We start from the raw sequence: 55,125 nt of genomic DNA, 5'->3' as shown, positions 1-55,125 counted from the left end.
GTACCACACTGCTGAGTCCCGAATACTCTCTACAGATACCCCCGAATCCTGCGCACTACACTGCTGAGTCCCGAATACCCTCTACAGATACCTCCGAATCCCGCGTACCACACTGCTGAGTCCCGAATACTTGTTACAGATACCTCCGAATCCCGCGTACCACACTGCTGAGTCCCGAATATCCTCTACAGATACCTCCGAATCCCGCGTACTACACTGCTGAGTCCTGAATACCCTCTACAGATACCCCCGAATCCCGCGTACCAGACTGCTGAGTCCCGAATACCCTCTACAGATACCCCCGAATCCCGCGTACCACACTGCTGAGTCCTGAATACTCTCTACAGATACCCCCGAATCCCGCGTACCACACTGCTGAGTCCTGAATACCCTCTAGATACCTCCGAATCCCGCGTACCACACTGCTGAGTCCCGAATACTCGTTACAGATACCCCCGAATCCCGCGTACCACACTGCTGAGTCCCGAATACTCTCTACAGATACCCCCGAATCCTGCGCACTACACTGCTGAGTCCCGAATACCCTCTACAGATACCTCCGAATCCCGCGTACCACACTGCTGAGTCCCGAATACTTGTTACAGATACCTCCGAATCCCGCGTACCACACTGCTGAGTCCCGAATATCCTCTACAGATACCTCCGAATCCCGCGTACTACACTGCTGAGTCCTGAATACCCTCTACAGATACCCCCGAATCCCGCGTACCAGACTGCTGAGTCCCGAATACCCTCTACAGATACCCCCGAATCCCGCGTACCACACTGCTGAGTCCCGAATACTCGTTACAGACACCTCCGAATCCCGCGTACCACACTGCTGAGTCCCGAATACTCGTTACAGATACCCCCGAATCACGCGTACCACACTGCTGAATCCCGAATACTCTCTACAGATACCCCCGAATCCCGTGTACCACACTGCTGACAGATACCCCCGAATCCCGCGTACCACACTGCTGACAGATACCCCCGAATCCCGCGTACCACACTGCTGAGTCCCGAATACCCTCTACAGATACCCCCGAATCCCGCGTACCACCCTGCTGAGTCCCGAATACCCTCTACAGATACCCCCAAATCCTGCGTTCCAAAAGGGGGTTGGCAGCCTCAATGTCCCCCTCTCATTATTGCGGTAAACTTTCTGACAAATGTCAAGCATTTCAGGGTTTGAATATAACTAAACCTGAACAACTAACAAAATATCGAGGATTTTAAGAACCACTGGTCCAATTGCAATCTCTTTAAAATCAGATCTTAGTTCTCGCTACCGTTAAGCAAAGATCTGAGGACATTCCATTACAGGTCACGTCAGACCGACCTTGCGCGAACTTTGACCGACAAATGGAATGACCAATCAGAAGGCAGCTTTCTCGTGCTTTACGGCACTAATTTCAAATTGGCGACTGCGCTTCGAAACATATTTTGACAAATTCTCGATTACAAATATTAAACCTAAAGAAAAGAACATTCTAGAATGGCTAATAGATGGTCTAGATTGTATGGATCCAGTCGTTAAACCCGTAACTATCGTTCGGAGTTAAAGTTTTCGAGGTTGCATGGTTAGAAATCACATTTCGACTGTCACTTTCACAATCTGGTAATCGATGCTCTGATTGGTCGGATGAAAGGTCGTTCTGACGTGACCCCTCATGGGATGTCTTCAGAACTTTGTTTAGCGGTAGCGAGAACTGAGGTCTGATTTTAATTAAATAGGTCCAATTGTAACATGTCATTTATGTGCTTTCTATACAGTTACCATAAGGGCATATTTCAATTACCATTGTTCTAAAAGACGTTTTAGAAAGGTTTTTACAATTAAAAGGAGTGTTATACCAACACAGACACATGTAGAACAAACATAATACTCGTTCGAATGTGCACAGTTGTAACCCCGTGGAATAAAGGCTGTAGACTATTCAGGGTATCTCTTTCATTATTGTGAAAAGTTTTCCCACACATTTTATGAATTTAGGGGTTTCGTTAAAAAACAAACTTAACAATTAACAACATAATTATAATGTGTAAAACACATACCAAAACTGAATTGTCCCAGACAATTGTAGACAAAATGTGTAATTGCATGAATTTCCTCTACAATTATCCATGCCACCACCACCCCCCACCCCCCACCCCCACTCCTCCATGTGCCCACTATTAAATATAGACCGTGGAATAGCTTTTATGTGGATGTCTTTGTTGACTTTTAGAACGAACACACATACATACGCACATACGTAACACGCACGCACGCACGCACGCACGCATGCACACACAAACACACACACACACACACATATACACACGCGCGCCTTCTATTGACAAAACTTGAAGTGTCTAGATCCACGCAGAAACCATTCCAGCTGTCAGAGTACGATGCAACACAATCAGTATGTTCAGTTATTGTGACTGTCTTATCCTCATGTCAGTCGACTGACAGAGACTTGGATACACAACAGTAAATCACTGGGGGTGTATGACGGCGACGCAGTTCATACACACTAGCTGCTTTGTGAAATCAAGGACGCAAAATATCAGACATCATCCTCACGACGAATCTGGGATTCGAACCCTCGATAAGCGGATTAGTGTTGTCAACATTCACATGGAACTATTCTCCAATATTAAGCTAACACCACATGACATGTACTGTTCAATGAGACCCGGGAGAATCCGGGGTAGAATAGGTGTTCAGCAACCCATGCTTGCCGAAACAGGCGACTATGCTTGTCGTAAGAGGCGACTAACGGGATCGGGTGGTCAGGCTCGCTGACTTGGTTTTTGTTTGTTTGTTTGTTTGTTTGTTGTTTAACGCCGCACTGAGCAATAGTCCAGCTATATGACGGCGGTCTATTAATAATCGAGTCTGGAACAGACAATCCAGTGATTGACATCATGTGCATCGATCCACGCCATTGGGATACGATGGCATGTATCAACCAAGTCAGCGAGCCTGACCACCAAGCATGGGTTGCTGAAGAAATATTCTACCCCGGATTTTTCACGGGTCCGCTGACTTGGTTGTTGCGTGTCATGGTATCCATATTGCGTAGATCGATGCTTATGATATCAATCACTGGACTGTCGATTATTTACAGACCGCCGTCATATATAGTGTCATATATAGTGCGGCGTCAAACAACAAACAAACAAAACCGTTCACCAAGTCTCTGAACACCTCGAACAAGCGTAAGCTAAATCCAAGTTTTAAGCAATTGTTTGTGCGCAGTTGTAATGGGACACTTTTGTATAGGCACAAGCGCCGTACCTCGGTGTCGTCTTTCATAATAACTAGTTTCCCTGTATACCCGGGGTACAATGACATGCAGCCAGCCATGTCACAGTATGGCCACCCGATGTCCTTGCGACAAGCAGGAGGTACTCACGACTCGGATCTGTTAGAGAGTCATGTCCTTGTAACTCTCCGTTCCTTCAAAATAATGGAGCCGAGGCCCATTATTTTTAAAGAATGGAGGATATTCACCTTCTTAAAACAGATCCTTCGTTTACATCCCTACGTTTTGACAAACATTCGAAAGAGCCGTGTACCATGTTATGTAAAGATCAGCTCGCGACGGAGCTTGGCACACGTGCAACAGCGGCAATGAACACAACCAACTGTCCATTCCTGAAAATGATGGAGATCTCAAGCAAAAGAATGACGTCACAGATATCTTAGCCAGGCTTCTTGGCCTTTATGTAACCGTTAAATCCCATATATCCAGATAATAACTCACAAACTTCAGACATTGAAGAATAATATTTTGTGACCTACCGGTGGTAACTTAACGCGGTTCGAAAAATCGCTTTGGCATGACTCAGTCCGGACGAATTAACGTGGTTCATTTGTAAGTTACAAACAGCTGGGGAAAGGTAACGAGAGGGCAGGGCAGGGAGGGGGGGGGGGGGGGGGGTAAGGCCAGGGCAGGGTAGGGAGAGGGGTAAGGGATATCGGAAGGGAAAGGAGGGCTGGGAGTGAGAAGGTGGCGGGGGGGGGGGAGGGGGGGTAAGGGAAAGGAAACGAGAGGGCATGGTGGGAAGGGGTAAGGCCAGGGCAGGGCAGGGAGGGGTAAGGCATATCGGAAGGGAAAGGAGGGCGGGGAGTGAGAAGGAAGGGGTGTCAGGGGAGGTAAGGGAAAGGAAACGTGAGGGCAGGGTGGGTAGGGGTAAGGCCAGGCCAGGGCAGGGCGGGGAGTGAGAAGGAAGGGGTGTCAGGGGACGTAAGGGAAAGGAAACGAGAGGGCAGGGTGGGGAGGGGAGCGGAAGGAAAAGAAGGAAGAAAAAGGAAAGGCGAGGGGGAAAGTGATGGGCAGGGCAGGACAGAGCATATTAGAGCTAAGCAGAGAACACCTACCTGTTTCCTTGCTGTTTCTGGTGTCTTTGTTATACATTCACCACCCTCTGCCATGATCTCCCATACCGTATTTGCCAATGCTGATCCGGCTAACCCTTAAGTACTGAAGAAAACTCAGAAAGGAGATTTAACAAGGCACGTCAGAAGGGAGCCCCTACTTGTTTTAATGAAAACCCATTCCGGAAATAATTCGCCATTATTCATTTAATACTTAACGTGAACGCAAAATGGAACGGCGTCTCTCACTAATCAATTTTCTAGGCATGTATTGAATTTCCGTCTGAACCATCTGTGAGGTTAAATGAAAGGAACGGTTTGGAGAGATTGGGATAATGCGTGATTATATTCTGCTAAGAGGCTATCACCGGCTCAGAACCGTTGTCCGGCAAATCCCCGTTCAAGCCAGCACCTCTATGTAAAGAAAAGAGAAGCAGTATGGAGGCCAGTATATGTGATGTCGTTTCCAATCAAAGTTTCTCCTTCCCCAGGGCCCATGTATGTACAGTGTTCGCCAACTTGAAGGGATGATGGTGAAATCTTCGGTAGATAACATGTATGGAAGTGGAAACGCAGATGTCCGCCTTCGAAGGGAGAGACACGGGTAAGAATTGTTGAATTAATCTACAGAAGTCAGGATCATACCGTGACACCTCGTTAATCCGGACTTACGTTGATAGTGAAATCGTCCGAATCAATGAATGTCCGGATTAATGATCTTGATCATTAGTGATGTTCGTTGAGCTCACAACATAAATTGTCCACAAGACGAGGTTATCGGATTAACGGGGTCCTGACTAACGAGGTGTTATTGTATTTTGTACTGTTTTGTGTCTGTAAGATGTTTGCCATGCGGATTGAGTGGATTGACTTGAAGCCGCTTTACAATATCCCGGCGGGGGACACAAAATGAGGATGATTTAAACAAGCCCCTGTGAATATTTGAACTCGAGTGGCCGTTTTATCAACAAGGCTTTCCAACAGACCGATCATGAAGTAGCGAGTGAGTTCAAGCCGCTGTTAGTATATATTCCGATGTATAGCGGTAGCGAGATCTAAGATTCTTTTTTATTAAGATTGAAGTTCTCCTTGGCGTTACTGTTCTCCGGAACACTAGGGCTGGGACGGGTAACTCGGGTGCGCGGGTCCGCTGGGTACTGAGTAGGACCCGAGTACCCACAGGACTACCCGGACCCGTGGTTAGTCACGTGATATATTGTTTAATGATAAAACATATCTGGAACTGTATGGTTACACTACAAGTCACTAATGTTCGCATTTCTTTCTGACTTTTCACCCACATTTTGTATTGATACAGGGTAGGGTCAGGTAATAGGGGGTGGGGACCCGGTAGTACATTTGGACTCGTCCCAGCCTACGTAAATATAAACGTTAATACAAGAGAATAAATCTGAATTTTCAACGGAACAGATTCCATTGGGCGGGAATGCACAATAGCGGTGAAAACGATATGAATGGATCACTGAAAATCCGTGTTAACACAAGGTGTTCGGGAAAAGGGTAAGCATGTCCTGCCCTACCGGTAACCCGGTTACAGTCAGTGTTGAAACGAACAACGATATGTTTAATATTTTGAATTAGGTTTGCCTTGTACACGCGCAGAGATCCCGTTGGTTTTAAGTAAATACGTTTCAGAAATATGTTCGTTTTGCATCCTAGTAGGGGTCAGTTTTAATGTCTCAGGCCAAATGTTTCTTTTGCTATCCGTGACAATGGAATTTTAGAAGATAATCAAACTGGATTCAGAAAAGGTCGGTCAACGGAGCAAGTATTACTTCTATAGTAGAAACACGTAAATCATAACATAAAAAGGTAAAATGTTTCATGCAGTTACGTCACTCTACAAAAGTGTACAGTTTTGTGTGAGACTCAATTTTCTGTTCACAAATGTCCATACACCATCTGTCAATCGGTGTAGTCTTTAGACATGGTGTCAATCCAACACTATGTCTGTGAATGTGTCAATCTCATTGAAATCAGATCTAAGTTCTCGCTGCCGCTAAACAAGGATATATGGACATCCCATTACGGGTCATGTCAGAGCGACCTTTCGCGAACTTTGACCGCCGACTGAAACGAATAACAAGAAGTCGACATCAGCCAATTAGAAAACAGCTTTCTCGAGCTTTACGGCACTCGTTTCAACCCGGCGACTTCAGTTTCAGACTACGCTTGAAAAATATGTTGACACAGTCCTCGATTAAAATTTTGAAAACTGAACAAACGAACATTCCGGGATGTCTAATATATGATTGCGCTTGAATGGCATGCTTCACACGTACTGTGCAACGCCTCCCTCTTTTAAATGTGATAAATAGACGATACTTTTGACGGAATCAGTGGTATGGGCCGTAACTGTCGCTCGGAATACCCCGTGTTGACTTTTTCGAGGTTGCATGATTAGAAAACACATTCCGACTGTCACTTTCATGATCTGGTAAGCGACGCTCTGATTGGTCGGATGAAAGGTCGTTCTGACGTGACCCGTTATAAAGTGTCATCAGATCTTTGTTTAGCGATAGCGAGAACTAAGATCTTATTTTAATGAGATTGGTAAATGTGTCTAAATCAAAGGTGATCCATTTTAGGAGCGCCATTACAACTCGAACAGACTATACTTTTAAAGGTGGTAACTACAACCTGGAGGTCGCGGAGTTTTATCTCGGTATACTTTTAACAGATAACCTGGATTTTAATGGTATGCCGAGAGCAGGGTGTTGGCCTCCTCATATCGAAACACAAGCTGCTTGGAGGAATGCAATACAATACGGTCTCAAAGTTATATGTCTATATGGTATGGACAGTGATAGCATACGGTGCTGGCATATGAGGAACATACAACATGACGTACATAGAGGCTGTATAGAACAGAGCCATGAGATTCTTCCTCGGGGTGAGAAAATATTCCACAAATAAAGCAGTCTTTGGGGACATGGGTTGGATGCCCCCTCTGTCCGTCAATGGGAAAGTCTTTTTCGACTCTATATGCGCCTCCGTAACCTACACCAAGGACGATTGGTACATCACGTTTTCACGTGGAGTAGCCACTGGGCAACCAGAAGAAAACGTAATGTAATCTTTAGGATACATCGGAAATTAGAAACGCTTGGCATGACGCACATAATCCCCATTGACAACAGATACGGCAGTAAATAAGTGTCATCGGAAGTGCAATGCAGAATGTTTGAAGCATTTAAGGATAATTACAGTGTGGAAGCATATGTACACAAAAGCCTTCCTAGAACTCTGAGAAGCGCCCTGTCAAGGTTCAGATGCGGTGTAGCACCGCTGAGAGTTGAGACCGGACCGGACCGGACCTCTTGTAGGGACAACCTGCCCGTTTTGTACGGATGAAATAGAAGATGAAAGACATGTTATATTATATTGTCCACACTAAGGTTTTAGGTTTCATTTTATTTCCAAATGTCGTTACGTATGTTCTGATTTTGATAGTTTTAGTGATTTACAGAAAGTAACTTTTAAACTGTCCAGCCCAGAATTGATTTTTACAACTGCCAGGACCTGCGAGAATATTTTAACAACCAGACCCAATGCTCTACACCATGTAGTACTATAGATTATTCTCTTTGTGGAATAACCTGGTACAGTCATTTATATCGTGTGTAACATATGTGAAAATGTATACATGTTTTTACCAATGTCATATAGTCTCTTAAAACTCCGTAGGTAGTGGCTCGTTACTTTATATGGTTTTTCAAGAGTTTATTCGCATGTATTGCACATGAAACGTGGTGAGACTCAAATAAATTATATGTCTGTCTGTCTAACTTCTCCTTGACACGTGAGTGCTCCGAGACCCGGAAGTTCTCCGTGAGACGTAGGTCTCTACACATCAGACAAGTCTTTGTTCCCACCTTTCTCATACTAAATATTCTATATATTTGGAAGGTTTTAAATAAATGGTAACTTATTACTATTTTTTTAGAAAAACACAATTTTTTCAACAACAGTGTGAAGCATACTTATGTTTTAGTGAGACAAAAAAAATTCGAGTACACCCACACTCCCCGCCCCGGCCGAATATCAAATGGTCGGTCGTTTATGCAAAAAGCAGAGTCGATTTACGATTCCGACAATATCATACGCATGAATCTATTAATCACTATCAAATAGTGACAATACCAGGTATTCGCGACAAGGTGATAGTACCCTGCCCCACCAGTGGCACCCGTCCCAAATACATGCATGGGCAAGTCAATTGTTAACCTGAGAAATCACGATACATATGGTTCAAGTCAAAATGTGGAATTAATTGTATCAAAATAGGGAACTGTCTCATACGCTATAGCTAACCAATTTTGTACAAATTCATTCGCAGTATTTTTGCATTCATCGTGCACTTCTATGGAAACAAAATGATCACAAAATGCACCCGTTCTGAAAAAAGCTGTATCCTTGCTCAAGCGCATGTTTGTTTCAAAACATTTTTACATCACGAAACTTGTCAGTGTTTATCCTCTTCGTATGTCCCTACCATTGTGGCACCGTATTCAGGAAAACCCCCACTGACATGATTGGTTGGTTGGTTTGTGGTTAAACGGCGCACTCAGCAATATTCCAGCTATATTGACGGCGAGTCAATAATCGAGTCTGGACCAGACATTCAAATGATTGATATCATGAGCATCGATCCACGCAATTGGGATCGATGACATGCATCATCCAAGTCAGCGATGGTGACCACCCGATCCCGTTAGTCGCCTTTTACGACAAGCATAGTCGCCTTTTACGGCAAGCATGGGTTGCTGAAGACCCCGGATATTCAAGGGTTCACTGACATGACAAACAGAGGTTGTAATTTGAGCTTGGAAAATGTGGACAAAAAGAAATTTCAGTACAGTTATAGTAGAGCGTTTTAGGTTGGTTCTACCGGAACAGACCACAGAGTGGGACAGAACAAGGACGCTTATACCGCTGTGGAGAAACCCATTAGTATAGGGTTTTTAATGACAAACAAAAATATTGTAATCGTGACGAATCTCAGATTGGATCCCCTCAAATGACACGACTAAAAAATGACACAAAGAGGGGGGTCTTCAAGATTTTCCCCAACTCTATGGATTGCATGAAAAACAGATACATGTACTTTTGGTGTTCTTATGTCGGCTCTGACCTAAGTGTACAGTTATGTGTAAACTGTAAAACCAGATCTGACCGGATCATCAGCCAATATGTCGTTAATCTCTTCACCAAGGTCCCTACTGTTGAAGAGCTGCAAATCCTCCGTCAAAGCATCTCCAACCTCGATCAACCACTTGATACCAGCCTCCTCATAGATTCCATCACCTAATCCTGTATCACCTCAACCTACTTCACCTGGGAAGACGACACCTACGAGCAGATCCACGGCCTTCCCATGGGATCACCACTCTCCCCCATCCTTACAGAAATCAACATTTTGAAGAACAAGCCCTCTCCCATCACCAATCTTAACCGTCTGCTGGTACAGGAAGGTAGACGGCACCTTTGTTATCCTCAGAAAAGACCAGGGCCCCACCTCACCACTCCAACACCCTGCGTCTCCGAGATCACCATGGAGACAGAGAACAAACAACAACTTCCCTTTCCTCGACGTCCTTGTATCCAGAGACCCCAACAACAACATCCAAACCACCGTGTACAGGAAACCTACCCCTTCTGACCAATACATTCACTTCAACTCTAACCATCCCCCGAAAACTAAGTCTGGCATCATCTTCACACTGACCAAGACAGCCAAGAACATCTGCTCCAGCAACCTTGACCATGAACTTAAACATCTGCAGCACGTCTTCACCAATCTCAACCAGAACCCTACTAAGCTAGTCAAGAGGACCAAACATCTCCACCACACTCCAGCCCAAACCAAAACCAACCAGACCGAACCAGAATCCGCCCCATCACAATCACCCTACCCTGCACTGGCAAGACCTCTCATCATATCAGCAGATTATATACGCACCAAGCAAGCATCGACACCATCTTCACTGACTCCCCATCCCTCAGAACCATCCTGTAAGCTATTGGCCGCAACCCCCTCCAACAAGCAACCCCCCAAAGGAGTAATCTATAAGATTAATTGTGACTGTCGTGACTCGTAAATTGCTGAAAACTCCCGCCCAGTAGATACCCGCGTCAAAGAACATAGGACTTCAACGGCCAAAGCAAACAGCAAATCAGTCCTCTCAGGCCACCAGCAAAAATTCCCTAGCCATCAAATTCAGTTTGACAAAGTCCAAATCCTCTCAACCAAACGGGGGCACTGGTGGCCCAGTCGTTTACGGCGCTGTGATTCGCTGTGCAGTACAGTGTTGCGTCCCTTGGGCACGCCAGAAACCTATGATTGTGGGTTTGAATCCCGGTTCGCCCCGATTATGTTTCTAGGTTTGTCAGCACTATACCCGTGCTCGTGGGTTTCACTGAAGTGATAAACGTCTAAGACCTGCATCACTTCGGGCTTTCCTCCCACATTAAGCTGACACGCCGCGATGTAATTGGAATATTGTTCAAAGCGACGTTAACCCCAACTCACTCACTCACTCCCAACCAAACATCAGGACACCAAAGAACACTCTCAGAAGCTATAGAAATGCACGTTTGATCAACAGAGATCAAGGACATTACAGCTCTTCTGCCTATGAAGACCAAATCAAGAAATAGACAATATCAATTAGGATCCAATCAGATTGTCACAACAGCTAAATCCTTTTAATCCTTATCGTACATCTGGCTTCACTGCCTGTGTGCTTCAGTACCCGTGTGCTATGTGTTATTCTTACTAACTGTACATTTGGCTTCCCCCAATTAATTGTTAATCTGCATCGAATCACAAAATGTCATACACACATACCTATCATCACTAAGTGGTGGTCACTCCAGCTTGATGACGGTGTACATCGAAACGTCGCTGCATGCCATAAACTAGAAGTTGTTGTCCATAAAGTTGTACGTTTTTTGTTCTGTGTTGTCCGCACAGCTGTTACTCGACAAAGCAACGCGTTATTCCATAGTAACTGCTCCCATTATAAAACATTTATAGTGTAGTTGAACTTTGTTCGAGTACTGAGTAATTGTCAGCTCGCCCTGTCATAGTGATGGCTGATACGGAAATCGTATGCTGTAAAATTGCCTGCAGCTGACGACAGGGCCAGTTGGTGTCCTAGACGTGAATGATTAGCTCAACGGGGTCGTATCGAGGTCAAACTATAATAAACATAATAAGGGTGTTGCCATAAACGCGCAGGTCCCGCTGGGTTCTGATCGACATAAGTAAACACAATCATAAATTAATATGCTTTCCTTTAAATAGAACTTCCAACTATTGATAGGAACAGCATTCAGGTGAACTACGTCTTCATCCACGATCATCTCCATCCTTAATGGTGACGGATCGGTAAGGGGGCAACCATTTGAGATCAGCATCCTATTTTGAATGTTGATGAGATCGATTAATCAACATAAGCACATGCTCAGTTATTTAAAAACAATAACGAACTGTATTCTTTTGATGCTTGCCTGCACGGAAACGCACAATATGTTTGTCCCATAAAATGCAAGACAAACACGTATCATGCCTTCTTTTTTCAGTAAAACAGGTGATTTGTTATTTTGTTAATTGAATGTGTTTTTTCACAATCAAACATCCCTCTGAACTATCAGATAAATAAAGTTTCAGTTTAAATCTGACTTTGCAACCGGTACTTAACGCCCAATCCGAACCTCATACATGTCTTGTGGGACACTCGTACATTTTCTCTCTTGCACGGAATGCATGACGTGATGACATCACAAGCTTAATTAAGAAATCAATTTTCTTTTTCTTAAAATCGAAAAAAGGTATAAAACATTACATTCATAAAACCTCCGATTAATAAACAAGTATTTTGAATTGCTACACTCGTCTCGGTGTTATCTGAGATACAAAACTAACTATAACAAAAGGGAGGTAACTCCCACTTCGTTACATTGTGGGAATCTAAAGAGCGACGAGTAAATGGACTAAATTCAAATTATTCTTTGACATTGTTGTAACGTGACGTCATGGATTCCAAACGCGATTATTTATGTACAGCTGGATCACTGCTGCTGCCGGGAGCGTTAAACCTTCATTTCACTTCACGATACTCACTGTCGCTCGTCAGATATCAGAACTGTTCACATGTTTCATAACATTGGTAGTATACGGGAGTTCGTTTTAGTATTCTATATATCCTGGCACAATAATCATTTCATGAAATAAGCATCCACCTGTCTTACATAAATCTAACATAACCGTGGTCAAAGCGTTGGCTCGTCACGCCGAAGGCTCAGGTTCGATTCTCCACAGGTGTACAATATGTGAAGCCCATTTCTGGTGTCCCCCGCCGTGATATTGCTGGAATATTGCTAAAAGCGGCGTATAACCATACTCACACTCTCACTCACTCTGACATAAATGTCCATCAGTTTGAAACCTGCGCAACAATGTATGACGGGCAGCAATTGACTAAATGCTGTGTGAAGAGTCAGTAAAATCTTTTCAAGTCATTAATATCTCTTAAATGCAGTTATCATATACCAAACATAGTCTGTACATCTGGGCAACTCGTATTATTCCGGGACAGGCAGAATAGCTAGCTACTCGTGCCCCTCTCGTGGCCATTTTTGCGACCAGGCTCCGTCTAAGCGCAAATGGGCATAGCGAAAAGAATTGTCTACTCGCTGCGTAATGATTCACGTATATTTCCCCATATATTATATAATGTCGGAATCGGGACATGCGGTATTATGCAGCATGGTTGAACACATACAACTGTACCTTGGGTATACTTTTAGATGCAAGACATATGTAAGATTTAAAATTATTCCCGACTGATTCTTTGACCGAAGTACTTGAAGTCATACGGGTATTTTGATTGGTTTGTCGTATTTTCGCACATTCGCGGGTTACGGAAAAGGGGCGAGTGGTGACAAATGTATCAAAATGAGGATGAAACGATCATATTCTGAATCTGTGCCATCGTATCGTGGATCATTTCTGTCAACGTACTTCAGCAAAGTATAGACACATTCACATATGTCAATTAAGGACGTGTGTGTGTGTGGTGTTCATATCCATTCATGTCAACACACAGATACTTTTCTACAGATTTTGATTGATTGATACATTTGTGAGCACGTATACGTCGAATTATGTGTATTTTATGTAGCTTTATTTTCAAAAGGGTAGCCAACTAATTCCTGTTCGTCGGTCGTCAAGCCGAATGTCGGATTTGACTTCCAGCATGAGTACAATGAAGGACTCCCACAATATTCCTGGAATATTGAAGTGAAAATTAATGTGGCGTAATGCGACACTGACTTCAATAATGTCTAAAAGTGATGATCAGTGCAGCTGTTCTGTAATTAATAGCCTGAGAAATAAGAGTAAACTATATTAGCAATGGATATATCTGTACTTTATTCAGTGTGTGAATTACACATAATGTAATAACCGGATTAGCAGGGCACAAAGTATTGAGTTTCAAATTACAGAGATGTGCGGGTGACATTTTGTTGAACACAAAGAAGAGACCGACATGGTGACGCCATTCTCTGACAGAAACTATGTAAGCGAATAGGTCCAAGCAAATAGAGATAACGCTCACCGGATAAACGAGTGAGTGAGTGATTTGGGTTTAACGCCGCTTTTAACAGTATTCCAGTTATATCGCGGCGTGTCAGCTTAATGTGGGAGGAAAGCCCGAAGTGATGCAGGTCTTAGACGTTTACCACTTCGGCGAAACCCACGAGCACGGATGTGGTGCTGACAAACCTAGAAACATACCCCCCTCCCCCTCGGATAAACGAGGGTGACTGAGTCTGTGACTCTTCTATCTGAATTTCGGTCGTAATAATGCCGCGTCATCTCATGCTTATAAGAGCCGTCTTAAACGAGGATCCGGTTTTAACGGCATATTTGTAACACTACAATCAGAAATATTCAAGCTATATGACGGCGGTCTGTTATAAATAATCGAGTCTGGACCAGACAAACCATTGTGGTCGAGGTACAATGACCTGACACGCATCCAACAAAGTCTGACCACCCTAATCATTTAGTTGACTATTGATAACATATATTTATCCGTCACTACAAAAGATTAGACCAAGGAAACCAGTGTGGGTTTAACGTATAATTAATACACCAACAGCCCGTCATTAACGCTTAGTCATTGCCTAGAAACCAAATGCAAGGGGCATCAATTCACAATGCAGAGTTGCAACCCTTATCCTTGCAAGGATCCGCTGATTGTTGGTTCGAGGACTGACCCTTGATTCCTAAGCTATACAAGTCCTCCTGGGTTTCATTTAACTGGTGAACCTCCACCTGTGTCATTTTATGAGTTTTCCTCTATGAGTTGACACACTGTGACCTATCTGAAAAAGTATTCAATGTGAAGTTATACCACACTCACTCCCTCACTCCCAAAACATGAGTGACTGAGTATTGTTTAACGCTGCTTCTAACAATATTCCAGCAATATCACGGCGAGGGACACCAGAAAAGGGCTTCACACATTGTACCCATGAGGGGAATCGAATAGTCTTCGGCGTGACGAGTGAACGCTTTAACCACTGTTATGTTAGATTTATGTAAGACAGGTGGCTGTTTATTTCATGAAATGATTAATGTGCCAGGATATATAGGATACTAAAACGAATACCATTTTTATGAAACAAGTGAATAGTTCTGATATCTGATGAGCGACAGCGAGTTTCGTCCCTGAAGTGAAATAAAGGGCTTCACACATTGTACCCATGTGGGGAATCGAACCCGGGTCGTCGGCGTGACGAGCGAACACTTTAACCACTAGGCTACTCCCATCCATTCAACTTGTAGCTATACACAAGATACAATATCTTGGGCGAAATTGTCTCATGTGTCTGTAATAATATAATGTCCATCCCCTAGCCACCATTTTTAGCTCACCTGACTGGAAGTCCGTCGTATCGTTGGTGTGGAAATATTCTCCTCAGAAACCAGAGGACTACTGAAGTTGAAACTTCACATGCTTGTTACCACCAATGACGTTCGACTCCCTTTCAGGTGTTCAGACTCTAAATGTGTTCAGATAAAATACACCAAATGTGTAACCGTTTGGGATTGAAACATATTTCTAAACATGTCTTGTATTACATTCTTAACCCATTTTTACAATGTGGTTTAAATAGTGAATTATACTAATTTAATATGTGATATTTACTAATCTTCAGAATGTTTGTGCAATCTACCAGACAGGATAGTAAATTCGCTGTTTACTAACCTCCTGGCCGCTGTGACAAATTAGGAGAAATTTGGTTTAGTTCACTAGGCTTTTTCAACAGTGCCCTACAAAACGAAAAAGTTAAATTTTCAATACCGAAATTGGTTGGTTTGATGTTTAACGCCGCACTCAGCAATATTCAAGCTATATGCCGGCGGTCTGTAAATGATTGAGTCTGGACCAGACAATCCAGTGATTAATATCATGAGCATTGATCCACGCACTTGGGATCGATGACATGCATCAACCATGTCAGCGAGTCTGACCACCCGGTCCCGTTAATCGCCTTTTAAGACAAGCATAGTCGCCTTTTACGACAAGCATGGGTTGCTGAAAACCAATTCTACCCAGGATCTTCACGGGTTTTTGTAATTATATTGTTTTAATGCAATTGCACGCCACACAAGGACCTTTATGAGTGTTTTGTTAGGTGTCGCGTCAAGTACTTTTCGTAGCGTCGATGCCTCAGCTACGATGTGTCATGTGGCCTTTGCAGCGTTTCGCTGACTGGTGGTAATTGTTATCATTTTTCTTTTGTTCGATTGTTGCAACAACCCTTATTTCGGTTTGTTTTGTGATATGTTGTTTCACCAGGAGGTGCTCTTACTAGTCATGAGGAGGGCACGGGTGGCCCAGTCGTCTAAGGCACCACAATTGGCTGCGTCCTTTGGGCACGCCAGAAACCTATGATTGTGGGTTCGAATCCCTGTTCTCCCCGATTATGTTTCTAGGTTTGTCAGCACCATACCCGTGCTCGTGGGTTTCACTGAAATGGTAAACCTGCATCACTTCGGGCTTTCCTCCCACATTGAGCTGGCACGCTGCAATATAACTGGAATACTGTTAAAAGCGGCGTGTAACCCAACTCACTCACTCACTCACTCACTACCGGCTGTACATTGCAGGGCCAAGGTTGGCGAACGCACTCCCCGGAAAGCGTCAACTGGGGAAAAAACAATTAAATATTGTCACAAAATCGTAATATTGGCTTTATTCGCTTGGTGTAACACAACAGATAGGACTATTCTGTCCTACCATAGTTATACATGAACACATGCGGCGAATATATTTCATTCAAAATCATGTTCAATATACAGAAAATGTCTGTTTTCAATAACCCGTGTGTTGATAAGTTACTTAAAATAAGATAAACTACACTGCACGTTCTGATATATTTCTGTTTATTTGATTCAAATATGTACATATTTAAGGATTCATATATTTTAGTATTGGAGGTGGAGGTGGTCCATTAATCATAGCACCATTTTATCAATAAAACCACAACATATCCGTTTTTAATGAATATTTTAGACATATGCATGGCAACATTGCCGCAAACACAAGTCATTTGTATTGGGTTGAACACACACCATTTAGTTGGATAGAGAGTGGCACACAAATGTGTATGTATATGCACTTACATAATAGTATCGTCACACCGTCATTATCCCGACCTTGACGAGCGAGTGAGTTGGCGTTACCTAAAGTGATGCAGGACATTTTACAGCTTTGGTGAAACCCACGAGCATGGGTATATGGTGCTGAAAAACCTAGAAGCATAATCGAGTCAATCCGGGATTCCAACCCACGATCATAGGATTCTGGTGTGCCCAAGGGACGCAACTCTGCACAGCGAATTGCGGTGTGTGTGTGTGTGTGTGTGTGGTTGTGTGCCTGCTTGCTTGTAATGTCGGTTTTATAGCTGGCCAATGAAAATACTATGCCGCAGTTTAGCCTAGCATTCGTGACCAACTCGTGTTACTCTGGGACAAGCCGGATAGCGACTCGTGCCCCGCTCATGGCCATTTTTGCGACCGGGTTCCGTCTTAGCGCAAAGGGCATACCTAAAACAATCGTCAACTCGTTGCGCAACGGTTCACTTACATTTCCCCATATATTATATTTATTTCAAATGCAATTTAATCCGCATCGGGACGTGCGAAATTATACAGTATGATTGAACACATTTAACTGTCTTTGGTATATTTTTTAGGTGCAAGACATATGTAAAATCAAAAATTATTTCTGAGGGATTCTTTGACGAAGAACTTGAAATCATGCGCACATTCTGATTGGTTTGTCGTATTTTCGCACATAACATTCATCGATTGGGGGACGAGTCTTCTTGCAGGTTATGGAAAGGGGCGAGTGGTGACGATTGTTTAGCCTAGATAACTAACTCGGAAATGTATGGAGACGCCGACGAGTCATTTGCTTGTCGTAAGAGGCGACTAACGGGATCGGGTGGTCAGGCTCGCTGACTTGGTTGATGCATGTCATCGTATCCGAATTGAATGGATCGATGCTCATGATATCAATCACCGGATTGTCTTTTCGAGACTCGATTATTTCCAGACCGCCGTCATATAGCTGGGATATTGCTGAGTGCGGCGTTAAACAACAAACAAATAAAACAAACATACAATACATACCCCTGATCGAAGTGTCTCTATTTCTTCTTGTGTGGTCTCTGCTGGACACCTCCCCGGAACTGCGATGGAGGATGAGGATGAGGATGGAAAGAGGAGAACTTGTTTATGGGTGTTTGTTGTTAAATAATTGACGGAATACTCAATTCTCTATAACAAAATAATTTTAAAACAATATGGAATCGAGAGCATTCTCAACTAGTTCTACCATGAATTTGAAAATTACACGAATCGGATTGGTCATTTAGACGTATCAAATAATAATATCAATAACCCTCTGATTGAAACAGTCGATTTGACGGCCGCATCACTACGGTAGCTAAAATGTATACAAAAGCATTCTTTTCTCAGTCATTGAGGGTTCAGTGCCAAATTCAGTTTACCGCGTTTAAATCTTACATGTAATATACGGCAGTGTAATTTATTGTTGAACAGTGCTGTAATTGTATCATATTGTTTCACAATAACTTAAGGAGTAACCCAACAAACACAGTGTGTTTATATCCTAAATTCACCTTGGAATCAAAACGGGTGACAGTCCGCTAATATTTGATACATATACATTGAACCTATATACAAGAATATGCTTGACTTCCGACCACACATAGGCTTCGCCATGAAAAAATGCAATTCATGTTATGGAAATTGGCTCCGACAGCTTTCCATACTCGAGCGAGAGTTCGTGGTGGCTTCTCCCGCTTCAGTCTCCACAAAATCTGTGTCGAGTCACGAGGCGTCCGAGCGCTCTGGTCAGCTGACAATCAACTGGCAGGTAAGTGCACGTGCTGCACGCACTTTTCCTGAACCTTATGGAGAACAGACACGTGCATTCGCTGTCCTCCTGCTTAAGGAAAATTTCTTATTGTTTTTAAACATCCTTGCGAGTCGGTTTCAGATGTTATTATTGATTTTCTCAGCGGAAAAGGGACATCGAGCTGGACTCTGGTTACTGCTGAGGGAAGGGTAATCTCTTGTGCTATGACACGATTTCGGAGTATGGTGCGGTGTGGTTTCTATCCACTGACTTACATGTCCACTTTACACTGACCTACATTTCCCAGACAAACGTGGTGTTTGCTTTGCGAGGTGTTACCGCTGCAAGTCATAAATATGAACTCGATCGCCACAAGTGTTGCTCGCATATTGTGAAATGACACCCAATGTGTCATATCTCCAAATTTCTTATTTCGTTAAACACACGAGCTGTTTGCCGAAGGTCAAATTCGTATAAACAAAGTTTTATAACGTAATAGCGGATCGACGAGTTGTTTCATGGGGCCGTTCTGAACCGAATTTCCTTCACGTTTCTGTATCACTTATCAATATCCACAACCAATATTCAACAGTTGCAAACTATGTTCATTTAACAAATAGAGATTATATAATGGTTACGGCAATGGCATTATGCGTAACTGGTATCTCTTAACATAGGCGCTTGTGCCGTTGCCTAAATACGTCTGGATCAGTTAATATTACGAGTGTCAGAAAATGCACTATTAATAGGATAGTGCATGTCTGACACTCGCTAGAAATCCCAGATTTGGCCTCGTTAACGAATTCTCCATGTGCGTAACATTTGTCTTTCTCCGCTTCATCTATTATGTTTCCAAGTTTGTTACCACTGGGACAAGCTCATTGTCAAACAAAATTCATTGTGAACTGTCTGTTTCTTTGTCAGTGTAGAGTCTATCACCTCAGCCATTGCTATTTACACAGCTACTCGTGAGCATTCCGGGTACGAGGAGGGGTGGCAAGCAACGTGGGGGTTGGGGCGACTGATTGAGTCGAGTACAAGGGCTCGCTGACTTGTTCGATTGTACATTTGCGTGGATCGATGCTCATGCTGTCAACCACTGGATTGTCTGGTCCAGACTCGATTTCTAGACCACCGTCATACAGCTGGAATATTGCTGAGTGCGGCGTTAAATAACAAAACATACATATTCTCATTCACCGTCTCGCCGTCATACAGCTCTCGTGCGGCTTTCAAGAACAAGACCACCTGCGTGGTTTTGTGAATAGAGCGTCTGCCGGACGTCGGTAGCTCGATCCTCTCCGCATCGTATCTAAATACGTTAAAAGATGGTACTTGTTGTAACCCTGCCTGGCATTAAGTAACTACAAAGAAGGACTTGTCAGCTTGTAGTGTTTGTGTTAAAGCTGGGCTCAGTTCTCAGTGAGCTAACATTATAAAAGAGTTTTTAGTTCGAACTAGTCAAAGCACACACACACACACACACAGACACACGTCGCTGTATAAGTGCACCTCAACTCACCTCATATATGAACAACCATTCACAGTCTACGCTGCACAACCTTCATCATTCAATGCAGTATCGTTGGAAGGTAGACAATCTTTGTATCTGGATGTAAGATAGTCGCGTTCAATATCAAGGGTACTTTTTTGTGCCGTATTTACATAGCGTATCTTTGCTGCTTTTTCTGTTTGTTCGTTATCGTATCTGGGTCAGACAAACAACGAATGACAAAAGGGACCAGCCATTTCACAGTCGCGGTGGTGGGAACCGAGTTACGTTAGGAGCGATAAGGCGGGGGACGCAATCAATCGAGGCGTATAAACGGATGTACTGTGTCGCCTCATACGACCATGATGCTTGCTAATGTTTTCGTTAAAAAAAAACTTTTTTTTAATGCACAACCACTGTATGCATTTTCCATTTGTATCGTAATCATGACCAAGAGTACACGACCTGGATATATGTTCTCGATATAACACATCGCATTACGTCATCCGGGCAACTCAAGCTGGCGCAGATACCTTCACACTCAATCACATTTAGGGCTGATTGTTTGTTGTTTAAAGTCAGCTATATGACGTCGGACTGTAAAATATCAAGTCTGCATCAGGCAATCCAGTAATTGATATTATAAGCAATGACTTGCCCTGTGGGTTTGATGATGCGCCTTTAATCAAATCACCAAATCTGGCCATTCGTTCCATGAAATCGCCTCTGGCCTCTTGCTTGTGACCGACCCAGACCCCGCATGCCACGTGAACGGGCACACAGATGGTGTTTACGTCGCGTCCAAGATTTTTGCTCTTATATAGCGACGTGCTAGCACGTGTGTGTGTGTTGCTGCTTGTACAAGTGCGACATTGCCGATTTTATAGTGCTAGTCCACTGAGATGCCATGCCGCAGTTTTACATGAATACTCCACTCAGACACAGTATACTGACTCCGAGCCGACCAGTCCTTGTTTTAGCCGCTTTAATGCGCGTGTCGAGCACCAGACAGGACAACAAGAAGTACCGTTTTTTAACGTCTTTTGGTGTGACGCGGCCGGGGATCGAACCCTAGACCTTAGACATTCGAACTCCGGAGACAACGGAGGCGGTCCGACAATCGAAGGCGAATCTGGGATTCGAACTAACGTTAGTCGACTAGCCGGCCCGGGGCTCCTTGTGTATGGAGGAGCAAACATCCAAACTGACAGAGGGGCGGTCGGGTGACCTAGTGGTTACAGCGTTCGCTCATCACGCTGAAGACCCGAGTTCGATTCCCGACATGGGTACAATGCATGAAGCCTATTTCTGGTGTCTCCCATCGTGATATTGCTGGAATAGTGCTAAAAGCGGCGTAAAACCAAACTCACTCACTCCAAACTGACGGAAACCCGCACTGAGAAAAAAGTCCAGTGAATTCTACTAAATTTCACTTAATTTGTCACAGCGGCCAGAATGTTACTAAACAACGAATTTGCTGCCTGTTAGATTGCACGAACACGATGAAGATTAGTAAATATCACTAATTTGATGAGTGTAAACACTTGCTTGATAACGGTATTAGAACCTTCACCGAAACGTCCCTCCTATCTGTAATATAGAAGTTCTTCATCCATACATCTTATCCTTACCCAATACTCCAAATTCATAGAAGTTACAACGAACCTGATACAATATTAACATGACTAAATAAATATTCATGCAAAGCTGTAACAGCTGCGACGGCGTCTATTACAATATACAAAAAGAAATATAATCTGGCTGCGGAATTATAAATGAGCGACACAGTTACAGTTAGCCCGACAGCTGCTACAGCCTGCCTGTAACATCTGGAGTTTCACATGAACATAGGTCAAGTTTCCAAAGGGCAATTCCAGGTTTTGGTAGCGAGGATCAAGTCTCTATGCAGTTTCTACAAGCCTAAGTGTATTTGTTTGTGTAACACCGCATGGCATATGTTCCAGCTATATGACGGCGGTATATATACTGAACCAAATTAAAAACTTCACAATCCTAAAATTTTAACATTTTGACCAGTTATCATTGTGGGCCCTTATTGTGTATTTAAACAGTAAAGGCCACGCATTGCCTTCAGATAACACCCGTTTTTTGTGCAGGTGAATCGATTAAAATCATGTGCACAGCACTATAGTGGCAAAAATGTTTTTTCACGTGCAACTGGTCACGTGGCCATAATACCGCACGTGTTTTCAGCCATACTTGTTAGCAGTCATTGACAAAAAAAGAAAAACACAAGAATTTAAAAGTCTATACCACGACTTTCAAATGTGCAACGTGAACGTGCCATCGGCATGTTGCAGACGGGAACGTCCGTAGCTGAAGTCGCAAGGACTTGTAGTTGGGTTGTAGTCGACGGACTGTTTATGGTTAACAGACGCGTCTACAGCAAACGGGTACCACCGCCGATCGCCCTCGGCCAGATCGACCACGTTGACGTCACATGTAGGGGATCGTCAGATTGTCTTACGTCACCTCCGTAACCGATTTTTGGCGGCTACATCAACCAGAAATGAACTGTTTAGGGGTAGATTGAGTGCGCAAACTGTTCGAAACCGTCTGAGAACTGCTCACCTTAAGCACGATGGACTCAGAGGAATTGGAATCAAGTCGTCTTCAGTGATGAATCCCGATTTAATCTTCGATTTGCTGATGGTAGGGCGAGGGTGTGGAGGCGCCGTCATCACGTTACGCCCAGTGTTGTGTACAGGAAGTTGACAGATTTTGAGGCGGAAGTGTCATGGTGTGGGGTACTTTCTGTGGCAATGCACGTTCCAGGCTTCTTGTCATCCGTGGCAACCTCAACGCTGCTACTTACCGCGACCAGGTACTGGCAGCAGAATTTCTGCCTTTTATGGCAGCACATGGACCCGGTTTGATCTTCCAACACGACAATGCCAGACCCCCACACAGCCATTTTGACAAGGAATCTCCTTCAGATGTTTGAGGTGGGAGTAAACGTACAAGAGATACTAAGAACCTCCATTTGGGGTGGTGGTGGGGGGTGTGTGACCAGTCACCAAGAAAACGTTTAGATGCGTTGCGTCAACACGGCGGCAAACCCTTCGTTCTTCAGGTTAAATTTATAATAACACAATTTCACTAGAATATTTATGAAGCTTCGAATTCCGAATTCCCGCTGTGAACTTTGATGGCAGAATTATAATGCGATTTATCTTAGTATGTATTAGGGAAGAAATGGCAAAATAATATAATATCTTAAAGAAAATACGTTGTTAATTCAAATTTAGATTTAAACAATGAGAAAACTATTCTTTACAATATTATGTCAACACAGACACGTGTATAAAAATAAATACATGGTATACACGGTATATGGTCTCTGGTCTTCAGCAACCCATGCTTGCCGTAAAAGGCGACTATGCTTGTCGTAAGAGGCGACTAACGGGATCGGGTGGTCAGGCTCGCTGACTTGGTTGATGCATGTCATCGATCCCAATTGCATGGATCGATGCTCATGATATTAATCACTGGATTGTCTGATCCAGACTCAAATATTTACATACCGCCGTCATATAGCTGGAATATTGCTGAGTGCGGCGTTAAACAACAAACCAACCAACCAACCGTTAGGATACGATCACTTAGTCATATACAAATGTCATGCGACTTTCATGAAATATCAAGTAATATTTTAACGAACTAGATCTTGATAAAATGTTTCGAGTCATGTCTTTATAATTCATATATCATAAAACCAGAGCCGGTAGTATTTTAAACATCTCGATTCACTTTGACGATATCGAAAACCTAAAAAACACTTTCTCAAATCGTACTATAGTGAAATTCACTGCAAACAAGGCGGAGACAAACGAAACAGTTTTTGATCACTGTAAAATATGATTCTTAAAAAACTGATGCCTTTTATAAAATGAGTTAGAGATGTCCAGGTAAACTGAGAGCAAAATAGAACTCATACAGTTTCATATATTTACCATATTAGACAGGAACCCAGTCTATTATTGCTCGTCATGTGTGAATTACGCGGAGATATTTTAACTGATTTACATATATATTACCCGATGCAAAATTGATATAAACTGTTCATTTGAGTTAGTACATAGTTAACGTCTGTTCGGACATTTTCATTTCTGTTATATAGAGAGGGCAATGAAGTATTACCAATACTGCAAGTGCATTTATATATCAAAGCATATAAGATAAAGATACCATCATTTGTCGTTTACGAGTATGTATGTCGTAAAATCTCATCTTTCTCATGTCTGACACCAGGATGTTCATAACCGAAATTCTCAAACGTAACATAAGCTTCCAAAACTATGAAATAGAAAGTTTAAAATTAGCAGCAAATTCAAACTTTAAAAGTTTCTTGTAAGTTAAACATCTTTACGGAAGTGCAGTGAGACGCTATGTAGATCTTTGGCACGTCCTTTTTTTTTCTCAAACGTCGTAAGGAAGTAAGAAGTTGGAAGCGGTGTTGAGCTTTCAAGTTTCATTCTAAAACATATAATTTCTGAATTGAGAAGTAGGAAGCGGTAAAGAGCTTTCAAGGTTTTCATCTTTAAAAATAATAAGTTTGAAAGATGAAATGTGAAGTGGTACCCGTACCTTACGCTTTTCACAGATTTCGAAAAGATCCATTCATATACTAGTATTTTTCATCACTATACATACGCCCAGTGTAATCTGTTTCGTCAGATAACCGACACTGATTATTCTCTGGCGTTGACGTGTTAAATTTAGGAAGACGAGATGAGCAGATGTGAGAATTTGTAAAATCTTTGATAGTGAAATAAACTGACACATGGTCATGAGAAGTCCATTGTCTTGAGTTAATTGTACGATTCCGACTACATCATACCCATGCGTTTATGAATTACTATCAATTAGTGATGATAATAGGTGTTCGCGAAAAGCTGTCCCGCCAGTGGCACCCTTCACAAACACGTGCAAAGGCAAGTCAAATGTTCACCTAAATAACCACGGAAACATTGTACAAGTCAAATAGAGAATTTCATGGACATCATTATGATCACCCATTTTAGTCGTTAGAGGCGACTGACGGGATCGGGTGGTCCAGATCGGTGTCTGGTTGATGCAATAGATCGATGCTCGTGATGTCACTCACTAGATTGTTTGGTCCAGACTTGTTTATTTACAGACCACCATCATGTAACTGGAAGATTGCCGAGTGCGGCGTTAAACAACAAACCAAAAGCCCTGTCACACCGCCCAAGGCCTGGCTCGATTTCCCACATGAATACAATGTGTAAAGCCTTTTTCCCCCCGTCATATTGCTCCAATATTGCTAAAAACGACGTGAAACCATTATGTATTCACCCGTTGTACACATTTCCGGCGGCATCTCCAGTAGAATCAAACATTGATAAGTTTCCACAATTTTCCCAATCTCAATAAAATCTCTCTGCCGCTGAACAAAAGATCTGAGGACATCCCATCACGGATCATGTCAGAACGACCTTTCGCGAACTTTGACCGACCACTGAAATGACTAACAGAAGTCGACATCAGCCAATTAGAAAGCAGCTTTCTCGAGTTTTACGACGCTCGTTTCAACCTAGAGACTTCCATTTCAGACTACGCTTGAAAAATGTGTTGACACAGTTCTCGATTAAAATTTTGAAAACTGAACAAACGAAAGTTCCGGGATGTCACGTTCACGATCTGGTAAGCTACGCTCTGATTTGTCGGATGAAATTTCGTTCTGGCGTGACCCATAATGGGATGTCCTCAGATCTTTGTTTAGCGATAGCGAGAGATAAGATCGGATTTTAATGAGATTGACAATTAAATGTAGGTAAAATGTCTTAAACAAAGACAATTTTTATTCTTACATGTACCATAACCTTTTTATCACAAGCTGTCATATTTAGAAAATATGATTTCCCTTTGATATCTCATTTAAACACGTCATAGATCGAGATCGCGCTTATTTGTTTAAGCACGTCGGCTATCAGCAAACTAACGATTTTAATATTTGTGATGTGAGCAATGCAAAGGATATGGATACCAAAATACCAACTGTGGCAGTCAGGACTAAATTGACGAATAACGATTTTTAACGGAAATGAGAGCCTTACAGCCAGAGTCAAATGATGCGCACACGTTCCAATGTCTGCCCTGTCTTCAGTGCCTGTTGGTTGACATAACAATCAATAGATCAATGGCAAGTCTTGATAGGATCTCTAGATATTCACGTTTTGTAAGCCCCGAATATCCTTCTCCAAAATTATTCATTCCATCACAAGATCCAATCAATAGAAACGGATGGTAAAAATAGGATCCCATGCATGATAATTAGTCGAGTGCAACAGTTGCGACTTAGAGACGACTCTTGTTGCTCGTTACGAAGTTTTATCATGGTTCTGACAATGGTATTGTTATTATGAGGACTAAATATTTGACGTAATATGTTATGAAATATATTTTAATTTTCTTAAGTCTAGGGTGAGGCAGAAATATGATACCGTTTATAAAAATTCAAAAGCATGATACAATATTATGCTGGTAAAATGACAATGTAACACTTCTTGTGACTATTTTTTTAACTTACGGAAAAGTGTTGGCTGGAACCAAATAACGACCTTAATTATGAAAAAGAGTTAATTAAGTTTCGTGTATACATTAGAGCCACCTTGCTCGTATGGCATGTCACCAGTTTTAAGCACAAACACAAGTTTCAGTCATGCCTCGGACATTTGAATACACACTTGAATGCCCGGAGAGCGGAAGGTCGGGGTTTCGATCACCGGCCACGTCAGACCAAAAAACGTTAGAAGATGGTACTTGTAGTTACCCTGGCTGGTTCTCGGCATTGAGGAGCTAAAACAAGGGCTGGTCGGTTCGGAGTCAGTAGTGCAATGATAATAATCTATATTAATGCAATAATCTTGAACGCGACGTTAAACCCTATTTCCCCACCAACACCAACACATTTGCAGGTGCTTCAGTTTAGTGTTCTGAAGCGTTGTGAGCATGTACAAAAAGATGGGATATAATAGAATTACTCACCTGAGATACCCCTTAAGATTCGGGTAAATAATATAATGTCTTTGGCAACCCATGCTTGTCGTGAGACGCGACGATGCTTGTCGAAAGAGGCGACTAACGGGTTTGAGTGGTCAGATGCGTAGATCGATGCTCATGATGTCAATCACTAAACTGTCTGGCCCAGACTCGATTATTTACAGACCGTCGCCATATAGCTGGAATATTTCCTAGTTAGGCAAAATATTATTCAAATCGGTGTTAAACCAAACTCATTCACTCGTTCGTAATGCTCTCAACCCATGGACGGACCACCCAAGGCTGCTCTATTTACAGGCCTACCTGATAGGGCTGGAATACGTAGACATATTTTGTTTCCTGTAAGTGTCAATGTTTCATTATGCATAATGAAGTGTAGATGAAGTCTGGGAGTCTACGTAAACCCTAGTCTTGATGAAACATGAAATTCAAGAACCTGAGTATAGTGCTGACAACCAACGGTCATAATCAGGGCGAACCCGGGATTCAAACCCGAGGTCCGCGGATCCTGACATGACCAGGAAATTCTGCGCAGCGAACTGCTGGGCTCCAAACCTTTGGGCCACCAGTGTCCAAGTTGGGTAGGACATTATAACACGAACATTCTGAAAGCATCTTGTATCAAACGAACTGTCAATACATGACATTAAATGTTTTTCTTTTCATTTGGGATATTTTTTAACTGTTGCCGAGATAGTATTTTCCAGTATTTGTAACAATATGCAGCTCCCTGTTTCAAACTTCCCCCTCAATAAAAGATGAATCGGAAAATCGGTAGAATCAGATTAACCTTGTCAGTTCCGAGATACGCCTTATTTTGGGATGGCATTATTCACAGTGAAACAAGCAGTAATGATATCGTTCTCTATGCACATAACGAGACATGCGTTTAACGGGCGGATTTGGTCTTGGTACTGTTTCTGCTATCAATGTGCAAATAATTGATCACGGACCTCACTGGTGCCACGGATAGCTTCGCCCCAGGCACAATCGCAGCTCGGTTTGTGTCGGTATCCAATAGTTAACCAGACCAAGTTATTATTGCACGTTGTCTGTGGCCTGCTGTCCTCCGAAAGGATGATTTCTAAGAACTCATGCAGAATTCTTATGTTTTTGTATATGTTTACTCGAATTTACACACTGTGCACACCCGTGTTTATTTATACTGTTATAGTGCTCCATTTGCTCCAGAATGTCGTGAAAGAAATTTTGATATTTTTAAAATATCATATGTAAATGGGCTTAAGATGTTTGGGCTTTTTTCTATTAATCAAAGTTTTACACAGCTTGGCCCAAGTTAACAATCAGTGTCACTGTTGAAATAACAACTCAGTATAAGGCCAAGCCCATCATGCGGCGAGAGTGGTCACTCTGTGTCACAGCTTAAATCCCCCAAGCAAATGGCCGCCTTAAAAACTGCAATGCCGAGGGCTTTATCCCCTGATGCTTCAATGTTTAAATGAATTCAAGTCTCTTAGGAAGAGTATATTTGGATGTCAACTTCAACATTATGAGGAACACAACGTTTCGGAGTATATACTGACTCCTTCATAAGGTGGAATGCTACTTATTGGAGATATAACGTGCGCTTTCCGACATTACGCGTATTTCGCGCACGGTAATTACTGAGGCTGAGAATATATATATATATATATATATATATATATATATATATATATATATATATATATATATATATATATATATATATATATATATATCAATGGTTGAAACTTAACATGGGGAGCCAACAGATAATTGGCCCTGCTAGGTGGTTAAATGGAGAAATGGAAGCCAACACTAAACAGTAAATTAAAGCTGATAGTTGATAGCGCAGGACAGCTGGAAGCCATTACTTATATGGCAATAGGCAATGGGCCCTGGGTAAACGGGAGCCCGGGGGTAATAACCACTGATAGGTAATAGGGTGGGCAAGTGGAAGCCAGCTAGATAATTAGAACCGACAATGATCAAAGCCATAAATCCCAAGCTGTGGGCAGATAGGTTCCTTCATCACGGTTCATGGCAGGCTGGTGTCCCCCGATGTCAACGGCTTCTTGTAGTTTTCTTTGTCGCCAGTTGTTGTTGGTGGTAGACGGGACTTTGGAGGCTTCCCACATGATATTATGGTCTTGGTTCTTGAGGATGTGTTCGGAAATAGCGGATTTCAGGTCAAGTTTGTTGACCGAGGTCTGAAATTCTTTCAGTATGGTGTTGAGGGGTCTGAGGGTTTCTCCGATGCACTGGTGGACACTGTTGCAGGGGATCTGGTATATTCATCCTCTTTGCGTTGGGACATGCGCTGCTCTTGCCTTTGCCATTGGTTCGTAGATGGGTCTTGACATCTGTTGGCTTTGTTCTTGATGAGGCGGGACATATGATGAGTGACAGGGCCTTGGTAGGGTAGGGTGATTCTGATGGGCGATAGGGCAGGTATGGGTCTGGGCTGGGAGTTTTGGAAGGTCTTGAGTGTGGTTTTGGAGACGAGTAGTGGTTTTGGAGACGAGTAGTGGTTTTGGAGACGAGTAGTGGTTTTTGGAAGAGTAACTGTTGAAGACAGTGAAGGTTTTCATGAGATGGTCCAGTTCACTGTTGAGGGCGTGAAGGTTGCAAATGGATTTGGCACCTTGGGTGAGGGTGGCGATGCTGGCTTGCTTTATCTAGTGATGGTGGCAGTTGTAGTGGATGTGATGAGTTTTGAAATAAAATATGATTTTAACTACCTTAGATAATGAAAACTTGATATATATTAGAATTGCTGATTACAACACCTTCCGAGTAGCTGAGAGTTATGACACGAAATCAGATGATCAGTCGTCGGAAGATACGTGTTTCATCGTACTATTTAAACCTATAACGATAAGTGGAATGACGTCTCTCAATATCAGCATATCAAAGCTGCCTGGCTCTTCTTTCTTCTTGGGATTTAGGATGGCCCCCTTTGGTCAGTCAACTGCACATATTTAACGCTTACCAGGTAAGATAATTCAGAATATGTCCCTTCGAGACAAAAGCTTGTTGCATGCAATGTTCTCCATGTGAAAGAACTAAGATATATCAAGGGTGTTTCTCTTTTTGATTCACGTTTTAAAAACACAATACACGAATATATCACGTTATTCTTCGACAATATATCTCCATGTTACACAAGACTTCTCGTCTATACCATACCGTTTGTACATCCAGAGGTGGGCGGTGATCTTTGGTCATGCATGCATGCAGAATGTTTGACGCACATTATGTCATTGTTTCGAGACGTTCAATCGTCTGTTCGTGTTTGGTGCTCGCTCCGTTGCTGGCATATTGGTGGAATAATGCTAAATCATTCTCAGTCACGTGCGTGTACATCAAATAAAGTATATTAACTCGTTTACAACCTGAAATTATAAATCTTACTCTAGTTTTCAGATTAAACGATTTACCAATATTTACTCGCTCCAACGATGTTTCCAAGTCCATGGATTTACGGTAATTCTATCCTTATCATAGGCAAGACCAGATAATGGGACAGTAAGGACGCCAGTCTTTAATAAGGACAACTTGTTCTTTATTGTACAATCTAGAAAATATAATTTTTTTCAATAATCATTGCCTCAGAGACTTACGCAAGAAAACAGCATTATCACCATCCCCGGCATGGGGCACATTAGAACTTTCTTATATATGAAAAAGAGTCATATATTACCTCAAGAAGACAAAGGAACTTGGGCCGCAGAAAAAATGATTAAATGTGGAATTAATGCACACAAAAGACCCCTTCTCAATCTGAAGTTATGAACAGCCCAAGTGGATACCCTGGTCGGTTTTACAGACCCTGATACAAACATATATCAAATACAGCCCATGCAAGTCTTAAATGTTTGGCAAGTCTAAATTACTGCAGTATAATGAAGAGAGTCACTGGGCTCCCTTTTTATATGTTTATTTAGATGACTGAACAACTGGGTTTTTTTCTGTACGATATGTTCATTTCAGAGACTAGATGTTAGTCTATGGATACCCCCCTACTCTTTAAAATCCTGTATCTACAACATGCTTACTGATAATGTATAGGATAACACGTCGAACCTGCCTGAACGCACGTCAAATAACGAGATCTTTATAAACCTGGTGTTTGGTTGCGGTGTCGAGGTCAAGCAAGGCTGAACGAAATTCCACTGTGTAAGCGGGCCACGAGAAGTGTGTGCGAGCATCTGATGAAGAAGAAAAGGGTGTTCGGCATTACTTATAAATAGATTTTTCCAGTGCGTGTCTACTGATTGGCCTATGACAGTCACGTTGGTGATGACGTCACGGTCAAGTGAATAAAAGGTCAACGCCACTGGATAGCCTGTCCGTGTGCGACATACGCTTGCAGTCGGAAAGCGCACGTTAAATCTCCAATATAAGTAAGTAAGTATAGCCTGTGTTGCGAGTTGGCCCTCGAGATAAGCGAGCCACATATTTGATTGAAAATACTTCTGACGTTCACCTGGAATGAATAAAACACTCCAGCGTTTTACCTTGGTGGTTAAATATATTAGTGTACTCTCATAAATGGTCTAATTTTTTTAAAACAAAAGTTTAAAGAACAGGTCATCAATATATTAAACAAACTGCTTTGACATCTAGCTTATTTGTACTGATTTATATTTAACAGCTTAATCTGAATCAAGTTAGTATTAATAAAACATAACCACCACAGTGTTGTCTTTGAAAATTGTCCGCTTACATCTGATGACAACATTTGATGGAAGTGAATACTTCAATGTCTCTCGTTCAGTTTGTTGTAATACTTGTGTTGGTACCTGCGGTGCTGGTTGTAGTGATGGCAGCAGACAGCTGTTGCTAATTTGCTGCTGCTGCTGCTGCTGCTGCTGCGGTAGATAACTGTTTACTTGCTGCTGCGGTGGTGGTTACAGATAACTGTTTACTTGCTGCCGCGGTAGTGCTGGTAGATAACTGTTTACTTGCTGCTGCTGTGGTGGTGGTGGTGATAGATAACTGTTTACTTGCTGCTGTGGTGGTGGTGGTGATAGATAACTGTTTACTTGCTGCTGCTGCAGTGATAGATAACCGTTTACTTGCTGCCGTTGCGGCGGTGGCAGATAACTGCTTATTTGCTGCTGCTGCGGTGTTGGTGCTGGTAGATAACTGTTTACTTGCTGCTGCTGCGGTGGTGGTGATAGATAACTGTTTACTTGATGCTGTGGTGGTGGTGGTGATAGATAACTGTTTACTTGCTGCTGCTGCTGCGGTGGTGGTGATAGATAACTGTTTACTTGCTGCTGCTGCGGTGGTGAAAGTGATAGATAACTGTTTACTTGCTGCTGCGGTGGTGGTGATAGATAACTGTTAACTTGCTACCGCTGCGGCGGTGGTACATAACTGTTTACTTGCTGCTGCTGCTGCTGCTGCGGTGTTGGTGCTGGTAGATAAATGTTTACTTGCTGCTGCTGCGGTGGTGATAGATAACTGTTTACCTGCTGCTGATGCTGCTGCTGTGGTGGTGGTGGTGATAGATAACTGTTTACTTGCTGCTGCCGCTGCGGTGGTGGTGATAGATAACTGTTTACTTGCTGCTGCCGCTGCGGAGGTGGTGATAGATAGCTATTGGTTACTTGCTGATCTTCATCTGAATGTTTTGCCTGAATATGTCGTACCAGGTCGTAAGGGCAGACATACTGCTTGGGACATTTGGAGCAAATATACTTGTTGACACATCACTGGTTGAATATGAAATGAACTCCACACGTGTCTTGACCACACTATTTATACATTTTGAAGATTGGACTCTGGAATCCAGCTGTTGAACGTGTTGAGATAACCCATCCATTTGACAAAGATTTCTTTCTGACCAGCTCTCTTTCTCTTCTTGAGTACTTTTTTTCCCACTCGCCAATACTATCAGCAGAGTTATTAATTTTCTGCATTTCTTTTTCATAAATAAATTCCTTGAACTGGATCATCAGCCATATCTTTCACATGATATACAGGTATACCATCTCCATAATATCGTCTTCTTATGATAAATATTCCTTCTTTCCATTTTTCTTGATAGTCTCTTTGAAAAGTATGTCTAAGATGAGACAGTCTCACTTGATCACACACATTGAACTTAACGTGTTTCTTGATAGGTTTAGATTTAACAGGTTTGATTAATGTGTCAATGTATTGTTCGTTCCATACTGAAGCTTAATTCCTCTTACTTATGTCTGATGGTGTTCTTTCATTCAGTGATCTGTGTGGTCTGTGATTCTAGTCTTTAAGCAGATCTTGTAGTATACCGAGGTAATGATACGTTTGCTTGTATGTGAAATATATGTACATGGTAGTCCTGAGGGTACGAATAACACGCTCAGCATAGGACGCTTTGGTTATATTCTGGGTCACATAATACATAATTCCCTTACTTTCTAAATATCCTTTCACTTTGTTGTTATTAAATTCACGGCCTTTGTCCGACCTTATGATCTTTGGCAAAGGCGCAGTTGTAAATATTTTCCTCATGACTTTGACCACGGGATCTGGGGTTTTGTTTTTCCTGGGTTCCATCCTTAGATATCTTGATTACTTAGAATATTGATTGCTATTAACAAATACTTGACTTTGTAATTGTCCGAAGCTATGTTGGACACGTCTGCTAAGTCTATATTCCATCGAGCATTCAAACCTGTAGCTACCACTCTGTTGCGCTTGAACGTATACCTCAAAGGCCCCTGAAGCGAATAAGCATCTTGGGAAGCAAGCCACTTCTGAATGCGATGTGATCCGATATCAAGTTTCCACTCTTTTTCACAATATGATAGAGTTTAGTTGGTCCAGAAAAGGAGACAGGATGTTTTGGATTAAAATAATCACAAGATAAATACTCCTTCCATCCTTCATCGGACTTTGATAAAACTATAAATGATAATAACTCCCTTTACTACAGGCATCTATATCACACACTTCACTTCAGCTCAGTGCAGCCGGTCCATTGCCTGCATGGCTAGCCGAGACAGTTGGCATACGTTTATCGTTTACCTCCTGCATACCAAGGCAAACAACACACACATTATTCTCCATTCTGTTGTGGTTTTAAACTGTTATGAAAGAAAGGCGAATGGGATATTGATTTACTGTTTGTTTGATTACAATTCAAACAAGAGTTTGCCACTAACGTGGCTGTATCCCCCGCCCCTGTTGCAGAATTTATGACATAATATCATCTAAACAAACCCTAACCTTTTATAACCGAGGTGGAACTTGTCATGGAAATTGTAAAAAAAAAAGAATTTGCAACCTAAGTCCATCTTGTTGCCATGGAAACGTAAATTATTAAAATTTCTTAAATTTCTAAATAGCAAAAGGCACCAGTTCAGCATGTACCTGACAGACCTGCAAAGTTTCATGAAAAAATATTGAACAGTTTATGAGTTATGCTCAGAAAACGAGCCCTACCCTCACAGAACCTCAGTCCGTCTTGTTGCCATGGAAACGTAAAAAAATAAAAATGTCTTAAATTTCTAAATAGCAAAAGGCGCCAGTTCAGCGTGTACCTGACAGACCTGCAAAGTTTGATGAAAAAATATTGAACGGTTTCTGAGTTATACTCCGGAAACGAACCCTACCCTCACAGAACCTAAGTCCATCTTGTTGCCATGGAAACGTAAAAAATGAAAATTTCTAAAATTTCTAAATAGCAAAAGGCACAAGTTCATTACGTACCTGACAGACCTGCAAAGTTTCATGAAAAAAGATTGAACGGTTTATGAGTTATGCTCCGGAAACGAAACGTGACGGACGAACGGACGGAGCCCGTTTCTATATACAAGTGCTACTTGTCCAAATATTACCCCCCCTGTCAAAAACGTTAACTACGGCCTTGAAATCATTGGACTATTTTGGTAATTACAAAAACCCGTGAAGATCCGGGGTAGAATAGGTCTTCAGCAACCCATATTGCCGTAAAAGGCGACTATGCTTGTCGTGAGAGGCGACTGACGGGATCGGGTGTTCAGGGTCGCTGACTTGCGTGGATTAATGGAAGACACCGCTCCACATTTGCTCGCTAGGTGGCGCAATTGTACTAGTGGTTAAAAGCCACAACCGGTCAGCTTTCAAAGTGGCTCATATCGAAGATTCATTCGACCGTGATCAACTATGCCAAGATACAGCTCTGTTCCGGGTTGTTAAAATAAGATTGGAGGACATAAATACCCTTCAGATCCTGACCTGCAACAAAAGTGGCGCGTGGCGGTAAGAAGAGTTGATGTTCCAACAAAGATCTGTGGAAGCCAGGGACAGGCGACGTAGTCTGTAGGGCTCACTTCACTGATGATGATTTCGTGGATACACAATTAGGTTCGTAAAAACAGTAATATTTTTTCTGTTGAGAATGATAAATAATTATTTATGCATGGTTTTCTTACTGTTTTTTTTTTTTGTATGTTGGCAAAGAAAAGCGAAAAAGCAGAATATATTAGCCTATAACAAATATCGAATAGCCAATATCCTCATGCTACTGGTAACTGGGCCGTTTATCAGCTGTTCATTCACAGACCCAAACATTAATGAATAGGCCTAAACATTTGATTGTATATTTATTTATGTATGTTTTTATGTAAACAATCTTTCTTTTAGTAACTATAACTATGAAATAAATTTATTCATAGACAAAAATATGCTTGTCAAAATATGATTTATTAATATCGAATAGCCAATATCCTCATGCTACTGGTAGCTGGGCCCTGTTCATCAGCTGTTCCTTCACAGACCCATTTACCAATGTTTACCTTAGTAAATGCGATCAAGTTTCTGCTTGCATAAAGCAGTGTAAAGATATATATATATAATCAGAGCTCCAGATAACTTTTTGAGCAATTGAGTTTTTACTCTAGGGTTTCTATTTTAATTAGGTTATAAGTAAAACATTTTTCATAGGGTAACTAATATTTTTTCACTCATCCATTCATCACTCTATTGGGAATTTCCCAAACTTAGTGAACATTTATTAGATGTATATAACTGTACTTAATATATAGCTCATAATTGTGTTTCGGAAATTAGCTCCGTTGTACGCTTACTGAAAAAGCTTCATTGGGTATTTACGCGTACTGTTTTTATACAGTTTTTCCTTTATTGCATTCGTTTTTGTACGCAAGATAATTAGAAAGTAATTGGGTTTTTCAATATTTTAGGGGAGTATTTTACACAAATATGCAGCTTATCTGTAGCTCTGTATAGCGTACACACACACTTTGATAATGAATATCATATAAATGACCATGAATGTGTCTTCAACTTGTGTATTGTTGATTTATTCCATGTTTGCAAGTGAATTTAGATATTATTATTTTGGTTGATTCCTTGTTAATGTTTGTTCTTGTTGCTTTGTGTTTAATTCCTGTTTTTAAGAAGCCATACAAACAATGACAAACCTGAAGCTTCCGACAGAAAAATTACTCAACGAGGCCTGGGAAACTCAGTTTTGTACAATTTTCTATTACTGGTAAACTCTTAAAGTAAATCACTTGAGGAATTTGAGGTAAATCGACATGTAACATTACTTCATTGTAGTAATATTTTCACTTGCATTTTCATATAATTAATAAGACTTATAAAAAAATAAAAGCTACATGCTTATTTTCTTAATTCTTAAGAGGAAAATCACCTCAATATGCACTTGTTTTTATTTCAACAAATTTAAACCTTTCATTTTTCTGTAACTTACGTTAAATGTATTTAACACAAGGTGAACAAAGTCGTCTCCGGGCAGCTGCGGTTCTCTCCATCCTCCCACATACATCATGTACCGGTACATCAACACTACCAACTCAACCAAAGAGGGCACATCAACTCCATGAAGAAGAAGCCGACTGAGCTATATGGGATGTGTCGTCGGAGGTGGAAATTGGTAGTGGCAAGGATTGTGCTATCACAAGCCCAAGTAGCTTGAATGAGCCTCTTGAAAGATGTCAAAGTAACTCTCAGTCTGTGCAGTGCAGTTTGTTAGGAAGTTGTACCATAGAAACCTACATCAATAATCCCAAAGCTGTTTTGTACTTTGCTGGTTTCCAAGATTATGACCATTTCATGTTTTTCTTTCATTGCTTGGTCCAGCAGTTTTTGAACTGAACTATCAGTGTGAAGTCTTACACCCCAAAGACCAATTGTTTTTAACTCTAATGAAATTAAGACAGACCAAGGATGACATAGAATTAAGTTTCTTGTTTGGCATATCATCATCCATTGTTTCCCAAATTGTAATAACATAGATCAATTTCTTATATTTCCAACTGAAGGAACTACATATATGGCAATCAAGAGCAACTGTTGATGATCACATGCCAACAGATTTCAGTAAGAAGTTTAAAAACTCTAGAGTCATTTTGGATGCAACAGAGATACCAATAAAGAAGCCATCTCATGTTGATGCTCAGAGCATGACATGGTCTAGCTATAAACATCAAAACACATTGAAAACAATGATCGGTTGCACACCCAGGAGGGGCAGTCTCAATTATTAGCGAACCTTTTGGGGGCCTGACAGATCATAGAACAGTCTCCTTTACTTAACCCATCACATGGTATGTTTGAAAAACAGGATAGCATTATGGCTGACAGGGGTATTATGGTTCAAGACTTATTTGCAGCCCAAGATGTTCAAGTAAACACCCCAACTATGTTAAAAGGCAAATCACAGTTAGAACCAGAAGATGTTGTGAAGGACAGAAGAATTGCTTCAAAAAGAATCCATGTTGAACGGATAACTGGTCTGAGTAAGACATTCAAAATTCTGAAAAAACATCTCCCACCAAGTAAAGTAGTACTAGGATCGCAGATTGTTTATGTTGGTTTTGCTATTTCAAATTTCAGAAATTCCATTGTAAATGAATTTGCTTGAAGCATCTGTTCTTTGTGATATCTGTGACTGAAATTTGTAGTAGTAGTAGAATTATATTCAGTAGTGTCAGTGATTGAGAATTGTTTTACACCGCTTTCAGCAATATTCCAGCAATATCATGGTGGGGGACACCAGAAATGAGCTTCACCCATGGTACCCATGTCGGGAATTGAACCTGGGTCTTCAGCGTGATGAGCAAACACGTCAGCAACAAGGCCACCCACTGCCTTATTTAGTAGTTATAAAATCAGTATGGTCACATGGCCTATAATACAGTTTTCCGTAATAAAGAGTGGTCATGTGAGAGCTCGTAATTTGAAAACATGTTTCATATACAGAGCAACACAGATTTATGGAGATGTACATTTCTTGTATTTAGCAAATTGACCACTGAATGAGTGTTGTTAAAGCTATGAAAAGGTAAATATCTTATTCTAATCACAGAGTACCTAGGGCATATAAACATAATAAGATACTCATGTTCAACAAAATCTAAATAACAATATGTATATAAAATATTAGAGTTATCTACATTTTCACATTTATGGAGCTGAACTGAATTCATTAAGGCTTTAAAATGTGACTGGTGGTGTTGAAAATTCAATTTGTAAGGTAAAGTCTAACCATACCTAATATGATGTGTTTTATTGATAAATTAATAATTGAAATATCATTAGTCAAAAGGACTGATTAAGAAAAAAATGCGTTGTATTGAATCCTTGTATAATCAATGTTAGTGTTGCAGCATTCAAGAAGTGAGAATGTGAAACTGTAACGATGAGTGTACATAATCAATACTATTGATAATCACTTCTGTGATATATATAGTCCTACATTGTCTGAAAATTACTGCATTATTTGCACAAACATTTTTCAAAAGTTGAATCATTGAATCGGTCTTTAACTACGAAGAACAGCAATGGGCTCACAATATTTTAGTTATTTGAGGCTTATTCCACTGAAAACATATTCATACAAGGCTAACCTTATATTTGTACAATGTACTGGCTTCTGGCTTTCAACTGAGTGTGAAAATCTCCTCACGACCCAAACAGTTTATAGAGTGTAACTTGTGACACACGCACGTCATATTAAAATGTGAATCTCTCTTATGTCAAAGCAGTTGCTTCTTTTCATTAATTATGTAAACTTTAAAAAATGCAAGATGAAGGTGACATGCTGTCATTTTTGTTTGGTGGTATTACTATATTTAGTCAAACAATTGATTGGCAAACAAAACCACGATATTTTAACTTTGCCAATGACTAGTAATAGTCTCCAACCACAGCAGCTTATTATTTCTAACTCTGTGTACCGTATTTACACCTGATCTCAATGTACCGCTCAACTGATGCTCTTACAATGTGTATGTACATCATGTCTTGAGTGTCTGAATAAATATATGTGTATATATAGAACATTATTTGAGTACTGTGTATATTCTTCAAAAGGAATTTTCATGAATCTTCAACTTCACACTAAACTGTCTTAATGGTAGCTAAATCATATTGGACATGTGCATGATTTACAATTCAAATTGCTTATTCATTGAAAATATAGCACAGAATATGCATGATGTATGCACAATATCATAATTTGTATTAATATAACATTTGATGTTGACTTGAGCATGTGAAACAAATTGATATTTGGAAAAGATGTAAACTTATTTGGGATTTTTTCTTATTAATGAAGATATGGAAAATGTTTACCAGGTTTAATGTGACCATTCCTACCAGCATATAGACATTTCACCTCAACCAAGTTATCAGCATCAATAATGGCATCTGGCGTAGCACCCCGATAGGGTTCAGAACAGGAAACAAATAGACCTGCCTTTTTTGTTTTGATATTGTACAAGGACTCAAATTTTGAAAGTGCTCTTTTCTCATACTGCTTTCCATGAATTACAGGCTTACATGATAATATTTTTGTGGACACAATTGGTTTGCATAACTTCTTATTTCTTCGGTTGGTAATTTTAGTCACTTCTCCAAACCTTGAGGCTGTGAGGCGCCAGTTTCTTTCTGTGTGCCACCCTGGGCTCCGGGACTTGTCTTTCGTTGCTGCCTCAATATCTTTTGCAGATTCCCCACTTACCTGTAAAGAAAAACAAAAGTCAAGACACAAAAGAGATGCCCACTACAATATTTTTTCAAATAGTTTGTTTTACATGTCAGTAATCTGAAAAATACCTAAGATACAAGTCTATTTTTCTGTTACAAGGGAACTTATCTGCTTGGTCAGGATTATGCATTTTTAAAATTAGTTAATTGCATTTAACAAATGACTCATTAACACACAACTCCGAACAGTAAGATGTTGCTATGTTTCCTCACAAGCTATGATTTTAACTGTGTATTACAAAGATCAAATCTGGAAGACTTTAGGTTTTAAAGAAATTTACATGTACATGTATTATACAACAGAATTTCCAGTGCTGTGTACCTTCAGTGCCGTGTCAACCATGTACTCTGTAAATGGCTGTTTAAGGTAGTGATGGTCCTCAGCAGCTGTCTGGACATCAGCCTTTGGGTACAGATATCTCAGAGCGATATTATGAGATGACTTTGAGCAGTAGTTTGTCATCATGTTGCGCACATGATCATTGTAGCCACTCATCTGTCTGTATTTGTGTGGCCTTGGATCTTCCAGCTTAAGCTGAGACCATTTTCTTTCAGACGGCAGTTCTGCAGCTGTTACAGTGATCCTGAATACAATATTTTGATACTACATAATAATCCTGTTCAAAACAGCACTTATACAAATATTTAAAAACTATTATCTCCCATAGACCACTACATTGAGTGTACATAAAGACGTAACATATTTTCCCCTTTGGAATAAAAGGCTTACTTACACATTGAACTAAAACAGCACAAACTTTTAAACGGCATACAATCCTCTGGAGACATGCAAGTATAACTTTCAATGAAATTTTTCTGAACTACATAACTGTACTAGCAGTGTATTTCTAGGAAGTTTCTTCAACTGGCGTTTAGAGTCCATGATAGATTCTACTCTAGAAATACCGTACTCTAAAATACGTCTCCCTCAAAGTCAGTTTCAGCTGAACTGTAACACATGTTGAAAGATATCTCGAAACTGCAACTAACTTGAAACTGATCACTTAAAGTTCAATTCAACATAAACAAGTTAACACACAATACCTTTCATGGGAACAGTTCCTATCAGTTCATGAATTTCTTTCTCTTGTCGACCGTCTTGGTTCCTGATTTGGTGTTTTATCACTGTCAATGTCTGGAGCTTCAGCCTGATGATTTACTGTAACTCTGATGCCTGAGCTCGTGACTTTACACTTGGCAGACGTGATGCATTCCACACCTGACTTCCCTGTTCACTCTGAGTGATGAATGTTGCAGGTCCTTTCTGCCAAGTTATTACTGTAGGACCTGAATATCTGTTTTCCCCTTTTTGAACATGACCAGGTCACTTTATTCTTACTTCATCACCAAATGAGAAATCTAGAGTTTTTGCGCCTCACAAGTTATCTGCTCGCTCCTTGTACTTCAGCTGCTTTTCTCCTCTGAAAACTAAGCTGTTGCACCATGAAAGTTCATCTCAGACTAGAAAGAATGGTTTCATTTGTTCAAGTTTGTCTTTTCTGGGCCACTCAGACTGCAGACATTGGGATATCTGAATGAGAACTGGCTCTTGACTTGTTGCTTGCTTTAATTCACTTGCTGTGATTGAAGGAACTCCATCGGACATAATCATGTTGATTATATCCTCCTCAACCGGATCTTCAGTAATTTCTTCATACACTGGAAGACGTGACAGGGCGTCCACAACATAGTTTTTTTCCTGGCCGTTAGGCGATTGTGTAGTCATAGTTCAGAAGTCGTGCATTCCATCTTGCAATGCACATATGCTGATGTCTAGTCCCTGTAGTCAGGAGTGTAGTTAGTGCTTGATGATCTGTGATCAACTGGAACGTAAGTGTGCCACTTTTCACATGCCCATACACAGGCTAAAGCTTCTTTCTCTCCCACTGAGTATTTCCTCTCAGCTTCTGATAGGGTACGAGATGCAAATGCAACTGTTCTTTCACCAGTGCTATCTTTCTGTGAAAGAACTGCACCCAGACCATATCCTGAGGTATCTGTTGTAACAAATGTATCCAGGTCTGGCTCAAAGCGACCTAAGACAGTACTGGACTGGATAAATGCCTTCACTTTCTCAAAACTAGCTTGAGCTTCTGGAGACCACACAAACCTAGCATCCCCTCCTCATCGGTTCAACTTGAATGGAAAAGGATGCCAGGCCAAGTAATGATCTTAGGGTTGTAGCATCGGTGGGTGGTGGAGCATCTGTGATAGCCTTTACATGCGATGGGTCTGGTTCTACACCTGAAGCGCTGATCACATGACCAAGAACTTGGATTCTCGGAATTCACACTTGTCATTGAGTTTCAGACCGGACTCCTTGAGACGTTGAAGAACTTTAAAGATGTTCATCAGACAATAGCCTCATTTGGCTTTCTCAAGTCAACACATACCCTTGGCTCTCCCGATTTCTTCCATGCAACATGAATTGGAGAAACCCATTCCCAAGCATCAACTTTTTCAATAATTCCTTCTTCTTCCATACGAGATAATTCTGTGGATACTTTCTCTCTCACTGCAAGCGGCAAGCGACGTAACTTCTGTTGCATTGGTTTACAATCGGCCTTCATTTTCACTTTGTGTTAGAAACCCTTGGCCAGACCTCTCCTTCAAACAGTGACTTGTACTCTTGAATAATGTCAGTACCCTGCTTATTGCCCAGGACAACAGAATCCACTTCGTTGCATTTCAGCTCTCTGCCAACAATAGAAAGGTCAAGAGAATGTATCAGGTCAAGCCCTAGAATGCAACTTCCTTTTGCCACAATGTAAAAAGTCCCTTTAGTACGACTGTCTTTGTACTCAACCGTAGCTTTGAAGCAGCCTTTCACATCGATGGGTTTGTGGCAATAGTCAGTCAGCTTGATCTTTGATGTCTGTAGAGCCTCTTTAAGGAAATGCTTAGAATACATCTCTTCTGACAGAATAGATACTGCTGAGCCTGTATCTAAGAGCAGCTTGACTGGCACACCACTGATTGCGACATTTGCAAAGGTTCCTTTTGTGCTTTTGACACTGTTCACTGTTAGAACCTGAACTTCTTCTAGTTCATAATATTCTTCACCTACAACACTTACTGAAGAATATGAAAAGTTTCCAGCTTTTTTGCAAACTTTACCACAATTCTTACACTTAAAAGCTTCTCTTTCCTTGCAAGACATTTGGACTCATGAATGTTTAGTTGAACCACATCGGAAACAGCGCTGCTGGCATGATGGGTCTTTATCGTTATCATGGTGACCTTTTGTACCACACCTTTTGGTGACTTGCCCTGTTTATCTACAGGCCCGAATCCATGTTTCTTGACGTATCTGACAGAAACATTCCTCAGCTGACTCAACGTACTGGTCCCCCGAAGAGTGCCCTCCAAGACATAACAAATATATCGATAGTTGATTTTGTCAGTCACAGTAGGCCTGACAGTGACAGAGATGGCGCTTATTTGACAGGCAAGAAAAGGGCCTAGCAGAAATTGCGGTGCATATCGCAGATTATGAATGTAAGAATACTTGTTATATAAAAAATGGGTTACATACCTCTCGATCAGTTCAAGTTTCCTTCCAGCTGTCGAAGCGTTTCGTTGAAAGAGCGCACATTTGAGTTATGGCACGGACCATTGCAGGTACTGGCTGGCCATGTTTACATGAACTTGGCTACGGCTCTACATGAAATTCGCGCTAATTGATTCGCAGCGCATTGTCTTGTCCAGACTCATTTATGTACAGACCGCCATCATATAGCTGGAATATTGCTGAGTGCAGCGTTAAACAACAAACAAACAAAACAAACAAAACTTATTGCCGAACGTCCTCGACAGAGTGACCCATTTTGTTGTTGTTGATACTCTCTGTAGTATGGGAGGGATGTAGACGACGTTCTCAGAAGCTGCTTACGACCTATTTAATGGTATCTTTGTGCCGAATTTAAAATGTGTTGTAGAGTTAGCTGAAAGTTAGGTGTAGATGATACTGACTGGATGTAGGGGAGTGCTCATATATGTGCCATGGGCCGGAGCCACTGAAAAGCGCCAGTCGGCATGAAGCTAGTGGAGAGTAGTGTCACACAGACTGGTGGCAAGTGCCTCGGACCACTGTATGGATCGGTCTGAGAGCGGCGATGAGCGACGTTGGCAGGTGCGAGAAGCGGGAATAGGCGCGCACGTGTGTGTGTATGTGTGATATGGACTCCTGTTTTGTTGAATAAATGGGTTGGTGGTAAATGAAGTTACAGTTAAGCATATAAAACATATTTGGTAACTGTTGTTTTGTGTGTATCTATGCAGTATTATTATTGTTTGTCGCTTAGGTTTAATTGTGGGAACATTGGCGCAATATTACCATCTTCGTGAGGCAAGTGAGTTAACTGACAATAAAAGTCCAGTTTCCTCCCTTGTCGAACTAGGCTGGTATTATGGAGTTACATTTTGGCTGGACTGACGAGTCTATGCATAGTCCAATCAAAATCGCGCAACGAAATCGAAATCCAGTTCGTAAACTGTCATGTAGATTTCGGTCGATTGCAGGATTTGCAAAGCAACTCGTTGTCAACAGGTATGTTTCTAATCAAGGTGCTCACGTGATTTCATGCACTTCGCGACGTAACCCTCGTTTTATCACAAAAATAAAACTTGATTATCGATCAGATAGTCTTGACTGGGCGCCGCCATTTTGTTTGAAGCAAATGCAAGTGATACGAGAGGTGGAATCTGATTGGTCCATAGGAGAGGCATAGAAGGGACGTAGCTCGTAACAGCCACTAGTGGCGCTACGATCTAGCCCAGGAATTCCATAATACCAGCCTAGTTCGGCAAGGTTGGATACTGGACTTTTACAGTCAGTTAACTCTCTTGTCTCGGGAAGATGCCTGATGACCAATTCTAACCCGGACCTTATGGGTGGTGTGGCTGCTTGTACTAGTCTGCACTAATATCGAGTTTATAGTTCTAGCCCACAGAGAAATTATATGTTCGGCGTAAACGGCGAAATAGCGGCGAAAATTGTGTGAATGGATCACTTAAAATCAGTGATGACACCAGGTGAAAGCCGTAACTAAAGTATGGGAGTTTTAACAGTCTTTGTGCTATGATCGCTTTGTGCATGTCGATCCTGTTCGATGATGCGTCAGTCGATGTAATCACAGGCGCGTGATCTTATATGACGCTGTCTATGTTCAGGATGTCGATTAAACGTCTGGCTGATGAAGCTGGGGACACCTTGACATTGTTGGATGTAGATGGTTTCCTCTTCGCCCCCGACCTGACTGAAGACGTCATCAAAGGCCTCAAAAAGTTTCCTTTCCGGGATGATGACGTCATGGTGTGTTCGTATCCCAAATCAGGTCAGTGAGTGACTTAACGTTATTTTTTTTTATAATGTCACATTAAGGTTGAAAGACTTCACGGAATAACCCACGAGCAGAGTAATAGTACTCACAAACATTCTGATGTTCGATTATTTACACCCGCTTTGAACTGTGGTAGTGTTTCAGTTATTTTACGCATGTCAGGCCGGGGGCTTACAAGTGTGCAGACCCGTGAAGATCCGGGAAGAATAGGTCTTCAGCAACACATGCTTGCCGTAATAGGCGACTATGCTGGTCGTAAGAGGCGTCTAACGGGATCTGGCTCGCTGACTTGGTTGATGCATGCCATCGTATCCCAATTGCGTGGATCGATGCTAATTGTCAATCACTGGATTGTCTGGTCCAGGCTCGATTATTTACAGACCGTCGTCATACAGCTGGAATAGTGCTGAGGGCGGCGTTAAACAACAAATCAAACCAAAACCAAATGCAAGTGTGCCACTTTTGAGGAGAAAAAAAAACAAGCGAAAAAACACTTTCGGTATTCGTAAAGACATTCTGCTGACGATTCCGACTTTATCATGAGCATGTGTTGAGAAATCATTACCAAACAGTGATGATACCAGATGCTCGCGAAAAAGTACATGCCACAAACACGCAAGCAAAATGTTCACCTGAGAACATCTGGTACAAGTCAAAATAGGGAATTGCATTTGGCATCAGTTTTGTCGGCGATGCGTCAAATTTGGAAATGTCTTTCACAAAACGTTTTGAAAGCTGTACTGTGGCCTTAAATGTTGTAACTCTGATCAAACAACTTATATATTACCTATATTTTAGATCTACGATAGTTCTTTCAGTATTTGCCTATAGTGCGTAATACCTCTTTGAAAGTACGATAAAGCTTATTCTCCCAACAGCCACGCAATGAAACATGCAAGTGGTAATCTCAATTATCGTAGCTTCATCGCTGCTTATTTCACTCCTGTGTCACGTGTACTACAAACTAGATTTACGAAATATAAAGCTCAATCTAATTAAAATCATATCTTAGTTCTTGCTACCGCTAAACAAAGATATGAGAACATCCCATTAGGGGTCACGTCGAAACCACCTTTCATCCGACCAATCAGAGCGTCGCTTACCAGATTATGAAAGTAACAGTCGGAATGTGATTTCTAATCATGCAACCTCGAAGACTTTTAACACCGGTTATTCCGAACGATAGTTACGGGCTTAACGAAAGAATCCATACACCCTAGACCATCTTTTAGCCATTCCAGAATGTTCTTTTGTTCAGGTTTCTAAATTTTAATCGGGAATTTGTCAAAATGTTTCAGTAAAGCACAAGAAAGCTGCCTTCTGATTGGCTGATGTCGACTCTTGTCAGTCATTCCATTGGTCAGTCAATGCGCAAGGTCGTTCTGACGTGACCTGTAGTGGGATATCATCGGATCTTTGTTAAGCTGTAGCGAGAACTAAGATCTGATTTTAATGAGATTGTATAAAGCTCCTCTTCGCCTTTGTCAGCTTAACACAGAAAACGTAATAATTAAGCTTCAGCACCATCAATGACCTTGATTATAAGCGGAGATAATTGTGTTTCAGGTTGTCACTGGGTGTGGGAGATACTTCGCATGCTACAGGAAGGAACAATTGACGTGCCCCTACAAGAGAAGGAAGACCTAATGATGGAATGGAAGACACCAGAGTTCATGGACAAATTCCCGTCCCCACGGGTTCTAAATAACCACGTACTGCTGAAACATCTTAACCCAGAGCTCTTTGAGAAGAAGATCAAGATCGTCATGGTCATCCGCAACCCCAAGGACGTTGCTGTATCTTTTTATCATCACCACAAGAAGCTCGTGGAGTATGACTACAAGGGGAAGTTCGAAAATTACGTACGACATTATCTAGAGGGAAAGGGTAAGTTTCAATTGCTTCAGAATATAAATTAATTTATATTGAAGTGAGTGAGATACGGTTGATACAACCTTGTTTAAAATATTTAGAGTTGGTTGGTTGGTTGGTTTGTTGTTTAACTCAGCAATATTCCAGCTATATGACGGCGGTCTGTAAATTATCCAGTCTGGACCAGACAATCCAGTGATTATTACCATGAGCATCGATCCACACAATTGGGATCAATGACATGCCTCCACCAAGTCAGCGAATCTGACCACCCAATCCCGTTAGTCGCCTTTTACGACAAGCATAGTCGCCCAATAGACCAAGTATGGGTTGCTGAAGACCTATACTACCCCGCAATCTTCACGGGTCAAATATTTGTGTCATCCGGGTTCGGGGTTCGTTGCTCAAGCTATTGGTCTGTCTTGCCAAGCTACTGGTCTGTCTTGCCAAATATTTACAGTGTTTGGCAAGAATTTATAGAGTGTCTGGCAAGACAGACCAGTAGCTTGAACAGCGAACCCCGAACCCGGATGACCGTGTGACGCCTAATCAATCAGATCACACATTGTGACCACCCGATTATCGTATGAAGGACCGACCGGGATATTATCGAAACAAGAAAATTGTCCCCGAAAATTCTTGAAAAAACAATTATGCTCCAGGGTGTTGAAAAAAATTTACATTGTTGCGAGCTGCCATTAAGATAAAAATATCAGAGTTAATTAACAATATATTTGGTTTTGCAGCTGTAACTGAAAAGAAATATCTTGTCTCCATACATTAGAAGTTTCAAATCACAATGACAACCTCGGTTTGAAACAGCGGCACGTTCGCTTACAAGTTCAAATTAGCGATTAAATCGACAGTTAACCCAGCTCTACACTGATAAAATGTGTATTTCCTAAATATACTCGCAAGAGTTCAACTGACACGATATAAAATAAGAACCTGATCAAAGTAGACGCTCACATCTGAAAATTAATATTTTCAAACAGGTTTGGTTTGGTTTGTTGTTTTACGCCGCACTAAGCAATATTCCAGCTATATGACGGCGGTCTGTAAATAATAGTCTGGACCAGACAATCCAGTGATTTACATCAATCCACGCAATTGGGATCGATGACATCAAACCAAGTCAGCGAGCCTGACCACCCGATCCCGTTGGTCGCCTTTTACGGCAATCATGGGTTTCTGAAGACCTATTCTACCCCGGATCTTCACGGGTCATTTTCAAAAAGACAATCTGTAGAAATCGAGTCTGCAACAGACAATCCAGTGATTGACATTAGGAACAACGATCCACGCAATTGGGATCGATGACATGCATCAACCAAGTCAAGGAGCCTGACCACCCGATCCCGTTGGTTGCCTCTTAATTACGACAAGCATAGTCCAGTAAACAATTTTACACATTTAATGACACATGTCGCGCTCAGAAATGACGTTATGACAAGACGAAGATGCAGCTTCACGCTGCGACGGTCCTGACTGGAGCATACCGATGGCTCTCAAGCGGTCATTTTCAGATAGGGATGGCATCTCCAAACTTCAAATATTGATTAAGATTTGATGTTTTTACGTGTTAAAGTTGACAAGACAAGCAGAACCAATGCATACCGAATCCCTACAACACCCATCAGATCATGCTTTTCTGCTGAGATTACGTTTGTGCTACATGTTTTCATATTTTAGTGTCCGATTTGGACACCAGAAAGGGTTTTCTTGTATGCAACCGATTGGAAAGGAGTGTCATAGGAACTTTTGTCGCTGACTATAAACCTCTGTTCGTCCGACCCTACCTTCAAAGCGATCTTGTTTGAAACGAGGATTAATGTCTGAAGGAATATTACCTCGTATCCATGATTCGTTACCATGGACGATTTCACTAGGTAAAGTGTCGTCCCGATTAACGCGGTCTCACTGTACGTGATTAATGAAGAAACGCCCATATGCTCTTCTATGTTGTAGTTGACGGGTGTTGTGTTTTCGACTATACACGGGAATGGGAGAGGGAGATCGCTGATCACCCCGAACACCCAATACTTGTCCTCTCATACGAGGACATGAAAGAGGTAAGTGCATGCATCCGCTTAGCCTTTAAGGTCATTGATTGATTGTTTGTTTTTTACGCCACACTCAGCAATATTCCAGCTATATGACGGCGGGATCGGGTGGTCAGGCCCGCTGACTTGGTTGATGCATGTCATCGATCCCAATTGCGTGGATCGATGCTCATGATATTAATCACTGGATTGTCTGGTCCAGACTCGATTATTTACAGTTGGTTTGTTGTTTTACGCCACACTCAGCAATTTTCAAGCTATATGACGGCGGCCTGTAAACAATCGAGTCTGGACCAGACAATCCAGTGATTAATGTCATGAGCATCGATCCACGCAATTGGGATCGATGACATGTATCAACCAAATCAGCGAGCCTGACCACCCGATCCCGTCAGTCGCCTTTTACGACAAGCATAGTCGCCTTTTACGGCAAGTATGGATTATTTACAGACCGCCGTCAGAGGTGGAATGGTGCGGCGTTAAACAACGAACCAACCAACCTTTTATCTAAGTTACTGACTTGCTATTTGTAAACACGACTACAAGACACAACAGGCTTGCATGAACATGAAAGCTTCAGAAAACCCGAAATTTCAAGGTGAAGAGACGTTGATCTATTGCGTAACTGGTGTGTATGATTTAACTGAATGTCGATACGTAGCCAATCCAAATGTCTCCAGGACGCGCTGCTCTTCTCACATCGTCCTTTATGTTATAGGATCTGGAGAGAGAGGTGAAGAAGATCGGAAAGTTTCTTGGGAAGTCTTATGAAGAAGCCTTCTACAAGAAGATAGCTGACAAGTGCACGTTTAAGAAAATGAGGGACAGAAAGGGTGCAGTCTATTCAGAATGGGGTGACAACATATTCTACAGAAAAGGTAAGTTTCTTGCCCTCAGTGTCTTTAATAAATGTCAGCACCTACGAAGAAGATTCTTCCTCAGACACAATAAACAGTTACTTGTTTGTTTGTTGATTAACGCCGCACTCAGCAATATTCCAGCTATATGCCGGCGGTCAGTAAATAAACGAGTCTGGACCAGACAATCGAGTGACTGACATTATGATTGTTTGTTTGTTTGTTGTTTAACGCCGCACTCAGCAATATTCCAGCTATATGACGGTGGTCTGTAAGTAATCGTGTCTGGACCAGACATTCCAGTGATTGACATCATGAGATCGATGCATGTCATCGATCCTAATTGCGTTGAACGATGCTCATGATATCAATCACTGGATTGTCTGGTCCAGACTCGATTATTTACAGACCGCCGTCATATAGCTGGAACATTGCCAAGTGCGGCGTTAAACAACTAACCAACCAACCTTATGAGCATCGATCCGAAGAAGTGGGATACGATGACCTGCACACCCGTAAAGATCCGGGGTAGAATAGGTCTTCAGCAACCCTATTCTTGCCGTAAAAGGCGACTATGCTTCTCGTTTAAGGGATCGGGTAATCGGGCTCGCTGACTTGGTTTGATGCATGTCATCGATCCCAATTGCGTGGATCGATGTTCATGATGCCAATCACTGGATTGTCTGGTCCAGATTCAATTATTTACAGACCGCCCTCATATAGCTGGATTATTGCTGAGTGAGGCGGTAAACAACAAACCAACCAACGATGACATGCATCAACCAAGTCAGGGAGCCTAACCATCTGATCCCATTAGTCGCCTCTTACGACAAGCATAGTCGCCTTATGCGGCACGCATGGGTTGACAGTCCTGGTCCGCGCTTGACACAACATAGTGTGGCGGGCCGGTCGGCTAACGTGCTTATGGTCCGACCTAATGGTGCTCATGGCAAGGGTTTTTACTACGTATTGGACTTTGATTCTTCTTCCTAAATGAAGCTAAAGCGCTGTTTTGCAAGTGTTCAAATCCAAACTCGCTCACTTACACTCGTTTGCTTTCCCTGTGCCTGTGTAGGTGAGGTCGGTGACTGGAAGAACTGGTTCACAGTAGCCCACAGTGAAATGTGTGACCGGATATGTGATGAGAAAATGGCAGGCTCCAAAATAAGCTTCCGGTATACATTAAACAACACGGAAACGAACAACAACAATGCTGGGTCTTGAACAAATTAATCGTCATCTCAGTGCCTATATTAACCAAGAAATGAAGAGAGAATAGCTTTAGCAATTGTGACAATTACAATATCCTGTGCAAATGAGATTTTTTGTGGTAGTTTTACTTGACATAAAGAGTTTGTAAATTTTACTTGAATGTCACTGTCCACTCAGACAATAAGATGTTAGTAGACTTTTCCAATCTGTTAACATTAATATTTTTTATTAGGTGGCAAGGGATAATTAGTAATCAAATTTACTTTCATTGTCCCTTTCCTGAATGAGAGAAATTCTATTTGGCATACAGCAACAACACACTGATGAACACAAAGAATTTTAAACCTCGGTGGGATTCGCACCTCCAACCACCTGATTTGTAGGTCCCGAAGCTACCACCTGTCCAACGGAGACTGTTTGCTCACAAGTGTTAATGTTCCTAGTCACCAATAGCTTGGTTTATTTGTAAATATTTATGGTAATGGTGTACACAGTTCGTTGTACGTTTAGGTGGTATATGTGCTATGCAAGTGACCGTGAATCTGATTTGCACGTCTAATTTCAATATATATTTATACATCTCACCCATATTTGATTTATAGCCTGATGATATGCACTTTATTAAACATGTTTATACAATCTTTACACAATCTTGTGTGGAGTCCCTCAAGGATCTGTTCTTGGTCCCATCCTATTCATGCTCCCACACGATCTCTCAGCAGCATTGTCAGTAAGCACGAAATTGATCAACATCGGTATGCAGAAGACAATCAACTGTACACCTGTTTTACACAAGATTCGACCGACAAATGTATGACAAGAATTGAGAGCAGTGGATGACATCTCAGAAAGAATTAATCTCGATCGGATCCAAGCACCAACTTCAGCATTGTACAGAGTTTCATCATCTTGATATCGACAATACACCATCTGCCAGAGAGTAACCAACTTGGGTGTGGTTCTCGACCAACAACTTGCCATGTTACATGGGTGTGTCAGACAGCAAATTATCACCTCAGAAATATCGGATAGCCAAGGCATTATCTCACAGGACCGTCAACTCTAAAGCTTGTTCTCTCTCTAGTAATTTCCAGAATAGACTATTGCAACTGCCTCCTTGTGAATGTCTCCAAAGAGCAGATATGCAGACTCCAGAAACTCCAGAATTCGGCAGCAAGAATCGTTAACAGAACAGCTAAATACAACCACATCACTCACACACTGAGAGAACTCCAATGGCACCCTGCGGCAGCTCGCACTGAGTACATGATCGTTCTCGGTGCCTACAAATGTTTCAACAATATTGCCCCAAAGTATCTCCATGAACTCGTACCACACTACCATCCACACAAAACTATTTTCTATTCTATGAAGCTCTCTTCAAATAATGTGAAATTGTCTCCTCCAATGCCTGATCTTAAAACCGATCTTTTTAACAAAAGCTATCAATGCTAAGCGTACCAAACACAAAGTTTTGTGCCCTTATAATGCACTATATAAATACATGCATTTTTTTATTATTATTACTTAAAGGTGTTTGGATCATGGGAATGTTGTTCTTATAGGTGTTGTTTAGGCTGTGACGCGATAGCTCATTTCTGTTTAGACCCTAAACGTGTTTAGATAGAACATAGCAACTGTGCATACCGTTTAGGATTGAAACTCTTCCTAAACATGTGTTGTATGTGTTTACATTCTCAACACATTTTGACAGTGTGGTTTAAGTAGTGAATAATACTAATTTAATAATCTTCAGCATCTTCGTGCAATCTACTAGTCATGAGAGATTATTTACGCTGTTTACTAATCTTCTGGCCGCTTTTCTTTTCAGAGGTGCACCTGTTCAAAGTTGTATTCAAATAACGAGTCACCGTCATTTTTAAGCGTATTCGTTCTATCAATTATTATAAAATTTTGTATTGAAACTTTTCATCAGACAAGCATATACTGGCTGAAATAAAGTTAAATAATAATAATAATAATAATAGTTCTTTAAAGGGAAACAAAAGCTGAGGAGATTAATGTGATGATTATAGGCTGATAAACTTGATGCCAGGCTGTCTGATGGTGTCTAAAAATCAAGCAAACAAGGGATGATTATTCGATTTGAAGTATCTGATTTAAGAAATAAACGACTTGTGAGACAATAAAACGTACAATAAAACCGTGAAGGGAGAATCAACCATGAGAAACGCAGGCCTGAGTGTTTTCCCTGTAGTATTTTATTGTACGATAAACAAAGCCAAGAGTCGTTTATTTCTTACATGAGATACTAACACTATGTGCAACCTCTTTAAACATATTTACCCGTATTTAAATATTGATGACTCCCAGAATAGAATCCGACCTCGGCAATATCGGACAAATCCATTTTAAGAACGGTGGTTTAATTTGATATGCTCACAATTTGCACGTCGATTATCCGTACGTTTTCTCCCAATATTTTCACGGGTTGTTTTAGCGTGCATGTATATTATTTGCAGACTGCTGTCATATAGCTGGAATATTGCTGAGTGCGGCGTCAAACAAACAAACAAACCAAGCATGCTGATACAGATTATGTATTAAAGGTGATTTGCTGTAACCCTTTGAACTACGTGTTTTTTGTATAATACTTGTTGTTTCGATACATTTTGGAAAATATTCTTGTTTTCATACTACGTTGTACACGTTGGATGCTATTGTTATTTCGATACTATTTAATATAATACACGTTGGAAGTATTGTTATTTTAATACGACTTTGTCGATACTACATTGTACATGTTGGAAACTATTGGTATATCAATACTACATTGTACATGTTGGAAACTATTGGTATATTGATGCTACATTGTACATGTTGGACACTATTGGTATATCGATACTACATTGTAGATGTTGGAAACTATTGGTATATCGATACTACATTGTACATGTTTGACACTATTGGTATACTTATGCTACATTGTACATGTTTGACACTATTGGTATATCGATACTACATTGTACATGTTGGAAACTATTGGTATATTGATACTACATTGTACATGTTTGACACTATTGGTATACTTATGCTACATTGTACATGTTTGACACTATTGGTATATCGATACTACATTGTACATGTTGGAAACTATTGGTATATTGATACTACATTGTACATGTTTAACACTATTGGTATACTTATGCTACATTGTACATGTTGGAAACTATTCGTATATTGATGCTACATGTTATGATGTTGGAATGTTGGATTATAGTGTTACGGAAATTGTACCCATTAGCGTTCAATAAATCGAAACATTCACGACTACCCATTATATGTATGGACTCCATATCACTGGACACATTTTTGTTGTTTGTTTGCTGTTAACCACCGCACTCCAGCAATGAGACGAGGACCCG

At 41.3% G+C, this 55,125-nt stretch overlaps 2 protein-coding genes and 1 pseudogene across 3 annotated transcripts; 2 read left to right on the top strand and 1 right to left on the bottom strand.

The window, feature by feature from the left end:
* Window positions 1-4,939: 4,939 nt before the first annotated feature.
* On the top strand, window positions 4,940-54,483 carry LOC139456368 (sulfotransferase 1B1-like). 2 transcript variants are annotated; one of them, XM_071238021.1, is made up of 6 exons: window positions 18,792-18,879; window positions 45,566-45,729; window positions 47,302-47,622; window positions 49,576-49,679; window positions 50,389-50,548; window positions 51,603-54,483. In XM_071238021.1, the coding sequence occupies exons 2-6, from the start codon at window positions 45,567-45,569 to the stop codon at window positions 51,749-51,751; spliced, it is 897 nt and encodes a 298-aa protein (XP_071094122.1). In that variant the 5' UTR covers window positions 18,792-18,879; window position 45,566; the 3' UTR covers window positions 51,752-54,483. The 2 variants fall into 2 exon arrangements, with proteins under 2 accessions (XP_071094123.1, XP_071094122.1); XM_071238022.1 differs by lacking the exons at window positions 18,792-18,879; window positions 45,566-45,729 and adding an exon at window positions 4,940-4,976.
* LOC139455965 (uncharacterized) lies at window positions 36,793-38,267 on the top strand (annotated as a pseudogene).
* Window positions 39,954-42,119, bottom strand: LOC139455964 (uncharacterized). The gene is made up of 3 exons (XM_071237499.1): window positions 41,959-42,119; window positions 40,716-40,977; window positions 39,954-40,367 (listed from the first exon to the last, which is right to left on the bottom strand). Exons 1-3 carry the CDS (start codon window positions 42,117-42,119, stop codon window positions 39,954-39,956), a joined length of 837 nt encoding a protein of 278 aa, XP_071093600.1.
* Window positions 54,484-55,125: the final 642 nt, after the last annotated feature.

Source organism: Haliotis cracherodii, unplaced genomic scaffold (genome assembly GCF_022045235.1).
Source record: "Haliotis cracherodii isolate W230 unplaced genomic scaffold, xgHalCrac1.p SCAF_11, whole genome shotgun sequence".
NCBI classification, from domain to species: Eukaryota; Metazoa; Mollusca; class Gastropoda; order Lepetellida; family Haliotidae; genus Haliotis; species Haliotis cracherodii.
Note: the sequence above shows the minus strand (reverse complement) of the source record. Positions and strands in the feature narration are given on the sequence as shown.

Bases quoted from the DNA above. Each gene is read 5' to 3' on its own strand.
- LOC139455964 (XM_071237499.1), bottom strand. From the start codon at position 42,119: ATGACTACACAATCGCCTAACGGCCAGGAAAAAAACTATGTTGTGGAC. The intron at 40,978-41,958 runs GCAAGCAACAAG...TATTGTATTCAG, and splicing joins ATCACAGCAAGTGAATTAAA to GATCACTGTAACAGCTGCAG. The intron at 40,368-40,715 runs GTACACAGCACT...TTTTCTTTACAG, and splicing joins TGGTTGACACGGCACTGAAG to GTAAGTGGGGAATCTGCAAA.
- LOC139456368 (XM_071238021.1), top strand. From the start codon at position 45,567: ATGTCGATTAAACGTCTGGCTGATGAAGCTGGGGACACCTTGACATTG. The intron at 47,623-49,575 runs GTAAGTTTCAAT...TCTATGTTGTAG, and splicing joins ACATTATCTAGAGGGAAAGG to TTGACGGGTGTTGTGTTTTC. The intron at 50,549-51,602 runs GTAAGTTTCTTG...GTGCCTGTGTAG, and splicing joins CAACATATTCTACAGAAAAG to GTGAGGTCGGTGACTGGAAG.